The following is a 72,089-nucleotide window of genomic DNA, read 5'->3' as shown; positions in this document are numbered from 1 at the left end:
ATCGCTACTCTCTTATCTGATTTCTTCTATAAATCGCTACTCTCTTATCTGATTTCTATTGTAAATTGTCGCTCTCTAATTTGATTTCTACTTTAAATTGCTACTCTCTTATCTGATTTATATTATAAATTATTACTCTCTGATTTAATTTCTACTGTAAATCGTTACTCTCTTATCTGATTTCTATTATAAATCGCTACTCTACTCAATTTGACGTTGTCATCATTATCTCTGTTGTAAATCGTTATTCTCTGTCTACTCAGTTCGACGTTTGCACCCTCGTATCATGATAAACAATAGACAGAATGCTGATTTTTCTGGTAGTTCAACTATTTCTCACGAACAGACAACGACAAAGGGTGCTTCAGTGATAATAGACGATGACGACAACAAAGGGTGCTCTGGCGGCAGCAAACGGCAACAAAGGGTGCTCCGGCGGCAGCAGACGACGACAAAGGGTGCATTGTCAATCGGAGCTCCTGTTAGAGCAGATGGTGCATCGCTAAAGGGTGATCCAGAATGTTTAGGGCGACATATTGCGAGGAGCTCCTGTTAAAGCAGAGGAGTTTACTCCTTAGGGCGAAAATGATGATAATTTTAACCTTTTCTGGCAGAAGGACATTTTTGTCCTTTACTCAAAACATCATTTTATAGCGCTAATGGCAGGAAAGGGTACTTAAGTCTTTGTAAATGCACCAGACTCTGATGCTAAGTGATGCTGACACACATGGGGAAATGAACCCCACGTGCTTACATACGTGGCACTTATTCAGACCTGAGAACACGCACCTACGTGTTCCGAGGAGGAACATATAACCTGCTTCGATCATTTTGCCTACAACATGCCACACTCCTATACGAGTAATGACTTTGAAGTGCTTCTCCGTTCGAACTGATATAAAAAATAAACTATCATTTAACATGGCTATGGTTAGATCAGGCATGGGAGGCCACTGCGTTTTGAGGGCTTCGAATATGTACTTGTAGGTGATGCGTCAATATTCCATGTCACTCGAGAAGCCTGTAATCACCATCCAATGAAGCAGTTCAATAAGTTGGGCATATCGGCTACTAGGAATGGTGATTTTGGGCCAGCCATTTGAATTGCTCACTGGAGTAGCCTTAATCGGAGCTTGAGTCTCTACAGGCTTTCCTCCTACTATCGATGCCCAGGATTTATTTCTTGGTAGGTGAACATTCGATACAAGGTTATTGCATTCAATGTCATTTAGTGTTTCAACCCTACCTATTGAGACGCCCTCTGGTATCTCAACTTCCATCAGGGTTTTTGAGAATGAGAGTTGTGTTCTTTTATTTCTTGATAGTAAAGTAAAACCAAACTCATAAACCTCCTTCCACTAAAATATGAAACAATGAAACTTATCATTTCAACGAAACTGAGATTCACCTATACTATTTTAGCTAAACTGGCCATAAATTAATCTTTACCAGTGAAACTGAGATTCACGGATATGGTATTAGCAAAACTCAACATTTCAAACACATCGACAGCAAAACTGAATTTGGCCTGTAAGTTTTAGTGGCACTCTAAAGAAAACACACAATGCAAAGGAATATACGTGGTTCGGTTCGTTAGAACATCCACGGCAAAGACCTCACTCCACTCGTTACTTTTTATTCATCACCACAAAATAAATACATGAAGCGTGGCCATAATGAGATGTTATTCATTACAAAGAAGGGAAGGCTTTTTGTTTTGCCTTCTTAGGATTTGGATAAGGAAAGCTAATCCTACAAAACTGTTTTCCAAGATTTTGTTTAGCAGCTTCCTTTCTATACTTATCGTCCCTAATTTTATGCAATTTATTGCCAACTTTAATTACCTGGCTCTTATCTAGAGGATGCACTGCCATCATTGGATCTCCTTGGTTAATACACCCCGTCAAACGAAGCCGACTACATAAGCTGAGTTTGTTTCTCAAACTGAAAATTTGTGTTTCCCAAAGAATTGGTAAATATGTCAGCAAGTTGTATGTCCGATGTAACAAACTTGGTGATGAGATTTTCATAGGCCACCATTTTTTGAACATAATGAAAGTCAATTTGAATGTGCTTGGAGTGGCTAAAAAAACTAGGTTCACCATCATATGAAGAACACTCATATTGTCACAGTGTAAAATAGGAGCATGAGGAACTCTCATGTCGATATATCAAAGAATACTTAAAAGACACATAAGCTCAGTTATTGTAGAAGCCATAGATCGATATTCGGCTTCAGCTCTAGATCAGGCCACTGTACTTTGCTTCTTGTCACTCTAAGATATGCAATTGGCTCTAAGAAATGTGCAATATCTAGATGTAGATCTTCTAGAGAATTAACATCTGGCCCAATTGGCATCTGAAAAAGCATAAAGGTGTAAAGAACTTCGAGATTATATGTGAAGGCCAAAATCCATGGTCTCTTTGACATATTGAAGAATGCGCTTGACAACTTGAAATTTTTCTTCAATCAGTTCATGCATAAACTGACTCACAAAATGAAAACTCTGGCCTTGTGATAGTCAAGTACTGGAGTGCTCCTACTATGCTTCAATACAAAGTCGGGTTGTCAAATTTTTTTTGTTGTCCAGAGTCTTCTCCATTTTAGTTGTCATGGGGGTACTCATAGGCTTGCAATCAAACATTTGAGCCTTTTCAAGAATATCTTGAGCATATTTGGTTTGACATAAAAGAAGCCCTTCATGAGTATAAATAACTTCTATTCCAAGAAAAAATTGAAATCGTCCCATATCCTTGACTGGAAACTCAAGCTTGAATTGATTTATGAATTTGTTCATAAGCTCGAAACTACTCCCCGTGAGTACTATGTCATCCACATATACAAGTATGATGAGACACTTCATGCAAATGATATGTAAACATAGAGGGATCTGAAAAACTACCTTGAAATTCATACTGAAGTAAGAAGTCAATTAACCGTTCAAACCATGCTCGGGACGCTTGTTTGAGGTCGTATAGGGCCTTCATTAGTATGCAAACATGAGTGGGAAAACTATGGGTTTTCATAACCAAGTGGTTGTTGCATATAAACAATCTCATGAAGTGACCCATGAAGAAAAACATTTTTTATATCAAGTTGGTGAATTTCTCATTTTCGAACAGTGACCACAGTAATAATAAGTCGAATACTAGCAGGTCTAATAACAAGAGAAAATGTTTCTTTGAAATCAATACCTTCAACTTGGGCGAAACCACGAGCGACCAAACGAGCCTTAAGTCGATCAAGACTTCCATCGGATTTGAGTTTGGATTTGAAAACCCATTTGGATTCAACTACATTCATAGTAGGGTCCCAAGGAATAAGAACCCAAGTCTTATTGGAATTGAGGGCTGCAATTTATTCATCCATAGCCATTTTCCAACCGAAGTGAGACATGGCTGCCTTGTATTTTTATTGGATACATATCCTTTATATTGAGGACTGTATCCAATAAAAATAAGGCAGCAACTAAGGGTCGAACTTGTTATTAGCATACCCTTTCAAATAAGGAAAGTAACGACATCCTAAAACCCTTATACTGGAATAATCCGGATTTTTACCATAAAACTAAAAATATGGAGAATCCATATTAAGAGTAGTCGATGAAAGACGATTGATAAGGAATACTGTTGTAGAAAAAGCCTCAACCCAAAATCTTTTTTGGAATATTTGCATGAAACATCATTGTCAAACCCAACTCTGTGATGTTTATATGTTTTCTTTGCCTTGCCATTTTGCTCGGGGGTTTTCGAACAAGAGATTTGCCTTTTTATACCAAGACCTTCTAAATATGAAACGAGTTTGTTATTTACAAATTCTCCTCCACCATCACTTTGAAAAACATTTATTTTCCTCTCAAACTGCCTTTCAACAAAATTGTTAAAATGAACAAAAGTCTTAATCTCATTTTTGCCTCAAAGGATAGAGACAAGTGAATCTGGTTTTATCATCAATAAAATAGTATAATAGTGGTAGTGCTCAAGAGATTTAATTGGCGTTGGCCCCCAAATATCGGATGTGAAGTTTTTCAAAAGGTTCACTACTTATTTCATCAAAGTCAATAAAAGGTAATTTGCATGTCTTCCCCATTTGATAGCTTGAACATATAAAATCATGTCCTTTGCATGAAATAACATCAATGAAATAATTATTTGGGGATGACCCAAATGCTCATTTGGGGATGACCCAAATGCTCATGCCACTTATTTTTAGAAACACGCCTAAATTGAGAGGAAAAAAACAGCATATTGTCCATCACCTGCATCCATAGCATAGAGACCACCATGCTCACTACCCGTCACCATTATTTTGCTCGTCCTCCTATCCTTTCACATACAACTAGCCGCAGTGAATTAAAAAATATAAGGTAAATCATAAGTAAGTTGGCTCACGAAAATGAATTCTTTCTTAAGACTGGGCACATAGAGAACATTTTTCAAAGAGATTTTTGATGAAATATTGGCCTCTCCAACATGCGTAATAAGGATTTTTTCAACATTTCTGACAATAACAAAATCATTCCCATGATAAGAAGTCAAGTTCTTGATTTTACTTGTATTTCTAGTCATACGTGTGGTGGCTTCTGTGTCGGCAAATCATTCATCATCTTGACTTTCTATCATTGTTAAAAGCATCAAGAGCATGTGAAGCATCATCAGCTTGGAACAAGTGATTGAAGCGATTGTAACACTTCAAAGTTGTACGTGATTTCTTCTTTTACAAATCTGACAAACTATAACACCTGCTTTTTCTTTGTTTTGATTTTCACCATTTTGCTTTTCTCTATAATTGTTGGCACCAGTATTACTACCTCCTTGAGCAAAACCTCGGCCTCTAGAATTAAATCGGTATTGGTATCCACTCCTTTTCTTATTCTGGCCACGTTGAGCACAGTAGGCAGCATGAGATTGGTTGTTGGTTTCGTAGATCTTATTTCGAACTTCAAAACTTTAAAGAAGAGTGGCAATTTCTTTATAGGAAAGGACTGGAAGTTTTAGCATAGTAGTAACAAACGACTCGTACCCTTGTTCGAGTCCTTGTAAAAACCAAAACCCTTTTTTTTTATCTTCAACGGGTTTTCCTATGGCATCACAAATGGCTTTAAATTTGTGAACATATTCATCAATAGAATTTGTTTCTTTCTTATGCACAGTCATCATGTGAGTGAGGTGAAAATTTCTCTCTTGCGACTCTTTCGGCAAAAGCGTCAACCAAGGTCGTCCATGTTTCTTTTGAGGTCCTAAGCCCCACAACAAGACCTAGCACACTTTCTGAAAGTGTGTTGGTGATCCATCCTTTAAGCAGCAGATCAGATCGATGCCAAGCAATAAATTATGGATTGATAATCTGTTTGGTAGGATTAGAAATATCGACAATCATGGCCAGTGGCATAGGAGTTTCATCATCAAGCAACCCTTGCATATCATGACTTTCTATGAGATCCATCATTTGGGTCTTTCAAAGTAAAAAAATTGACTGGCCTAACTTGATTGTAACAAAATTTGAAACATTTAAGGACGAGGGATAAGGATAAGTTGAACTCACAGCAGAACTAGATGTAGAAGCCATGACGAAAAGAAGAAGGGAACTCACAGTCCTTCACTTTAAAACCCCAGCTTTGATACCATAAAAAAACACACAATGCAAAAGAATATACATGCTTCGGTTAAATACATGAAGAGAAGCCAGAAGGAGACGTCATTCATCACAAAGATTAGGGAAGGCCTTTTGTTTTGCCTTCTTTTTAGGATTTGGATGAGGAAAGCTAATCCTACCAAACTGTTCTAAGAGATTTTGTTTAGCAGCTTCCTTTAGATTCTTATCGTCCCATATTTTGTGCAATTTGTTGCCAACTTTATCAGCCTGGTTCTTATCTAGAGGATGCACTGCCATCGTTGGATCTCCTTGGTTAATACACTCAACCAGCCAAACTCGATTGAAATAGAATAGCAAATAAAATGCATCTAAATTCTAAGGCAAGGTACACGAAGATATCCATTGGCGAGATTACTATTCCACCGTCACTTAGGGGTACATCGGTCAGATCATGTCACTTAAGGGTACATGCCTTGTTAAGCTCACCAACCAAAACTGCGGTTGCAATAAAATGTACCCCTAAGATCCATGTACCCCTGAGTTGTCGAATCCCCACTGACATGGTCTGACCAAATCTGGTTATTAATTATTTTCAGTATAGTATAAATTTATGATTATATGAATCTTATACTAATATGAGGTTGATACATGTATGATTTCCGCAGAAATATGAAAAAGTCTGGGGATCACTTTAATGGTCATAAGTTAAAGCAGGACCTGCTAGTTTTAGAAAATGCCACTCTGATTCTATTACTATTTTTATTTGGTGGTTGCAATTTTTCCTGTGAATGTGGATGGTTATCCAAATTGAAGTGGTTTTCCTTAACAGAAAATTAAGTTCTTAGAGCAAGGTAAGGCTTTTTCAGACTTGACCACAAAGGTGGGGTCATAAAAAATTTATACAGAAGGAATTTTTTTTTAGAAGAAAGGCAAACATTCTCATTGTGTATATAAGGGGAATAAACACCATCCCAATGAAAAAAAATTGGTGCTTTTTTCAGCATAATTGATTTGCTATAAATCAACACTTGGATCGTGATTTTTGGATTAAAAAAATGGTATTTGGAGCCTCAAAATTTTATCAAAATTGTACACCATTGATTTTTGAAATATAAAAATATATTCATGCATCAGAATCAAATGCTCCAATATCTGGTTCCTATAAAAAATAAGCATATGGATCACATCTGTATGGTCAGAGTTTTGAAAGAAACACCAAAAATCTAATTTTATATATATATATATATATATATATATATATATATATATATATATATATATATATATATATTGTTTACAATACAGTATTTGAGACAACTGAATTTGAATGATGAGTTGTCGTGAGCATATTATACTAACACATCCGCTGTCCCCATTTTTCACTTTCTTCAGCATCTTTGTGATTCCGACTTTTAATAACTTTATGCTTGGAGTTGCACAGTAAGAAAACAATCTTTGTCTCCATGAGATCAAGGCCCAACTCCTTCACTCATAGTTCCTTTTACCTGACCCTCTTTGTTGTCGATGAGAGAAGAGCATGTCTCGCAAACTGCATAAGCTATTTGTTGAAACCTTGTTTCAAAAAAAAAAAAAATCTGCAGCTTCCTAAACCATATGCACCCAACAAAAAGGTGTTCATTGGATTTCCAAGCACACTCATAAAATCAGCATCTTAGCCAACTAAAACCCCATTCTTTGAAGGTTGTCATCTGTTTTTGCCCTGCCCTGGGGTAAGAGTCATCCAAATAACCTCACTCTTAGAGGTAGGTTAGCCTCCCAAAAGGTATTGATCAAGCAACCAATTAAGTTATAGAGAGGGTGCCTTACACACCCGGTAACATGAGACCACATTGTACTTTTCATTCCTCATGTTCTCACCTTGTTTTATATTTATTGTTCATAATGCTTACCCCTACCAAGTCCTATAGCTTTGTGTGGTAACTAAACTATGTTATCAAGTTACCTTGATCCACCATTGTCCCTCAACCAGTCAGTTGTCCTTGACCCTCCCTCTCATGCCTCTTTTGATACGAAAAAATTTTGAATATCTAAGTCGAAATGTCATCTCTCCCATAAGATATTTTTTTCCATCACCTATTATCACCTTTAACACATGATATAAAAATATCAAACACCTTCAAGATCTCCTTCCAAAAGTGGGATTCATTCATCCACTTTGTATTCTCAACCCAATTTCATGGACATCCCATACTTTGTCTTGAGTACCCACATATCCCTTCCTCTTTGTTCCTCTTTGTTGTTTAAAAACCACCACCACTTGACCAATAATGAGTTATTAAAACTCCTTATATCCTTAATCTTCAATCCCCTTTGAGTTGGGTTCTTTTCCATCACCACCACAAAGAAAGTTGATATTAATTAATTTTTTTAATATTTTTATTTCCTTATACTATAATGATATTTATATCTGCCTTTAAGCATACTTTTGGTGCTAAAGGTCAATGTTACGAGAATGTCAAGTAAACTTGATTTTCATTCTTGGAGAGTGTCCTGACTTGAGAAAAGGATTCTATCCTACGGCATATGATCCCTAGGGTCTTTTGTCCATCCAAGCCGTCCATCCATCCGATGCATGTAGATGACTAGGCTGAGTCCACGTTTTGCGTGAGAATGGGGACTAATCCTAACTGTTTGTTGAACGATTAAGATTTGACATAGGATGGAGATCGATGCCATCATGGTGCGTGTGATGGGATCCCTTGACTTGGACTTACTGCTCAAGGGATTTGCTATATTTAATAGACGCTACCAAAAATAGTATTCATTTTTCAATATTTATGTAAGGATTTTTTTTTTTTTTTTTTTTTTTTATTAACCCTACAATTTTCACTTTTGTTTTGCTGCTACAAAGAATTTTAACAATTCCTTTTTAATCAGGCAATCATTTCCTTGCATTATTGTCTTATACTTTATAAATTCAAAATAACATTTACAACTTAAGGTTTGTTTTCAACTTGTTAGTTGTTACTGTCTTAGTTACCGGACACGCCTCTCAAGGAGGGAAGCTTGCTTCCCAGAATCGCGCTTTGAAATTAGGGATGGCAGTGGACCGGGGGACAACGAGCTGCCCCGCCTCGCTCTGTTTGGACCGGGGATGAAATGCATGAAACGGGGATGGACTTAAGCTTTTCCCCACCCCGCCCCATCCGGTCCCCATCTCAATCCCCGCCTATCCCCACCCCGCCCCGCCCTATCCCCAATCCTTTAAGAGATGACTATAGACTAAGGAAAAATGGGGTCCCACCCCGCCTCGCCCCAGTTTGAATTGGGGATGGAGGTTGAAATCCATCTCGAGGCGGGGATGAAGGTTCGGATTTTGAAACAGGGTGAGGGTGGAGACCTTGTCTCCCGCCCCGGTCCACTACCATCCATATTTGAAATGGCAGAAACTCGCTTATTATTTGGAGGAAATTTGATTTCCTTTTGCATTATTTTTGCTTCACTCATTTCTCTTTTGCTCGGTATTCTCTTTTCCCTCTTTTTGATCATTATTTTTTATTTACTTCTGGCTCATTCCTTCATGCCTTTCTCGCTTCTAAAACTTCATACTACTTTTTAACACTAGCTTTCCTGGTTTCACTTCACCCATCACTTCACATATCTATTTTGCGTCTTAAGGTTACAGTAACCAAACACTAGGTTCACGTGGGTGTCACCTTCCCTACCACTAAGAATAATATGGTCATTATCGCATATTGATATCTGGATATCATGAAAGGCCTTTAGCCATTTTTTTTATTTTATATTTACATGGAGAAACCATCCTCAGGATCAGACACCTAGCTGCTTTGGCTTTGTATGCATGTCCTTGTCCTTGCAACATAAAACTTCTTGGGTTTATTCCTTGTCTCCGGGGAGTCATTATACTTGGCTTGCGCAAGAAGGTGACGCCCATAGAATTTGAACCTAGGCTACCTGTCTAGTGGCCAAGGTCTCATCCCACCGCCCCAAACCCCTTTGGAGCAGGCCTTTGGCCATTTGCTTCCTATTTTACAACTCCCAATGAAACAATTATTCATTACTGAACTGATAGTGGCATATCCATGTCTGGTCTTTGTGCACGCCACCTTGTGTTTTGTGTTGGGACGTTGCAGGTTCGAAACCCAATGGTATAGTTGTAATGTTGTATTGCCTAACCCCGTCTTGACTTTAAAAAAAAAAAATTCCACATCATGTCTAAAAGAGCAAAGCAGGTTATATGTCCCCCCCCCCCCGAACAGGACAGTTAGCTACATTTCATGTTGGGGGGTCCTAAAGAGCACCACGTATGTAAGCATCTGCGTCTCGTATCCCCATGTTTGTCAGCATTAATTAGTGTTGGAGTTTGATGTGATTGCAAAGACTTAAGTACCCTCTCCTTCATTGGTGCAAAAAAAAATGACGATTCTTGAAAAAAAGTGGTTATAAAGACTTAAGTGCCCCGAAGATGATTATTTAAGACACAGTCTCTGCACTGCAGGATTATCTGAGAAAGAAATTTTCCCTTGAGGAGGCCATGAACATCAACCCTCTCATTCTCTCTCTACCTTCTATTTCTGCTTCTATGCACATCCAACATAAGATCTTACATTGCTTCATCAAGCACCGACTGACCTGCACATTGACTGTTGTGGAGCCTGATTCAGAGTTTTTACCCTTACAGGACGAGGGTTTGAGGGCTCATCTCAGCGTGGGTAGCATCATTCAACTAAATGAGTTGTAGATCCCGATTCAGAGCTTTTACCCTTACAGGAGAGGGGTCTGGGGGCTCCTCCCAACATGGGTAACATCATTCAACTTGAAGAGTTATGGAGTCTGATTCAAAGTTTTTACCCTTACAGAAAAGGGGGGTCTGAGGGATCCTCCCAGCGTGGGTAGCATCATTCAACTTGAAGAGTTGTGGAGTCTGATTCAGAGTTTTTACCCTTACAGAACGGAGGTCTGAGGGCTCCTCTCAGCGTGGGTAGCATCATTCAACTTGATGAGTTGTGGAGTCTGATTCAGAGTTTTTACCCTTATAGGAGGAGGGTTTGGGGGTTCCTCCCAATGTGGATAACATCGTTCAACTTGATTCGTTGTGGAGCCTGATTTAGAGTTTTTGCCCTTACAGAAGAAGGGTTTGGGGGCTCCTCCCAGCGTGGGTAGCATCGTTCAACTTGATTCATTGTGGAGCCTGATTTAGAGTTTTTGCCCTTACAGGAGGGGGGTCCGGGGGTCCCCCCCCCGGGTACGGGTTCCGAGTGTCGTGGTCAAAAAATGCACAGGGTGTTGTGGTGAGAAAGACATATGTTTGTTCCAAGCAAGGTTGGAAGAAATCAATGGAAAATCCAACAGGGAACATGCTAGAATCAAGATGTGGATGTCAAGCGAGAATGGTGTTGTGCAACTCAAATAACACAAAATAATAAGGGTCTGGTTTTTAGTTAAAATGGGGAATGAAATGACAATAGAAATTGCTTAAAATTTACAAGAATAAACTAGACTCAATAACAAAGACACCATTTTTTACGGATTTGGAATATAACCTTCGGTTAAGGAGATATGACCCTGACAAGTTGGTCCTAATTCGGGTAGCGATTTACAGTGATTTGCTTACTGAATAACACTATAAATTGCTATAGCGATTTGTGGAATACACTACAAATCGCTATAGTGAGATTCAAAAACACTATAAATCGCTATAGCGATTTGCGGAAGACACTACAAATCGCTATAGTGAGATTCAAAAACACTATAAATCGCTATAGCGATTTGCGGAAGACACTACAAATCGCTATAGTGAGATCCAAAAACACTATAAATCGTTATAGCGATTTGCGGAAGACACTACAAATCGCTGTTAAAAAGTCGGATAACACTATAAATCATTGTGGGGTTCGTTGAAAACCCGAAAATACTACAAATTGTTGTAGGAAAGCCCGATAACACTACAAATCGTTGTTGGAAGGCCCCAAAAAAATTTGGTCCGGAGGGCGCTGCCCCCCGAGCCCCCCGCCTGGGATCCGCGCCGGGGGGGAGCCCCCGGACCCCCCTCCTGTAAGGGCAAAAACTCTAAATCAGGCTCCACAATGAATCAAGTTGAACGATGCTACCCACGCTTGGAGGAGCCCCCAAACCCTTCTCCTGTAAGGGCAAAAACTCTGAATCAAGCTCCACAACGAATCAAGTTGAACGATGCTATCCACATTGGGAGGAGCCCCCAAACTCTCCTTCTATAAGGGTAAAAACTCTGAATTAGACTCCACAACTCATCAAGTTGAACGATGCTACCCACGCTGGGAGGAGCCCCCAAACCCTTCTCCTGTAAGGGCAAAAACTCTGAATAAGACTCCATAACTCTTCAAGTTGAACGATGCTACAGTCAGTGTGCAGGTCAGTCGGTGTTTGATGGAGCAATGTAGGATCGTCTGTTGGATGTGCACAGAAGTAGAGAGAGAAGGGAGAGAGAGTGAGAGGGTTGATGTTCATGACCTTCTCCAGGGAAAACTCTTTGCCTCTCATTTTCTTTCCTCCCCCACCTAAACCATTGTTTATTAGGAACTTGAGGTTCACCATATATAAAAAAATGTAAAATTATAAAAGATCAAAACTGCTTTATCATGCTAACATTGCCATAAAAATGCAACATTCTCAAAATAGATTAAATTCTAAGAATATTTCTTTTTTTCAAGAATGTATCAACTTTTAAAATATTGCGCCATAAAATCATAATGATATTTTTGAAATATCGTCGACATTTGTTACATAAACTTTTCATGAATGCTTATCAAAAAAAGAAAAGAAAAAAAAAATTCATGAACTGTGATCATGTTTCACAGGATGCCAAGCAAGTTTCTGGTTTGGAATTCATGAACTTGGTTATATTTTGATATTTTGCAATAAGCAAGGCAGCCTTGGTTGATCACCAGGCAATCTTATCGAAATCAATCTAATCTGGCCTGAATCGATTGATTCATTTCAACCAGTAACAAGGGTGGATTTGGCCTTATGAAAAAATCAGGCGATCTTCAGCTGAATCAGTCCCATCTTGCTAGAATTGATTCTGCTCTAAATTGGTCTGTTTTATTTTAAGAAAAATATATCTAGAATAAACAAAAAATAGATTTTCAAATGATCTTATTTAGAAAAATGATTCAGATTCTATATAAACAATTTTATTTTTTTATTTAACTGATTCACTTTGCACGCCCATTTTAACAACATTGTCACGGGGGACTCCCCAGCCCTAGTTGGGACACGGTACCATCAGTCAGTGAGCCTTCTGATTAAGCCTGGTAAACGAGACCGACAAACCGAGCTTGCATCGTTCAAGCTTTGCTCATTTTTGTGGCGAGCCAAGTCGAGTTCAAGCTCATAATGAACCTAAGTTTGAGCGGGCTTGTTTATATATATATATATATATATATATATATATATATATATATATATATATATATATAGAGAGAGAGAGAGAGAGAGAGAGAAAATAGGTTCATGCTAAACCCATTTGGTGTTAAACATTGTGCTAAATAGGTTTTTCGAGCTTCTCCGGTGCTTTCTATGTGGTTTTAGCTCTATAAATGTGTTTGGCATGGTCAGATTTACTAAAAATCTACACCTGGATCATGTGTTTTCATAAAAAAAATGATGTTTGGAGCCTCAAAATTTTACAAAGATTTTGGACTGTTTATGTTTTGAACTTTGTAAAAACCCACCCTGTTGGAATTAAACGCTTAAAAAGCTGATCCCTGTAAAATCAAGTACATAGATCACATCTGGACAGTCAGAATTTAAAAATAAAAATGATAAAAGCCTAAAAAACCTATTTAGCACACGATTTAGCACTTTAGCATCAAATGAGTTTAGCATGGACCCACTTAGGGATGGCAGTGGGCCGGGGGACAAGGTCTCCACTCCTGCCCCGTTTCAAAATCCAAACCTTCATCCTTGCACGGGAATGAATTTCAACCTCCACCCCCGTTTCATGTCCTCCATCCCCGGTCCAAATGAGGGCGAGGCGGGGGGCCGTTTCCCCTTAGTCTATAGTCATCCCTTAAAGGATTGGGGACAAAGCGAAGATTGGGATGGAGATCGGGTGGGGCGGGCAAAAGCTTAAGTCCATCCCGCACGGGGATAGATTTTAACCTTAATCCCTGTTTCATGCCCTTCATCCCCCAATCCAAACAGGGCGAGGCCGGCCGAGCCCCTTGTCCCCCGGTCCACTGCCCTAGACCCACTACTATATATATATATATATCTCGCAACTGTTCTAGTGCACATCTCCTTTTATGTTGGGACGTTGAAGCTTTAAAATGTATAGTTGTATGACTGATAGGGGTATGCCTAACCTTTCAATAATATATATATATATATATATATATATATATATATATATATATATATATATATATATTTTAATGTTAAAAAACTATATATTAATAAAATATAATTTTTACTTTAACTAGTTTCTTCCAACCGAGCCGAGCACCTATTATTCATATTGAGCGTGTCAAGATTATTTTATTTTATGAGTTTGAAACTTTGAACGAGCGCTTTAGGAGCCGAACATGAGCCAAGCCACAAGAGGCTGAAGAGGCTGGGCTTGGTTCTTTGAGTGGCATGCTTGTAGTTGTAAGACAAGTATCGAGCAAATGACTAACTTAGCCAGCTCAGGTTCTGTGAGCATCTTCACAAGATATCCCACACCGACACCCACCTCTTTGTCCTCATATTCATAAAGTGCAATAATTGACTGCCACTCAACTAATTGTTATAAATACCCTTGAAAAAATCTTTCCTTACCAAACTATTTCTCAGTATACGTTTCGGGGTTTGTGTATCGACTGCATTCCATGTAGAGGCCAAAGTTACGAAGGTTGGTTTGGTAAATTTTCGACAAGCGACAGGCATTTTGGTAGGCACCGCCTTATAAAAAACCCTTATCTCCATCTTACCATTACCATCGGGAAGAAGAAAAGACCATGGCTCCCATTCGCCACCTCTTGCCTGCCCTCCTCCTCTTCCTGACCCTGCATGTCGCCACCGTTGCATCTGTAAGTACCATCATCATAATCTGTTCAGTCTATGCATCGTCATGAACATTATACTATCATCATCATACATAGATGTCCATATGTCATCTCCATAACAAGCATGATCATGATCGTTGCAATCAACCCATTATAATCATCATCATGATCTCGTCGTGAGCACAGGACGACAATTGCGTGTACTCGGTGTACATCAGAACGGGATCCATCGTCAAGGCGGGGACCGACTCCAAGATCTCGCTCACCCTCTCCGATTCGTCCTACGGTGAGCATGGAGTGTACGTGAAGGACCTGGAGACGTGGGGAGGGCTCATGCCCGCTGGCCACGATTACTACGAGCGGGGCAACCTCGACATCTTCAGCGGGCGTGGGAGGTGCCTGGACCGCCCGATCTGCTACCTCAACCTCACATCCGACGGCACGGGACCGCACCACGGCTGGTACGTGGAGTACGTGGAGGTGACGGCCACCGGACCGCACCTGGGCTGCAGCCAGACCGTCTTCTACGTCCGCCAGTGGCTCGCCTTGGACGCCCCTCCCTACCAGCTCTACTCCATCATCGATGGCTGCACCACCACCACCACCACCAAGCCGGGGAGGTCTGTCTTCTATGGTTCTCATGCTCATGAATCATCATCATCATGATCATGTGCGCTCCCATCATCATCATCATCATCATCATGTAGTTCCAGTCTTTTTTTTCTCTGCCATGTCACGTGTGTAGGACAGATTCCTTTGGATGAACAGCTTGACTTTTGATCTTTTCACGTTTGAGTTGATACCTGGCATCATTGTGCCCACGTGGTGTGTGCGTGTCACATGGACACGGTTGCGGATAGCGGAGTGCGATTATTTTTACAAAAGTTTTTAGTGGAACTAATATATAACGAGACACGATACGGGAAGCAAAACGGAGTATCCGTGTTACGGTCCGAGTGTTCCTCGTGTATTTGCACAAATTCAGCCCAATTACTTGAGAAACTTCATTCAAACTCATCTTTCATGTTTTAAAATATGGAGTTACATTTTCATTATGATGCTGCAAAGAATGAATTATTAGCATATTATAATGCTGATGATAAAATGACTAATTACTCCAAGAAATATAGTACATTTAAAAAAACGCGTTATTTAATGAAAAATATCAATGATATATGAGTTACAAGCTCTTGCCTAAACCAGCTTTATATATATATATATATATATATATATATATATATATTACACGGAGAAACCATCCCAAAGATCAGAGACCTAGGTTTTGCCTGGACGCTCATGGGATTTGAACCTAGACCACCTGCCTAGCAGCCTAGGTCCCATCCCACTACTACGCCTAACCCCTTTGGGCTGCCTGCCTAACCCAGCTTGATTATCACAAAAAAGAAAAAATAGTTGCTTGATAGCGGGATCTTATTGTTTTTAGCATGAATTTACAAATTATTTTGCTTAAATCCATTCAAGTTTGTTAATCTACAACTATTGTTGTTAAAAGCATGCCTGGCCTTGAGGTGAGGCCCTCTGCGCCTTAAGGCACCAGCATGAGGCATGAAGAAGTTGCGTAGAAAACAGATATATGTTAGGATATTATATTTTTCAGTTATAATCAGTTTTTTAATTATAAAAATTTAATATTTATTTAAGATTTTCTATTTTTTATTGGTTGTTGTTTCATCAGTAAAGCACTTTTATTTGTATTTTTAGATATATTTTTTATAATTTTTTAAGTTTTCAAAAAAAAATTGAGGCATAGCCTCAGTTTTTGGTGGAGCACCTCATTCGACGCTTTTCACAACTAGCTACAACTTTAACTTTAGTGTCAGTAAAATGAGGTAAAAAAAGGTCGTATATACCAGACCGATAAAATTGGATTCATATTGCATTTTTTTGGCAAAAGCATTTTTTAATATAAATTTTCCTATTCTAATTGCCTGCATCCTGAAAAGACTTTTATGTGTTTTTCTTTCAAAGCTTTAACTGAAAAACAGTTTCTCACTTTCCATATCACATCAAGTATATTACACCTTTTACAAGCATTTTCAACTAAAAGAATATAATACAGTTCCTTAAAACACAGCCAAACCAAGTCTAATGAATAACATGTACACGAAGAAACAGAAGGAACAGCGTCCTTATCTCCACAACGATGTCAGCTACCATTTGCAGCTGAAAAAGACTACCTCATGTTTTGCAGCAGGGAATCCTCTCAACCTGAAAAAAAAAATGCAGATGTCTAAGTTCTGTATAAATCTAACGATGATGCATGCCCTAGTTCTTTATAAATCTAACAAGTCACAAGCATACATCATCGTTCTGCAGCAAAGAACCAACAGATTAAAGTTCTACAAGAAAGAATGACAACCACCACCAACAGCTTCAAACCAGAGTCTGCAGTGCCGGACATAGCTTGTGTTTCAAAGTCCATATCTATACTCGGACTTAAAAACATAATTGATATGATGGTGAGGTGCATCACTCGGGTAACATACTCAAAGTCATAGAACAGAAATTTTTTCTAGGCTAATTCTATTTAAGAACTAACAATAAGCTTAAAGTGAGTCTGCATACAGCCCACATAAAGCATTATTGTAACAATGTAACTAATCAAGGTTAACATTGAATAATAATAACCTAACTTTGGCGTTTGATAACCTTATATAGCATTAGAGGTTTCCAGGAAACTGACCGGGAAAGTGAGAAACTCTAATGGCAGAAACTTTTATACATGCACAAAAGGATGAAAGCATGGAAACCCTGCTCATAACAGCCGAACCAGCAGGTGAGAAGCAAGGACCCATTCAAGGATGTCTAATAGCCAAACTAGACAAATTTTCTCAGCTGAAGACAACAACAAGTGACTGCCAAGGCTGCAAATAATTACGAGAGTAAGGAGTCGGAGCAAGAACCTATGCTTGAACCATGAAGAGAGAAGTGACTGCTTAAGAAATGCCATAACGCATGAAACGGGAAGCCAGCAAGAAGCAACCGAAAGAAAAAGTAAAAAAAATGTGTTTACTTGAATACATTTTTCAAGTTCTACCAAAATTATCAGTCATACATGTAGGTTGATCTGAAATTGAGCTAAGTCTAGTCAGTTGAGCTAGTGTTTGAGCTTCAGATTTAGTTCATCTCAGTATTACTGATTTTCATTCCAGCTCAAATCCAGTGCGGTCTCGTTACTCATTTCACTCAAGTGATCATTTCTCATCATTTATCTGAGAATTGGACCATTTCTCAGTCCATCAATCTAGAAGTTTGGTTGAGTCAATGTCATTTTAGTTCACCTGAGTTCAGAAACCCTAGCATTCAATGTAAACCAGTCGAGACCAGTTCAAACCTCGTTTCCAGTGTCACTCCATGCCCTGTAAGGGCAAAATCATTTCTCAAATCATTTTGTCCGAAATATCATTTTGTCATTTCTCCAGCTGATACAACCACCAATCGGAGCTCGGATCAGTTCCTATATCCGAGACTCAATTCACATTTGGATCAGATCCAACAGTGAGTCTGATATCCAATTATCAATTTTTGCCTTCGAACAAGAATGTTCAGTTCTTTGTCCTTACCAAGGGTCCGGAAAGTATGATTCCTCTAACAGAAAAAGTGTATTTCCAACATCAAGCAAGTTCAATTTCATACTGAGAAAAGTAAGCTTTCCATACTTTCAAAGCTAAGTTTTGAGAGCATGAGAAAAATGCATCGTTTCACTCTTCATGGTTCTGCTTTATTGACATTTCCTCTAATCAAATGAAGGAGCATACACACTTCATGGTTCTGCTTTAGTCAAGGCATCAACTGCAATTTTACTGTTACACCAGTCATAATTACATTAGGAACTCGTAAATGAGAAGAATACTCTTTTTTGTTAGCAAAGAATACCCTTTCTAGTGGTTGCCTCTACAAGGAATTTTTGGTAGACTCCATACATTTTTTGAAACAAATAAGGTAAGTTAAAAAAGAAAAAGGCAGAAGAAAACAACTGTTTGAATCTGATAAAGAAAAGTCACACAGATAAATTGTTCTAGTATGATTTGCAAGCAAAGATTTATAAATATTAGCATCATATTTCAAGAGAGAACATGTGCTCAATTATGATTGCAATTAGTTGCCACCACAAAAATTGAAAAGAAAATTGCCATCAACAAAGGCCACCTCTTAATCATCAGCTGGCTTTTCCCATATCAAAGTCAATTGTGTTGTCATACTCGATTGTTGGGATCACAGAAGCCACAAATTTAAGAAATAAGAAAAGGTACCTGTAGAACTGGATTTTGAGATTTGAGTCGAAACGGAACATAATGAAACTAACAGGATATGACAAACTCTTCAGGCAATGTGACAACATGGAAAGAAATAGCAAACATGTTAATCCATTTATGCACAAAATTGGACATTTGCATGCTTGCCCCATGGGTGCAGATGAGCGAAGTTGAAGATTAAAAATTAGCTTAGGCATAAGATTTGGAGAATATAAATTTGATTTCAAATCATGCTTTTTGCGAAGAACAGAAAGAAGGTGCATACTAACTTCACAGTTGAGCAAAAGCAAGAGTGGTTTATCCTAGAAAATGTTGTACAGAAAAGTTCACTTCCTTCTGGATAAAAATCAAGAAAGATTGATGAGAACATAGAAAAGGTGCCAATAATAAAAGAGGAGAGGCCCAAACAAAAGGATAAAAGAATGGCCAAGGGTCTCCAATTATCCACCAAAATTACATTACGAAGCAAAGAAACACAATAGAGAGATGGTACAGAAAATTTCACGAAACACGGACATGATCCACATGAACTAAATAAGAAGCAACAAAATCACATACATGTTTAGTGCACATTACACATCAAAAGCTAATTATAAAGGGCTGTCATCCTGGCAGGCAGAGATGAAAGGGCAGGACTTGGAGACTAATTTACTTTTGAAGGCACATTCAGCCACAAGCATTACATTGTCCTTTCACAGAGATCTCCAGAGACTTACACTTCGGTGCAATCCCCGTGGAGAGCAACTCAGTGATATAAAGAGACAAAACATAGAGGAACAGTCAGCATCACAATGAGACATTAAAAGAAAAAGAAAAAAAGGATATCATATTATACATTACAGTCAGCATCATAATGAGACACTAAAAGAAAAAGAAACCAAGGATATCATATTTATACATTTAATAGTCTAAAAAAAAATTATTGTAGGTTTTAAGTTATTTACTTCACTCAAGTGCAAAACAGCATAATGATGTAAAGAAGCAATGATAATAGTACTTGTCAACTTCTGGTTAAGCTATCATTGGCGCTGAGCAGCAGACCGCGCAAAGAGATGTGTCTGTGTACGCCTAGTCGTATACACTTGTGTGCATCCCTCTATATCTACTGCGCACAATATCTGCACTGTAACTATGAGCACCGAACCACACGACGCCTGCGAGCGTCTGATCATCAAACTCAGTTGTGTGACAAGTGTAACAAGCACCTGCGAGTGCTTAAGTTCTTTTGTGAACGTGAACATTACTCGGAGCTATGTAGGCGGTGAACGATCCTAGCAAGGGCGTATCACATGTGTCGTTTATCCTACAAACAAAATAAGGCTCCCATGCTCGCATGCATCAAATTTTTTACGTCAGTTTTGATCGAACAATTCCCAAGTATTAGAATGTTCTTTGAAACACCATTTCAACCTAGTTCGAACTTTAAATAACTTAAGACTGACACGACTCAGGTATTCGCAGTTGAGTTTTCTCTTTGAACCAATAAAATGAAATACTTTGACTACGTATACTACGGTCGTACTTACGTCAAGTCCTTCAATTCTGCATCCAAAAATAATTTAGATATGCCCCTGACCTAAAGTATGGAAAAACATGAATTTTTAGAGTTTCGATTGGTCTTCTTTTTTGGAGGAACCAGTTATATTCTTATCGTAGTAGTACTATCAGACATGCACGACATACTCGTACACTGATGAATGAATTTGAGGTTTATGACAAACCTCGTTGTACGATAATGCACCGTATTAAAAAAAAATCACGTAAACATACATGATCACCTTCACAGGAGAGATGCTCAATTCGGTTTAAAAGACTAGAGCATAATGAATGGGTTGCTTGATAAAAGAAGATTTAACACACTCATTCATCATTTAGTTCTATCAAAAGAGAGGATAGGAGGTATAAACTCCGATGGAAAATGTTGTTAACAACTACGCTCCCCGAGTGGCAATGACTCGGCATCCCCAGTCATCGAAGTTAGGAGACAGGGCTATCAATTATTATCTTAAGTGATAGATCTCACAAAGTTTTGTAGAAGTTCGGATGCATCCCCCGTTTATTCCTGCCTCTAGGGAATTCTCTCTCGGTCTCTGAAATCGTCCTCTTTGAAGTGGATTTAGCTAGTCGTTCGAGTTATAAATTTACATAAAATAATAAACCCCTGAACAGTCTCAGTTGTTTCTACGTTTTGTCCTGTGATTACCCACAGGTCGATAATTATCGAAACAAGATCATGATGATCACTCTGCTTCCTCGAACTATAAGTGATACACCGCTTATATCAATCTGTGATTTGTTCCAATCGGTTACGACTAAATGTTGTGAAATAGGATAAGGCATATGTTAGTCTTGTTCTGATGTCATTGCACCTACCGGGCTTTCATGAGTCTAACTCGTTTTATGGGATACATGTGACGATTAGACGGATGCTGCAGGCGATGGCGTGATGATGCGATATTAAGAATCCACTCTTTTTGTTGTTCGCTCATGAGTACGTTTTGTAATTTTATATAAAAACTTTTGTATAACACTATTTATATCTAAAACCTTATTTTGAATCTTCATGGTTTTGCATTGATGTATGGAAATGCGGACCCAAATCCAAGACATTTGGGGACCTAATTTATTGGTTGAAAATTTCGCCTTTAATCTGCCCAAGGTTCACCGACTTGTGCTTTTCAAATATTGTTTTCGTTGAACTATTGTTTTTAACTCTGAAAAAGGATTGATTATTAATTTTAATTTTTTCTTAAAATTTTCAAGTTCGGGATTTTGAGGCATTACAGGGAATATCCCCAAAAGAGTCGTTGGGACTCTACCCAACGGCTATATTTCTAGTCGTTGGGTAGGTTCCAACAGCTCCGTTGAGTCTCTCAATTGTGTATCAATATGGGGTAAACCCCAACCATTATAAGCACTCTTCAAGGGATTGTTTCCCACAATTATTGATTATTTTTATGTGTGCTCTAAGCCCTTAAGTGGCTCATTCTTGTGTTTTTGTTTTCATGTGTTGACCCATAAGTGGTCATATTCTCAAGTGTTCTCTTGCCCATAAGTGGTTCACCAAAGCATATTCTTCAACTAGTGACACTTCATACTCTTCCATGTCAGGAACATCTTGATCTTCAACCTCAAAATACGTGGAAATAGACTGAATAGTCCTTGGCTTGCCAGCTACAGATGTTTCCATGGAAGGCAAATTCTATTCGCTACTTTTATTTTCTAAAGTGAGAAGAAATGCAAAGCCATTTCAGTATTAAAACTTATATGCTGGCAAATTGCCATAAGCCATTTTATCTTCTAAAAATTCAACATTCCAAAATATTGTTTCACATAACAATCTAATCAAGATAGAGAGCTTGCAAGGTTGTTGTACGTTTGGGGTTTCCATATGTAAAAAGCCTCCCATCAAAATCTTCATTTTCTGGAAGAATATCTGCCCCTGCAGTTTTGTATTCTTCTTCAACAGAATGAACTCTAAGAAGACATGGCACTGAAAATAAAGTGCAAAAATAACCAATATCAATGTTAGTTTCTGCATTCACAACAAGATAACATAAAGAAAAGATATCACATAATGGACTAATAAATCCTACAGAATCATCACCTTTTCTTAGCAAAACTCTTTAAGTATGAAGCAGTGGCAAACAGGCATGTGCCACTTTTTGAAAGTTACAGAAACTTATAGTGAAATCACAGTTGTGGCACTGGAAACAAGAAGAAACCAACTCTCTCATGAAGTTGATACAAGAGAAGTTCCAACCGTCAGGCTGATTTCAACAAAAGGCTATCTGCAGTAGCAATCCTGACCAAATCATCAGGTTCCCAAAATCCATACAAGGAATGAAAATTTTATTCTCTGTGTATGGGTGGTCACTTGTTATTACAGAGAACCAAATGCTTCGAAAATTAGCGCAAAAGACATTCCTGAGTATAAACATAAACCACGCAACTAAAGGCAACAGTGCCTAGTCAACTAGAACACATTGGTCAACTAGTCAAAACCCCAGAACCTGTTGGATGGTTCTTCGACCTACAAAACAAATGCAGATACAAATGTCTAGCTATGTGCATGCCTAACCAGTCAACCAATCAGCTATCTTATAACATCCCCAACCCATAGGCAGTAAAACCAGCCCTATGAATACATTTACAGCAACAATCTTTGCCTTCATGGGTGATAAACACTTTTAGGGTCCTAACGACCATCCTTGTCTTGATTCAAACACAACTTTAAAAGTTTTGATTAAATTTACAACTCTTCAGAAAAACCTGTACATTGTGGCAAAGGCTTTTCAAGGTGTAACTATAACTTTATTATGTTATTACTTCTGCAAGTTTGCTTGCTAATCGTTGCATATTAGTTTGTGCTGTTATGTAATTCTTGAACTGTTCAAGATGAGTTATGACTAGCATATTTGTGGATACTAATTCACGTTGTCTTAAAATTATAATGTCCCGTTTTGCATTCATTTTGTTACCATTCATCTGCTCATGATCCCTAAACAATTGCATCAATTTCCTTTAAATTATAATGATAACAACAATCATTGCAACGCCACCAAAAGAGTAAAGGGACGAAAATGTAGACCAAAGTTGACAGATTGCCTTACCATTTCGAGTAATTAAGTACTGCTTATCAGCGGGTAGGTAAGGTTTTCTCTTGCTCGGCTCACCGGATTCCCTGTTAAATTACACAAGATGACATAATTAAAAAAAAAAACACGTAAATAAGAAATAAAGAGAGGGTCTTATACATGAATAGCACAATTTACTGGGAAATTCCACAAAGACGTTTATCTAACCTACCCACCAAATAAACCATGAAGAGCTACCACCAACATTTAACAAAACACGGACACCACTAAACAAAATAACTTCTACATGGTCCATAAACTTCGCTCATAATAATTCAACACATTGGCAAGACGATAATCGGATCACAAAACCTAACTTTTAAGCCAAAGTTTACAGGAATGTGATTCATATTTAAAAGAGCAAAAAAGGCTTTCAATGCTGCCGAAAGTCCAATTTGCAGAGCCTGCAATTTCACTTTTTTCAGTTCATAAACAGGAACAATTACCACCTCAATGAATCATCATACGCAATTTTTCTACGGAATCATCGAATACCGTCTATCGATCAGAAAAAATAGACAGTTTTTTATTCGGATTGCAATAATATCAACCGAATTAGCATCAGAATTCCTAAAAAATTCACAAAAACGATAGAAAAATGTGCAAAATGATCGTGTTAGGGTCCCGACACAATCCGAAAACCCTCCGATGATTCAAAGTTTCAAACCCAAAAAACTTGGCATCCGTAAACGAAACCGGAGAGAATGCGATTGAGAGAACGGCCAAAGAAAAGGGGGAGAAAGCGGGGAGTGAGTACCGTGACCAAGTGGGCATTTGCAGACGAGATTGTCGCCGGCGACAACGAATTCCTCGACGCTGAGAACGCCGTTCTCCCTGAAAGCCGAGACATTCCTCGGCCCCGTGATCCTCTCCACGGCTCCCTTGAACGCCTCGTGGATCTTCTGCGACAGAACCATTGCTCTTCTCTTCTTCTTCCCCCCACGATAACCAGAGAAAGAGCTTCGAGGAGAAGAGTTTCGAGGTCGAGCCCCAGCCCCAGCCCCCCGCTCAACGTTAACCAGAGAAAGTGCTTCGAGGAGAAGAGCGGAGAAGAGTTTCGAGATCGGCTTGATCGATTTGCGTGTGGTTGGATCGCTCTCGAGTCCGCCCCTTTCTTCGCGTTCGATTTATTCGTTGGCAGAATAGATTTGGCCATGATCGCAAATCTCGTTCCTGGAAATTCTCGCGATATTAAAAACAAAAATATTTTCTTAACAAATTCTCAAATATATATATATAAGAAAATAAAAACCTACAAAATCGGAAACAAGCTTGGATTTTTTTGGCCATACAGAAAGTGATACATGTTTGGTTTTATAAGAATCACTTAGAGCACTTTTTATTCGGATGCATGGATAGGTTTTTATAAGGTTTTAAAAATCAATAACTTATAAATTTCATAAACATTCTAGGCTCCAAATTTTATTTTTCATAAAAAATGCATGATCTAAGTATAGATTTTTAGTAAATCAATCATGATGAATACATCATGGGTTGCAATTTTAACAAAAAACTCTGAAAATCTAATAACATATTTCATTTAGCTACTTACCTTCATATATATACATATAGAGAGAGAGAGAGAGAGTAGCCTGTAACAGTGGACAGCAAATTGTCCATTGTTATCGGATGCATGTCCACCAGACGACTTCTTTTATAAAAAGCACAGTTGTGCATTTTCTGCCCAAAGCATTAGGCAGTCATGACTGTCACTAATGCTCTTTTTTGTGCAAAATCAATAAATCAACGCGTGTCCTTTGACATTTAACCTGTTCAATGTTATGGGTTATATATATATATACACGAAAATAGATTTGTGCTAAACGTTGTGCTAAATGGGTTTTTCAGCCGGTGCTTTTTAAACGATTTTGGCCCTATAAATGTGTTGGGCATGGTCGATTTACTAAAAATCCACACTTGGATCATGTGTTTTAGATGAAAAAAATTATGTTTAGAGCCTCAAAAATTTACAAAGATTTTGGACCATTGATTTTTTGAATTTTATAAAAACTCAGAATCAAACTCTTCAAGAGTTGATCCCTATAAAATCAAGTACATAGATCACATTCAGAATTTGAAAATAAAAATTAAAAAACCCATTTAGCATGCTATTTAGCACCACCCATTACTATACATATATATATATATATATGATCAGTGGCATGCTGCCTATCACTTTTTTAGCTTGCCATCAGCTTACCACGAGAGAACATGTGTTTTGGGTTTTTTTTCTAAAATTTTACTCTGCAAATGTGTTTGGCATGGACAATTTAATTAAAAATGGCTCTTGAATCATGTTTTTTAATAAAAAAAATATATGATTTTTTATGCTTTAAATATCTATGAAAACCTTAAATCATCATCTTTTTAAACCTTATAAAAACCTAACTAAGTGTCAGAGTTAGATGAATCAAAAGTTTATTCCTATAAAATCAAACTTGGAGGATACATCTGTACAATTGAATTTAAGACAAATATAATAAAAAAACTTTAAAAACCTAATAGGCTAAAGAAGTGATAGGCAGCTAGCACATAATATATGTATAAAGAGATTGAGAGAAATGGGAACATGCTAAATGGGCAGGGTGCTAAATGAAACATGCTATTGGATTTTTTGTGTTTATTTCGAAATTTGAACCCCATTGATGTGTTAAACATGCTTGATTTACTAAAATTCAACACTTTGATCATGCATTTTTTTATGAAAAATGGTATGTAAAACCTCAAAAAATTATGAAAATTGTAAGTTGTTGATTTTTAAAAACCTTATAAAAATGTATTCATGCATCGGACGTGAAAAAAAGCTCCAAGAAGTTATTCGTATAAAAACAAACATATAGATTGCATATGTACAACCATAATTTAAAAAAAAGAACACTGGAAGTCCAATAGCGTGCTTTATTTAGCACTGTGCTCGTTTAGTAGGGTTTCAATTTCTCTTTATATATATATAGATAGAGAGAGAGAGAGAAATGTGGATAAATATTAGCTCCTAATGAAGGTAAGGAACTAAGGAGTAGAAATTGCTTTTTTCTTCAAAAAAAATAACTTTTTATAGATTGTATTACATATGTGATCTACATGGTCTGTTTAGTAGAAAACTTGTTTTGAATCATGTGATTATGACTAGTAATTTGGTTTTTAAATGGTTCAAAAATCAATGTCCCATAATGTGCCAAAAATTCACAACTCAAAAGATCACATTTTTACATCAAAAAATTATGATCTAAAGCTTATATGTATATAATCCTTATCAAACAAACAATGTTGAACACATCTATGTGGTTAGATTGTGTCAATATTAACTTGAATCTATGATTTCTAGATCATTAGTTATTTGCCTTCATTGGTAGCAAATATTTTCTGATATATATATATATATATATATATATATATATATATATATATATATATATAATGAAATGAAAACTAACAAAATTGGCACAGTGATAAATGAAACATCCTATTGGATTTTCACTATTATTTTGAAATTATGATCATACAAATGTGATATATATACTTGTTTTTTATCAGAACCACTTCTTAGAGCATTTGGTTTTGATGCATGATGCACATATAAGTTTCTAGTAATTCTAAATCCCAATAGAACGCACTCTCAACATCAACACTCAAGCTACACCAATACACAATATTTTAGATTAGAAAAATTGCCATTATAAAGGTTGAAAGAGTTTGGATGACCTCTTATACGACCGTCCTTGTTTTTCTCTGTATAAACTATAAAAAGCTTCAATCATCACGCTAAGTTTCCTAATACTAAAATAAGAAACATTAGAGTATCACTATTTATCAATTGGATACCAAGAATAATGCAATTAGGTGGACTTGGAATGATAGATATTTTTATCAAGGATGAAGCAGTTGAATGAACTTTGAATAACATATAATTTCACAGTTTCATGCACTTTAATTGAAGTGTTCGATGCAAATAGGAAAAACTCGATTCATGAATAAACAATTAAGTTACACTACTTCTACAAAGATTATGCTACAGTTGTAAAAGCAATGAAAAATCAACAAAAGTAATGCATAAATTCAAGAAAAACAACAATAATTCAATTCATCAACTCTCCTTGAAAAACTCATACAACTAATACTTATTGGAAAACAAGATAAACCCTAGTTCTATTTTGGACCCAATATAGATCCATTATGTAAAACCCGCCCAAATTTCACTATTTTTTTCCTTTAATTTATTTTTTTCAAAAACACAACACACTTATGCAAACTATAAAAATCAATCGTTTCACCAAATATAGCTTGTACAAAATGTTTATCAATATTTACAAAAGTATACAAAGTTTTCAAAAATCACAGAAGTAGTCTTAGGTCCATATATATGTCCATGAATATCCAAGAGATGTTCACGCATTCTTCGCTGCCATATATGCCTATCGCAAAATACCTGAAAAATAGTAATAATATTAAAGTGAGACAACATGTCTCAAAGTGATCTAATTACTCAACACGAGCATTGCAAGACAGTAGCATGAGATCAAGTTAGTTTGAAAGGTTACTTTACCTAAAAAACTTTTTTTTCAAATAAGGAAAGTCAATTCATTACTCATCAAAAGTCGACCTTCAGAAGAACTCTCATTCAAAAGAAAAAACTCAAGGGAGTCGACTCGTCTCATATCGGGGTCAACTCGTGAACCAAAATAATACACACAAAGAAGAACTCAAAAGAAGTCGATTCTCCCTAACTTAAGGGTCGGCCGTCAAGTGCATCATTCACTAAGCTCACAAACTCATGCCATATCTACTTATATGCATAAATATTTTATTTAATATTTTATTTAATTATTGTTGCATTATATGTTATGCACCACATATTTATTATTTTAATCTTGCTTATCCAAAGGAGTCTATATGTTATACACCATATATTTATTAATTTAATCTTGCATATCCAAAGGGTCACTACTCATGTGGCCACTTATGCATCACTAGGTCATTTAATGGGTGTTCATTCCCATTTGGTTACCTTTATACTTGTATCAAAGTTAGGAACTCTACATCAAGGCACTCATTTCCCTAGGACTCAAAGTTTAGGACCCTATCTCTCTACTTGTAGTCAACGTAGTATACACTACTAGGCATACTACAGTAGCTTCACCTCCATCTTAAGTATTAGAGTCTAGTGTTCTCTAAGCCCCACGATGGAGAATGAATTCCTTAGACCCAATTGATACATTTTTTTTCACGATGTTGGTGCGTGCTTATTCACATTTGACAAACTAGCTCAAGCTAAAAGAAGACCACGCGAGCATAATAATCATCTAATGAAACCTATTATTAACAATTAATTCACTATGCATCATAAGTACCCTTTTGGTACCATGGGTTAATACCCAAACATATTCTTATAACATGATATCTCTAGGGTTATTACCTTAGGATTTTTAATTATACGTATATATTTCATTTTTGGTTTTCTTGATATTACTATTATGAAAATGTCTATAACTAGAATCTACAAGATTTCATATCCCAATGCATCTTATAGCATAAAATATACATCAATGCATAAAATGAGTTCCTATTCGATCATACTCACATCAATGCCTCACCGTACAAAAGTTGTTCTAAAAACACTAAATATTTGTACTGCAGTCCATACACAACTAATTTTAGACAGTTTCATTGAACCCCAAGCTTAACAACCTAAACCTGAAGTTGAAACTCCCCAAAAAATACATTCAAGTATCTCAAAAATCGATGCACCTAAGCTCAAGAGTCGACTCATAGCTTACAATGGAACTCATATGTTCAAGAGTCAACTCACCAATGCAGGGGGTCGACCCTCTACCCCCAGACACACCTAACATAATAAAAATTAAGAATAGTCGACCCTTGATATGCAGGGGTCTGACTCTTGAGGTTTAGAATAACATGTAAATTATGAAGGATCCTTAACAGGACAAATCAAAAATCCCCATTTCAAAACAAAACTTTTCAATATTTTTTCATAGATTCTCATTCTAAAATATGAGATGAACATTATTAACATGCATTCCAATAAGAAAAAATGATAAAAAATGCATTAAGCCCCATGCTCATTAAAACACACACATGTATACCTTTAGAAATACTATTTTTTAAATATACAATGTTCATGGATATGTGAAATTATGAAAACTAAAACTAAAACATGATTGAGCAACTTCATAACATGCAATGAATTTCTTAACATAAATCATGCATGATACACATATTAAACACTTCCTAATCATGCTAAGATTTCACTTAATCTCGCATATTTTTTAAACAAACATAATCTACATGCTTACATGCCCTTAGAGATTATAGGGTAAGAAGATCACACCTTAAAATCGTTGAAAAAACAAAAAATCCTCCAAAGACAGTTATTCACACGCGAGAAAACTAACACCACGAGATGAAAATCCCTGAACTAATAACCACAACTGATTCTACTAGTGCAGTCTCTCCTCCTTCACTACAACGTGATGGGTGTGAGGGAATGAGGCAACATTTGAGGGGAATGATGTGGGGTTTGATAAGGGAGATGGGTAAACGAGTGTGGAAATGAGAGAGTGAAAAAAAGAGAGAGAATGAAAGAGAGATATATGCATAAAAAAAAATAAAACAGATTAGGTTTAATAAAACCCTTTAATACACTAATCATACCTCTCTTAACACATGCCATTTACAATTAAGTAGGTGGGGTTGGGTGTCCATTATAATGACAGCTGCTCCTAACAAAATTTTTAAATTGCCCCTTCTTAACTTCCTAACACCAAAAGTATTTGTTTTGCTAAATTATTTACCGTACTGCCATTCTCAATAAAACCAAGATCTATTAAGAAACTTCCTTACATATCCCTTGATAATTTAATCCTCCACCTTTTTGAAAATTTTTAGGCACGTCCCTTGCCCAAAATTTTTGATTCTTTCCGTGGATCAAATTAGATATAATCCAAACCCTTTTATGATTTTAGGGTCCATCTCTCCTAAAATCTAATATTCTATAATATTAACTATAGATTTTGCATAGAAATTCATAACTTTATTTTTAAAATATAGAATTTATAGGTTTTAAAAAATTCAAGATTTTACATATTACCAAATCTAAATAAAAAAACTCAAATCAGTCTAAATTAAACTAGATCTAAATAGATCTCTTATGGACCCAAATTATAGTTGGTTTGCTCTTGCATCAAGTGTGCACTAATATATAATGATTTTTTTTGTCAGAAGAAAGTTGGGGTTAGGCAGACCCCTACCAGTTATACAACCATACCATCTGGGGCTTTGGTTAACATATAAGGATTCTTATAGCACTAGAGTGTGTATTATATAGCCATTCATGTATGTGTTTTTTACGCATAGCATAGGTATCGGGGCTCAGGGTCCTAACTTCAGAGTTTTACGCTATCGACAAGATAACCATAGGTATGGCAGGCTGAGCTAGCGTGACCAGGTCTTCGTGTCGATTGTGGTTTCTTCAGGTTATAAAAAAAAAAAAATGTATGTGTTTTTTAAAAAGTCAAAAATAACTATTATGCTTTTGGACCACAATACCACTATTTTGCTTCTAAACCACGATAACATACGATGGTACACTCATGTTTGTGTGGTTCTAGTCATACAGGTCATGATGGGGATGGAGGACATGAAACAAGGATGGAGGTTAAAATCAAAACCTGTGCAGGGATGGACTTAAGTTTTTTTACTGCCCCGCCCCACCCTGCTCCGTCCCCAATCTTCGTTAATAAAATAACTAAAATACCTTTAGGAATGACATTGGACTGGAGAGAAACACGCCCTGACCCGTTTGGACCGGGGATGGAGAACATGAAATAGGGGGATAGAGGCAGAGATAAAGGTTAAAATCAAAACCCATGCGGGGATGAAGGGCAGAATTTGGAGATGAGGCAGGGGTGGAGACCTTGTCGCCCGCCTCCTTCCCGATCCACTGTCATCCCTGGATTCCACTCATTCAGATGAGATTTTATTTTCAAGATAGTAAAAAATCACCAGTTTATTGAATGGTTTACAAGCTACCTAAAATATCATGTTTTTTCTTTTTTTGGGATTAGCAAGGTGACCTAAAATATCATGTTGAAGTTGATTTTTTAACACAAGGAAACATGATTCAAATTTCAGTTTAGCTTTTGAAGATTAAATGTGTGTAAATCAAGCATGTATCACTATCAAGTTATGGACATTCGTTACCACACATAAATAAAACAAATAAATTATAAAAATATATATATATATATATATATATATATATATATATATAGAGAGAGAGAGAGAGAGAGAGAGAGAGAGAGAGAGAGCAAAGCAACAAAAAACGCTTGACAATGTAACTCAACTCAAGGGTAGGAAGATCCCCACGATAACTGGTTTTGGTCCCAAGTTCACTTATATATGACAAACACAATACACTGGCAGTTCACTATGTTTAACAATCACATGAAAAAAGATCTAAGGGAGTGTTTGATTGCTCTGATAGATTTATGTAGAACATAATTGTCTGGACTCTGGACACTTCTGGCCAGGCACAGAGGTGTCTTGGACAAGCTGAATTTTTGTCTCAAGTGTTTTGCTCTTTTGTTTTTTGGTTTTTTCCCTTGGTGTTCAGAACACCTCGTGAAACAATGGTGCCCCACGGGATGCGTGGGTTGCTGTGTTCCAGGTGTCCCACGGATCCACAGTTAAATTGCATAGGGCACATGGGGTATTAAACAACAGTTACCGGTTGACGCTGCTTCTTGGATTTGGAGTCCTGTGTTATGTGGGTTGGGCAACAGCCGGCCGGACCTCTTAAACTACTAGTCTTGAATTCGGATCCTAACTTGAGAACAAGCTTTTACAAGTAAAGAGTAAACAAATATCCAAATCCAAACGTGATTCTATTTTATAATACAATACATGAATCCAAATCCAAACCAAGTACGAAAACTGATCCAATTAATCAAAATACACTTTCCGATGAATCCGATCTAACATGAATGGCCCATGTCCGGAAGTAAAGCATCTGATTTGAAAAGTCCGACCAAACCTGATCCGTTTTCATCCCTACACTCGGGGTCGGGAAAGTCTGGATCAGGTGCAGTCATATTTGACAAAGAGAATGTGCTACTACCTCGATCAGACAAAACAAGTCAGTTAACCTCACAAAAACAGGAGATGAACGGTAATAAAACACGGGCGTACTAGTTTTTGTGCAATGCAAGCGCACCTGATAGCGACCTTAGGAATACGTATCAGAGCGCTTACGTGGCGCGGTAATATTACGCCACGTGCATCGCTACTTTCTTGCGATTCCCCCCAGGCTCCATCACTCCATCCCCTCTGTTTTTGAATTCAAAACGCAGGCAGAGAGAGAGAGAGAGAGAGCTTGATTTTCGAAATCTAGATCTAGAATTTTCTAGAATCACTCTGCAAATCCTCATCGGAAAAACCCTAATTCTTCTTGCGAAGCCCCTCGCCATGGACTCTCTCCACAAGGCTCAGGATCTCGCGTCTCTGATCCTACGTTCCTCTTCCCCCGCCGACGTCTCCGCCTCCATCTCCTCCGTCCGATCCTTCCTCCTCAACAGCCCCGCCGACCAATCCCGCCCCTTCTTCTCCCTCGCCTTCCCGGTCCTGATCTGCAAGCTCTTCGGCTTCGGCGCCTCCCCCGCCCAAAAACAGCCCTTCCCCCTCGGATGGATAGACCGCTTCCGCGACGGCGAGCTCTCAGGTGGTCTATACGATCTTCTATCGCCTTCCGGCTTGCTCTTCTCGTCAATCTTCGCCGCGGACCGGAGGTCTCTCGTTAAGTTCGTGTTCCCGATCGAAAGGCTGCCGGAGTGGGTGAAGGTCGTGTTAGCGAACGATAGGTACCGGCCATTCTTGCCGGAATTGTTCCCATTGTTCGGTTCCAGGATTATGGAGGATTCCGCCCAGGTTCAGTTGAACGTCTTCGAGTACTTCATGTTCTGGTTTGCTTATTATCCGGTTTCTAGAGGGCGAGGTGAAAGCTCGGAAACTCCGGTTACTCGGAAGAACAGACGGTTTATGTTAGAGAAATGGACTTCGTCGTTGACGGCGATGCAAAGCGGTAGTAGACGGACGGGGTTGAAGACGGAGATTGGTCTCTATAGCCGGCTTCTTTACGCGTATCTTCAAGCTTTCCTGCCCAATCATAGGCTCAGTTCTTCGTATTACCCGTACAGGAGTTCTTTGCTTCATTATTCTACTACGGATGATAGCTATGTTAAATCGAGGTCGGAGTTCGTAGTGTATACATTTATTCATTTTTGGCTGGTTGACAATGATTTCTCGCCGGTTCCTGTGAACATTCAGCGGTCGCTTGGGGTCTCTTTTGCCTTCCATGCTGCTTTGGATGAATTGCCTCCGGTTGCAGGCGTGGGTGAGATCGTAACATTGTTGTTTGAGTATTTGAATTGTAATGTAATGCAGTATGGTGATGCACCTGATTCGAGATTGAAGATTTCAAGTTCGAGTGAAGTTTTAAGGCATGGTAATCCTTTATATCCATGGAACTTGTTGCTACGGCGACCTATGTATCGGTACATATTGAGAACTTTCGAGTATTGCCCGGTGGGGAGCTCTGTTAAGAACGTTGCCGAGGTTTTCCATCTGTGGATGCGATACTTGGAACCCTGGAAAATCAGTTTGAGGCGTTACGCTGAGTTGGATGAAAAGGAGAGGAAAGTAGAAGAGGTTGATTGCATGACGAATCAGGCGTGCATTGGGTTTTCTCCAAAGGGCAATCAGCCGAAAAATAGTGGAGATGATGACAAAGTGAATCAGTCAGATGATAAGTACACACCCTGCTGGCAAGGTTATGTTGTATCAAATTACCTCTTTTACACATCGCTTGCGGTTCATTTCCTTGGTTTTGCTCATAAGTTTCTTCATGTTGACGTGGAGGTAATAATCCAGATGACACTGAAGGTATTCATCTCTGCCTTGTGTTAATATTCTCCTATGTTATCCGCTATTAACCATAGAGGTTGCCTTTGGTTTGGAGTTTTTTGCTATATGTTTATTGATATATCGATACGATATCTGATAATTTAAACACTTACAGTGGATTGATATTTGATGCCGAAATTAGGTTGATATCATCTGTTCTACTCATGTTTGTGTCATCTTGACCATTCCTTACGCAGAAAATTTTGGCATTGTAGCATTGGCACTAGGTTTACCCTGTGATACTTGGTTGTTCTAAGGTGACTTTTATACTTCCCTGTGATAAGACCAACTTCATCTATTCTCCCTTTTGACCCACTTGCCTTTTTATCTTTCTCGTAGTTTACCAGTTTCCCTTTCAGTTCTTTTTGCGGACATATAACTTGGGGCCTGTATGTGTCACATGGATACAACTAACTTTATGAATTTTTCAATATGAATTGTATATAAAGGGATATGGAACGACAGTCAAAATGGAGTATCCATGTGACATAGATGCCTGTGCTTCAGTTAGCTTCAGGGAGGTTCATAGTTCCATGCATTGATTTCTAATTGCTTGTAGTTATGATAAAAAATTGTGATTCCTATAAGGTTAGTGTTCAGTTCTTTTTATTTTTTATTTTTCATTTTTTTTATCTGTTTGAGAACTTGGGAATCACAATGAGACTAGACATGCAAAACGACCTTTTTCATTGAAGTATTGATTTATTAAGAACCCATAAAACTATTGTGCCAAACCGCCAAGCCTCCATCAGTCAAGTCATGTCCTTCCAACTGACAAGATGAGACTAGGAATGCAAACGAACAACCCTTTTCATTGAAGTACTGCTTTATTAAGAACCTGTAAAACTATTATTCCAAACCCCCCAGTCTCCATCCGTTAATTCATGGCCTTCCAGTCAGAGGCTCAGTTTTTCATATGTTATTGTTTTTGTTATTTCTTAGAAGCATTGAATATTTTAAGGCATCACTGCTGTCAGATGTTTAACCAATGAAGTAGAGTTCATGACGATGCAGCTTTCAGCTTGTACTTGTTAGGAACATACTATTTTGTTGGTTCACTATTATGGCAGCTTTGAACTGAGGTCGTGCAAATATGCTTCCTTAGCTAGAGAATTATTATGGATTACTGGATTTCAGGTTTGTTCAGGCAAATTTGGCATGAGAACTGGGTAAGGGGTGATTATGTTGGTTGAATTGAACCAAGATTTGTACATGTTACAAAGCATTGAGTTGCGCAATTCTGTCTCAATACCAATGGTTTCTTAGACATAATAAGGTGACCTATGCATAAAAGAATGTTGGATGCAAATAGTTGTGCAATATTAGTCCAGGAGGTATGGCAATCTTATAGTTAAATGGTTAGATTTGAATAGAGGGATGTTGGATTCAGTGACCATGTTTGCTATTCTTTTCAAAACGGTGTCTATTGTTTTATGGCATTATTGGCAGGAAGAGGATCTTATGACTGTGCAAGACTCATATATGATAAAACTCTTTTCCTAATTACTACAGTTGCTATAAAGTGGGCTTTTATCTTATTTGCTTTTCCATAGGATCAGTTCTTAAGCTGATATAAATGTGTTTCCTTACATGGGTTAAGTATATGGATGGGTTAGCTAGTATGAAGAATGCCATCAATGCTTTGAGCTATGTCACATGGGTGCGGGTGTGGGGATGTGGCACTTCCAAAAACCCCGGGTGCTGCGGCAAAAATATAAAAAATTATATATATATATATATAAAGTTCAAAAGTTAGACATAAATGACCCTGGGTGCGTTGACTGCACCTAGGGTCAGGTTGACCGCATCGGGTGCGGGTGCGGTACCTAGTTGGAGAATCCCTGTGACATTTAAAAATTTCTTGGCAAATTTTTTTTAAGCCCGAAAAATTGGTCCAAAATGACCCTGGGTGCATTGGCCGCACCTGCATCGCGTCGCGTCGACGCGGGGGCAGCACCCTGCTAGCCGAATCCCTGTGACATAGGCTTTGAGCCAATAAAAGACATGGTACACATAACTAGGTGGTGACACAATGACACATAAGTGGAACAGGTGATGGAATGTCACGAAACCAGAAACAACCATTTCTTTCTTGGGATGCTTATGAAAAAGTTAAGTTTCATTGAAAGCATGTGGTTAGGTGCAAAATTTTTCCCTTTTTTGGGGGAATAAATTGCATCTTTTCATAACCTCGGTGCAATGCGTAAGTCACTGGTAGTAATTTCCATATTCTTCTAATGAATTATTGAAAAGTTTTGGTTAAAAATAATAATGAATTATTGAAGAGACATGAAATGCCTTGTGCATGATATGATGCATCATGTCATGCTAGTGAAAATTCTCAGTTTGAGTTGGTTTAACTAGCGACTTGCTAGATTGCTAAAAGACGCTTATGATACTAGATGCAATATTATTGTTGAACTTTGTTGAGAAATTTTAGTCAATGGAAAGTTTAGTAGTTAAAGAAAATGCCTTTTGTGAGCTTATAAAAGATTCTACTCTATGCAGGTATTGAGTATTTTACTTTTAAATGGGGAGCTGTTGGATCTTCTTAAGAAACTTGATGCTGCTTATCTTTCTAAACTAGCTGGACCTTCTCCCTCAGTTGGTAGTTTATGTAAATATGTGCCTTCTATCCGTGAGCAGTTGCAGGTATATGTAATTTTGTTGGTATCCTGTGTACACTCTTAAGGCTGGGTAATGCCGAGACATGGTTTCTTTTTCATTGTTGGGGGACTTACATTCTTCTGAAACTCCTTCCCCGCCCCCCTCCCCTTCTCCCCCCTCCACTCTCTTTGCTATTGTCAGGACTGGGAAGATGGTTTATCTTGTACAGGTGATGCTGAAAGGTCTTCCTTGCTTGAAAACTCGATTCCTGCTTTGAAACTCTTTAGTGATTCTGAAGATGGTGGGAAATGGTTACTACAGGTATGCCTTTATTCTTTTGTTACTTGTTTAATCAACATCATTTAGGACATGTTTATGAAGAAAAATACTTAAAAGGCTAAGAGACTTCATATTTTCACCCAGAATTTGTATCCATTTTATGATCTAATTTTGCAATCTATGGTGAAATTTTTTGTTTGCATCTCTCAGTCATAAAACTAAGGAAACAGCATGTTCATAGTCATTTACCTCCAGGAGACCATTTCTATTACACATACATACACACACACACACACACACACACACACACACACACACACACACACACACACACACACACACACACACTAGAGAAAGCATGCGTCATAGCATTTCTTCTTTCTTTTATTTTTAATAATTTTTTAGGTGTGGCAGGAAGAAATTCTTCACATTCTTGCAATTGCAAAGATGTCAATTAAAGTCTGTACAATATGCTTTTCATCGGTTGTTAGAAACATAAAGGATGTTGGAGATAACCTGTGATAGATTATTTAGATGTTGACAAGAGACTGAGAAGATTTTAGGCTCGTGTCTTATAAAGAATGTGTATGTAATGCAACAAAATCACATCACATATTATTTTGTGCCAAAACACAGATTAAATATGAGCACCATCATCTTAGTCCAAAGTCCCGAAGCTATGTCACAGGGACTCTCCAACTAGGTGCCGCACCCGCGTCGCACCCACACCCGATGCGGTCAACCTGACCCTGGGTGCAGTCAATGCACCCAGGGTCATTTATGTCCAACTTTTGTATATATATATATATATATATATATATATATATATATATATATATATATATATATATATATATATATATATATATATATACCCCGCACCCAAGTTTTTTGAAAGTGCCGCACCCCCGCACCCGCACCCATGTGACATAGTCCCGAAGGGTATGAGCATCTTCCATTGTTTATTTTGAAAGGATTCCTCAAACCGATGGAATTAAAAGCACACTTAGGCAACCTAGTCATTAGCTCGATGCCTGGCCAGAGCCTAGGGGCAATAAGATGAATTGCAATGTAAAAAAACTCATAAGCATAATTTAGTAAAATTTCAAAGTTTTAGAACTTTCATTAAATTTTATGATTTTTTATTTTAAAATGAATGTATTTATTTAGGTTTCTAAGCATCTTTTAGGCACCTTTGAGAATTGGTACCTAGGCACCACATAGCGCTCTTGACTGCATCATAGCGTCCAACTAGCACATGCTGGTTTAGGAGGTCTTATGCTGTTGCTACTTCATCTTAGTCCAAAGTCCTGAAGGGTATGAACATCTTCCATTGTTTATTCTGAAAGGATTCTTCCAACCTATGTAATTAAAAGCACACTTAGGCAACCTAGTCACTAGCTCGATGCCTGGCCAGAGCCTAGGGGCAATAAGATGAATTGCAATGTGAAAAAACTTATAAGCATAATTTAGTAAATTGTCAAAGTTTTAGAACTTTCATCAAATTTTACTATTTTTTATTTTTAAATGAATGTATTTATTTAGGTTTCTAAGCATCTTTTAGGCACCTACGAGAATTGGTGCCTAGGCACCACGTAGCGCTCTTGACTGCATCATAGCATCCAACTAGCACCTGCTGGTTTAGGGGGTTCTTATGCTGTTGTTACTTGTTTGAATCTTTGTAAACCATTGTAAATACCTGTTTGAATGCTTTCATGCACAAACGAGTTGCCGTCTGACACTCACCATGTTCTTTGTTTTTAGGTCAATGGACTTCAAAGTTCAAATGTGCAAACTTTTTTCTTTTTAACTTTTGGAGCCTACCCGTTGATCCCTACTTTTACTCTTGTGCCCCTTGATCATGTCCATTTGTGACTTTTGGTTTTGAATTTGAAACGATGAGTCTTTGTTGGAGAAGATTTATTTGGCTGGTTTTTGAAAGAATCATATTTGCTTCCCTTGCAAGGATCAGTAAAATGAAATTGATATAATGAATAGCCTAGTGTTGTATGTGTTACTCGTAAGCATGACTTCTGCTTCTTGCCTATTCATTCTACCATTTCTCCATGATCTTTGGTCTTTCATTTTTTTCTCGTTTACTTCTTATAGTGATTTTACACATTTTGTTCATCTAGAGAATATGGAAGGTAAAACCGAATAACATGATGCACTTCAGGAATAATAACTGAACTATTGGGTTTGCAATTATGCAGAGTAGCTGAATATTAATCGAGTATATCTTTGTTTAGTTTTAAGGTTTTCAAAGTCTGTTCAATAGTCTTTGATGCTAGTCAATTCCTTGAATAAATGATATGCCCTCATTTAAAAGTGTAGACTTGATGGAATTATCGATTACTTCTGGGTTGATTGTTAATTATAGGGATTGCTTGAATCTGTTATTGGCACACCAAAGCATTGGTTACTGACTTTAGTTTATGATTTGTACTATGCTTCACTTTTCATTGGCATAATTAATTTGTTAAGAATTTTTTAGTGTATGGCTAATCTGTGCACCTTGGGATGTATATATCGAAATTTTTTAAGCAAGAGTACAGGGAGCATAAAGCAACATAGAATAGATCGTTAAGAGTGTAGGCTGAAAAGTCCAGATAGAGTTATACATAATTGCTGCATGTAGTCGTTTCCAAAAGTTGCATGTTCATGCAGTAAAAATGGGAAGCCTCCTAGATAGGACATATGCACATATAACCAATAGCACGAGCATATAGCCTCAATTATGGGGTTCACTTCCATTGTTATTCTTTTGATAGCTAGATTGATCCCTTTGTTAAAATATGTAATCTCATATAATATCTCATATGTAATCTCATATGTAATCTCATAGACATGTAATGTTTTATCTCCTTTCTAGTTAGGATTTTTAGTTTAATTAGTTCTAGTTGAAATACAACTAGGATTAGCCAAACCAGTCCCTCATTGGACTGATTTGGACTTTACCTTTTTGACTAGTCAAAAAGGTACCTTTTTTATCAAGTCAAAAAGGTAAATCCAAAGGAGCCATTGGACCCCCCAACGACTTTAATAGCGCTGTTGGGGGAGTCCAACAGCTCCCTTAAGGCTCCTCTCTACCTCTCTATAAATATGAGGCTATTCCCCTTGTAAATAAATCTCTTGTGTGGGATTTTTATCCCAATTCAATAAAGTTATTTATTTTCATGTTGTATACCCTTTTCGGGTAGTGTGTATTCTTGAATTCTCTTTGTAAACCCTTGTGGTTCTTGTGGTGTATTTGTGAGAACTTGTTGAGAGACATTTGTTGTAGTGCATTTTCACTTTCTTACATGGTATCAGAGCCATTGGTGGATGTGCATTGGGAAGCGTGTCATTCAAGTATTTCTTCAAGAAAGTGAAGGCTCTTTGAAGAATTGATTGTGTGTAGCCGTGAAAAGCTTGGAAGGCTACCCACTCTTGTTTTCGTGGTAAAAGTACTCCATTTTTCTTATTTGTTTCTTTCTTCCCCTTTCTTTCTCAAGATTGTAAAATGGATGACAATGATAATGTCACCATTAAGCCCATAAAATTAAATGATTCAAATTATGTAACATGGGCTTCTATCATGAAGCACCTCATTTGGGGAAACGGTCTATGGGGCTTAGTTGATGGAACCGACGAGGAACCTCAACTAACTCTCACCAAAGGAGGTAAAAAAGTACCTCTTTTGGAAGTTGAAAAAATAAGGTTATCTCCACGTATGAGAAAAATTGGAAAGAATGGAGAATGGGTCACGCCAAGATCATGTTTTGGCTTATCTCTAGTGTGGATATAAAGAAGTGTTCAAGTCTCGCAAAATTTGAACACGCCAATGATGCATGGGAGTATCTTAAGAGAATACATTCTCTTAAAGATATTGCTCACATTTGTAATTTGCAAGAAAAAGTCTGGAATATGGTACACTGGGAGAAGAGTATTAGGGAGTACTATCCGAGCTATGGGAAGAGTTGACTCTTCTTGAACCACAGTGGCATTGCCCACAAGATATTGAGTTTCGCCAAAATCAAGTAAATGCGAAGCATTTCTTTCAATTTATCAATCGATTGAGACCCGAATTTGAAACAACCAAGTCCACTCTTTTACATCGGGGAAATGTTCCCTCTATTGAAGATACAATTGAAGAGCTAAGTATGAAAGAAAATAGACTCAAGAAACGAGCCGCCAAGAGTGATGATGATGATACAGTTCTAGCTGTATCAAGACCAGGCAATCATATTTGTATATACAAATCGCCACATGTTGGAAGGACAAATAATGAAAGACAAGGAGGCGATTTTGAAAGAAGAAAAGTTATTTGTTATTACTGTCATGAACCAGGACACGTTAAAACTTACTGTCCAAAGTTGAAAAAACCTTATGAGAAGAAAGTAGCTATTGTGGAATCAACGAAAGAATCAAATGAGACATCCATTGGAAACATGTCTCTAACTCAGCTGGTGGAGGCTCTATAACCTCTTCTTAAAGGAACTTCTTCCTCTGCTGGAATTGCTGTTTCTTCTATTGGCATCTCCGATCCAGGTAAACCCCTATGGCTTCTTGACTCTGGTGTTTCCTTTCACATGACACCAAATTTAAAATTACTGTTACACTGTTATAACTCAAGTGGATCGAGTGTTTTTACTGCGGATGGAACATCCCTTGAGATAAAAAGAATAGAAAATTTTGAAAATAACTCTCAAAACTCAAAAGGATTTTGTGTTCCAAAAATTAGATATATCCCTAAACTTAATCTAAACCTCTTATCTGTTTCTCAATTAACTGATCATGGGTGTAATGTTTCCTTCTCTTCTCATGATTCTTGAGTACGGGATCACCAGTCAGGGAAGCTGATTGAGAAATGCCATAGAGAATGAGGCTTGTATTACATGGACTTTTTGGAATTACTCAAGAAAACATTATGCTGCAATGTTCAGAAAGTAGGCTTGGATCTTTTACACCAAAGATTTGGTCACCCTTGTATATCCAAGCTTCAGTATTTTCCAAACATGGAAAAATTTTGTAATTTTGAAACTTTCACTTGTGAAAAATGTATTCTTGGAAAAATGAAACAACTACCATTTCAAGAAAGAACTTTTGTCTCCACTCGATCACTTGAATTAATTCATTCTGATGTTTGGGGTCCTGCACTGGTTATGTCAAAATGTGGTTTTCTATATTATGTAATTTTTGTAGATGACTTTATACGATATACCTGGATTTACTTTCTCAAACACAAATCTGAAGTGTTTTCTTTTTTTCAAATATTTCATAATTTGGTCAAAAATCAATTTAAGAATGATATTTCAATATTTCGCACTGATTCAGGGGAAGAATTTTTATCAACTGAATTTAAAGAATATTTGAACTCTCATGAAATTTCACATCAAAAATCTTGTCCCTATACGGAATGTGTTAGCTGAGAGAAAACACAAACACATTATTGAAACAACTAGAACACTACTTATCACACATCAAGTTCCTAAAGTTTTTTGGGTCGAAGCTATTTTGACTGTTGTTTATCTTATTAATAGGATGCCCTCATCCTCGATAAACAATATCTCTCCCACTGAAAAGCTTTAAAAACAAAGTTCTAATTATTCTAGACTGAGGGTGTTTGGGTGCAAGTGCTTTGTTTTTACGGATAAGAATGATAAATTCTCTCCCCGTGCTGTCCCCTGTGTCTTTTTAGGATATGCCAGTCATCAAAAAAGATACAGGTGTTTTGACCCTAAAAACAACAAGTTATATGTTTCAAGGAATGTATCCTTTCTAGAAAATGAAAGTTTTTTTAAAAACAAAACCTCTACTGAAATAGATGAGTATTCCTTGTTGGATCTAGTTCCAAGGGATAGTGAAAGAGAAATTGATCTAGATGATCAGATGGATGTGACTGATTCTTATCCTGTTAGCAATAGTCAAGATTGTATTTAATACTCTAGACAAAGAAACTTAGAAAGACAATGTGCCATGGATAAATACACAAGGGAACAAGAATCTGCGTCTTCATCTAGAAAATCCATTAGGATCTCGAGGGTTCCTGAAAAGTTTGTGTCATACGAGTCTTTTTCACAAAAACATCGAGCCTTCATTGCCCTAATTCATTCTTATGAAGAACCTCCCAGTTATGATATAGCCAAGGATCAACCAGAATGGGTCAAGGCTATGAAAGTTGAATTAGAAGCCTTAGAAAAGGCAAATACCTGGACCATTCAAGATCATCCTCCAAACAAAAAAAACTATTGGTTGTCACTGGGTGTACAAGGTGAAAACCAAGAGTGATGGCACTCTTGAAAGATTCAAGGCCTGGTTGGTGGAAAAGGCTATTCCCAAGAGTATGAAATAGACTATGAAAAGATCTTTGCCCCAGTAGCTAAAATGACCACTGTTAGAATCTTAATAGCTCTTGCATCAATAAAGGAATGACATATTTTTCAAATGGATGTTAAAAATACTTTTCTAAATAGAACTTTAGCTGAAGAAGTATACATGAACCTACCACCAGGAATGAATGTGCCTAAAGGGAAAACACTTCGCCTAAACAAGGCTTTGTATGGTCTCAAGCAAGCTCCAAAAGCTTGGTATGACATGTTTAGTAAGGTTATGCTTGATTTTGGTTTTCGTTTTTGTCTTACTGACACAACTTTGTTTGTTAAGAATTCTGATGCAGGTATTATCATCATTCTACTTTATGTTGACGACATGATCATCATTGAAAGTGATAAACAAGGAGTTTATAATATTAAGAAATTTCTCAAAACACATTTTGAAATGAGTGATTTGGGTTTTTTGAAATATTTTTTTGGTATAAAAGTTGCCTACTCACCTAGAGGTTACTTGCTAAACTCAATCTAAGTTTGCATTGGATATTGTTGTCAGGTCAGGTATTTCAGATGAAAGATATGTTGATACTCCTGAGATTGTGAATGTCAAAATGAAGATTGATGATGGAGAGCCACTCGAAAATCCAACTCTGTATAGGCAACTTGTTGGGATTCTATTGTATCTATTTATCACAAGACCTGACATTTCGCATGTTGTTCATACAACCGGTCAATTTTAGCATGCCTCAACTTTTGTTCATATGGGCACAGTTTTGCGTATTATTAGATATATTAAAAATTCTATTTCTCGAGGCTTATTTTTATATGCTTCTTGTAACTTAGAATTGCTTGCTTATACTGATGCAGATTGGGGCGGCGATCCAAATGACCGCCACTCAACTACAGGTTTTTGTGTCTTCTTGGGAGAATCCTTGGTGTCTTGGCGATGTAAGAAGCAACAAAAGGTCTCTCTCTTATCAACTAAAACTGAATATAGGGCAATGGCAAGAACTACTATGAAATTAGTCTGGCTTCGACGTCTACTTTTCGATATGGGAGTTGAAAGTCCAAAAGCATCAAATCGGTGTTGTGACAACAAAAGCTTTATCTATATTGCAAGCAATCAGGCATTTCATGAACACACCTAGCATATAGAAATGGATTGCGATTATGTTCGAGAGAAATTTTTGTGTGGCACCGTCAATCTTCCCTATGTTGCTTCAAAATATCAGCTGATCGATTTCTTCACCAAGCCTCTCGCTGCTCCTAGGTTTCACTTTCTCTTAGGCAAACTTTCGGCTATCCAACCGTAAGTTTGAGGGGAGTGTTAAAATATGTAATTTCATATAATATCTCATATGTAATCTCATAGACATGTAATGGTTTATCTCCTTTCTAGTTAGGGTTTTTAGTTTAATTAGTTCTAGTTGAAATACAACTAGGATTAGCCAAACCAGTCCCTCATTGGACTGATTTGGCCTTTACCTTTTTGACTAGTCAAAAAGGTAAATCCAAAGGAGCCGTTGGACCCCCCAACGAATAGAGCTGTTGTGGAGTCCAACAGCTCCCTTAAGGCTCCTCTCTACCTCTCTATAAATATGGGGCTATTCCCCTTGTAAATCAATCTCTTGTGTGGGATTTTTATCCCAACTCAATAAAGTTATTTATTTTTCATGTTGTATACCCTTTTCGGGTAGTGTGTATTCTTGAATTCTCTTTGTAAACCCATGTGGTTCTTGTGGTGTATTTGTGAGAACTTGTTGAGAGACATTTGTTGTAGTGCATTTTTCACTTTCTTACACCCTCTTGGTGATGACTTTAAACAGAAATTATTGATAGAACTAATTCTCTCTAAGAGCATGCTTTGAACTTGAGGGCAGCTTGCTTAAAGTTTCATAATCAACGACTAACACCTTTTAAATCAGCATCTGCCCATAGATTAAATGATAATGAACCTTGTTTACAATGTAACAGTTGTGTGCAAGTAGCAGTAACCAATAAGTTTCCATAATAACTAATAAGTTGCATTTCCTCCGAAAGGAAAAACTAACAAGTAGCAAACTCAAGGAAGTTGTTAGAATTATATTTCCCAATGAAGTCGATTTTTATATTAGGAAAAAAAAGTTTTCGTTCTTCGGAAGCTAGTTCCTTTTGAAGTTTTAGAAGTGTGAAAGAAGCATGTGGTTTCACACTTTCAGAGCTAGTTTTTTGGGATGTGAGCTTTGGATTTCTTAGAAGCTTCCAATAACTATGGTTACTAGGGGTTGTCTAACAATGAGCATACATGCACAATTGCATGCAATCGTGTGTGCAAAAGTGGACCTTGTGCCTTGAAGACGTTGCAAGCTTTGAGCAGACTGGGCATTCTCTTTTGATGGATATCTGCACTCTTGGGACTCTATTCATGGACTGATTTGATGGCCTTCATAAGTGGTAACTCATAAATGATGGTTATAAACGAGTTGCCATGCATGAGTTTTTTTCATAAATGATATTTAATGAGTAAGTTCCTATTTATGATCATCTAACTTTGGAAAATTAAATCTGAGCCATTGGATTAAATTGGTCCAATGGTTTATGTCCTGCCATAGGTGTATCACATAAAGTTGGTTGCATCTTGCCCCTTTGGTATATATTATGTTAGCTATGTTGTTTGAATTATCTGATTGGTTTGTGTTTTAGTAAGTCTTCAGTCTTCTTAAGGGAGCCCTAATTTGTACTTCTTTCATGCTTCATTTGTTATTGATATTAGCAAGTGGCTAGGGATGCTCACAAGCTGGGTTTGAGCCAAGCTTCAGTTCAAAAAGCTTGGCTCATTCGAGCTGAGCTTGAATGAGCCCGAGCCTAGTTCAGCTTGGCTGGAGTCGAATTGATTTATTTTGAAGAAAAAAAATGGAATGCCTGCATAGAGGGCAGGATTTGAACCCCAAACCTCATACATAAATGACCAACACCCTATCCACTTGAGTGAAACCTCATTTTGTACTTATTATTCAACAAAAAATTTACATATCCTAAAACTAGCCACCATATGGCTTTATTACTCAAGCTTAATTGGGCTAATCGAGCTTAATCGAACTCAAATGCTTGATCAAGTTCGGCTCATTTTCTTACTTGGACAAGTTTGAGCCGAGTTTAAACGAGTCGAGCCTGAGCCAAGCTCGAGCTAGCTCGGCTCATAATGCCGCCCTACACGTGGCCTAAGTTTTGGGGGAATTTCCAATGCCTAATACACCTTTAAGGACAATGTGTCTCATGAACAACTAAACCTAGATACCATTTGCCGCTTTAATCATCAAGTCATGTCAAACCAAGGTTGCCAGACTAGGAAATGGAAACAAGAAACGATACGGGAAGTGAAAGCGCTGCATTTTAAAATGTATAGGAAGTGGGAAGCGAGAAATAAAAAAAAGCAATATAAGAATTGAATGGGAATCGAAATGGAATGCAAATAAAAACTAAAATAAAAGTGACTATTCTTAAATTTCATGATTTTTTAGTGTAAGAATTAAATTTTTAACAAAATCTAAAAATGATGATTGCCAATTTAGAGAAAGCACATGGAAGTGAGTGAGAAGGCAGAGAGGACACACATTAAAAACATATAATAGGAATAGATGAAGCGTGTGAAAATCATAGGAGAAGCGTAGGAGAATCGAGATTCTCATCAAGTTTCAGAAGCGAGGAGTATCGCGCTTCCGAAGCGAGTTTCCGGGGAGCAAGCATCTCACCTGTCTAAGATGCTTCCGGTAACTCTCTGTCAAACCTCAGCTGCAGTCTGTTTGGTATTTCTGTAAAAAGATTTCAGCCTTAGTGGTTCCTATTCATAATTAATCTAGATAAACATTAGAAATGTTCACCTTGAGGGATTGTTGTGGGTTGCCCATATATTCACAAGTGTTGGTATGCACAACAAACATGTGGAGTGAGAAGCCTTTTTTGAAAGAGCTTGTTGGCTCATAGGGCCCTGCATGTTGGCAGATTTAGCAGTTTGGTTAAGTGTGCTAGAGACAATTATTGCTTTGTGGAAGATTATTAGTTCTATTGCAAGTTAGTGGTGGATAGATCCTGCCAGTCTGGTGGTTCTGTTGTCTTTGTGATGCATCATGTTATAAAGTGACATTCGTGGTTCTTCCTTTGTCAAGCCTTGTTGCTTATCTTTTCTGGAGCAGACATTGTGGGGCCACCAGTTGGTTTCTGAAGAAAACAAATTAGGCTTTGGACCGTCCCTTAGAGTGAAAACCTTTGCATAGTTGGCTTCCCCATAAATCACATACCATTGAGAACATTGAAGTTGGTGATCCTTGGTTGGCATGTTTGTCTGTCTCTCGCAGAATTGGTCTTCATGCATTTGTGTTCCCTCTTTTCTGATAGCCTCTTTTAGCTAGCGTGATTGAAGGGTTCGTGTGAATTCTTTTGCAAATTTCAGCTAGATTTATGAGATGCCAAAATGAAAATTGGTAGGAAGGTGATGGTGGAGTGTTTTGGTTGGATTGTCATTTTGGTGTGGAATGAATAATAATGGATGGACGGCTTGGCTTGATACAATATTTGAAGCTTTAGGTGTAAAACTGCATTATGCGTGTAACTTGGTCACTTCAAATAGTTTTTCATCTGTCACATAGGTGCGGGTGCGGCGATGCTGGGTGCGGGAGGCTATATATATATATATATATATATATATATATATATATATATATATATTAACAGTTAACAATAGCACTAATGAAATAAAAAGCAATTATCATTATCATCAATTCATCATGCATGCAATAAATCAAATTAACAATCTACAATTACTATTTTGTCTCAATTAATCAAATTAACAATCTAGAACCAAACCCATAAGGGCTGGGTTTGAGTCGTTTGACAGAGCCGAACCCAATCCTTGGGTTTAACAGAGTTGAACCCAGCCCAGAAGGGCTGTGTTTGACAGAGCCGAACCCAGCCCAGTAGGGCTGGGTTCGACACTTGTGGCAATGAGGGAGGAGGAGGAAGGAGAAGGAAGAAAAAGAAGAGAGAGAGACCTTTTAGGGTTGCAGATTCAGTCTCCGGAGGAGGAGAGGAGGGTTGGAGAGGGCTGCCACCATCCGTCAGAGGAGAGGAGTGGTCAGGGACTGCCGCCGTGTAAGAGCAGGAGAGAAGGGGGAGGCGTCGGGGTCGGGGGAGGAGGGTGATGTGCCCTAATCCCCCGCCCCCCTTTCTTAGGTTGACTGCACCCAGGGTCATTTTGACCGCACCTGGTGCTGCACCCGCACCTGCGTCGACGCTGGTGCGGCACCCTATTGGGCGAATCCCTGTCACATAGTTTTCCATTTAGTTGGATATGTATCCAGTTGGCTAGGGTGGGAATGGAATGGTAGACTCTAGATAGCTAGGGATTTTTCTCATTTGCTTGCTTGTTGCTTTGTGGTTTCTTGGGTGACTTGTCATTTTTCCATCTGGTAGAAACTCTTTTCCAACACACCTATGCTCTGATCCCTGCTGCTCGAGTTTCCAGTCCCTGTCCTGGGCTGTTGTGCTCAAACTTCATTGGTAGGCTGTTTTCATTAATGCTTGCAACAGCATATATGTTGATTGAAGCAATTTGATTATTTTTGCATTTCTAGTATATTATTCTGTCATTGCCATCTAATTTTTTACATTTAGTAAAATATTTGGAGTTTGAACTTCAAAATTTGAGTTTTTCTTTTACCCTTCAATTTCATTATGTGGATGGGATCAGTGGATTGTTGCATTTTCTTGGCTAGCATGCTGTCATCGAGTTTGCACATCCTGATTGTCTGCTACCTTGATGAAACGTGTAAAATGTTAGGCAGCTTTTAGGTCTTGATAAGCCATTGCATCAACTTGTAGGCCCATATTCGTTAGTAGTATGCTTTGCATGGGGCACTTGCTGCACTGCAAGTCATGTGTTCACATGCAAGTGCCGATGTGTGTCTTAGAGCAAATATACTCATGTTGAGTGTTTTGGCTGTCATATTGGTTAGTCATCGTGGGTTGCCAGGGTTCAGCAACCAATAGGTTACCTATAGAGTTGGTGCTTGTGGTTGAGGATGTTGGACAAAATATAATAGCTATTGGTTCCAGCATTTCTTTGGTTAGTATCATGACTCAGGCTGCTCCCCATTTTCCTATTTGTGGTGCAGAAGATTTCTCAAGTATTTGTAATCGTTTTACCTTGTTGCTTCTGGCTCTAAGCGTCATAGTCAACTTGACATCCAGCACCTTGTCGTGGAAATTACAGTTTGGTGTAATCTTTTTTATCCTAGTTGATTTTGATTCATAAGCAAGGTTAAACTAGTCTTGCTAGCTTTGTATGGGGAGGTGATTGGATGAGAGAGAGAGAGAGAGAGAGAGAGAGAGAGAGAGAGAGAGAGAGAGGTTGTATTACCTAGACATGGCTTCACTGGATTTACATTCTGCACTAGTGTCTACAGTTTCAAAGAAAAAGAATGAAACAGTATAGAAGGGTTAGAATCTAGCCTTGAATGTGTTTTAGGTGAAAAATGTGGTTCATATCAAACGCATGATTCGTGGATCCCATTAGATAAGTTTTTTCGAACTGTGCCCCTTGATCGATGTGATTGATAGCATAGGTTAATTTATAAAACATGTTTGTGGAATCTTTCTGAGTGGAACTGACTGAAGCCTATCTTGCATGGTTTTATTGATATTCAACTCAGTGCGAAGGATGACTGTCATTTTTTTTTTCTTCTGATGCCTGTTGCAGCTGCTTATCTCGAGGGCTGAAACTGAGGTCCAATCCATCGGTGGGAAGAAACGGTTGCCGTGCCTCCAAGATCTAGACTCCCTGAAGTCTCTAGTCACCAGTCTGTTTGGCCCTGCTGAAAAACTCGGGTCAGCAACACCCGAACTGATCAACATTGCGCAAGCCCGAGATGAGGTATTCATGCCAAAGTACCCGGGTGTAGGAAAATGCACATGGGAGGATGTAAAATACAAGGGTGACTGGATGAAGCGGCCGATAACTGATGGTGAGGTGGCGTGGTTGGCGAGGATTCTCATTCTCTTGTCCGATTGGGCGAACGAGGTTCTTGGGCTTGATCAGCAAGGCACCAGGTATGCAACATGTGGATGGCAGCATGGCATAAGTGCAGGGAGGGGATGGAGGTATTTGGACGTGAGCACCAATGACCTTCAAGTTGGTGGTGTCATGGATGCTGTGAGGATGGTGCTGTGTGGTGGGGGGTCATGGTTGGTGATGGTGGGCCATGCGGTTCAGAGGTTTATGAGGGAACATGATCTGAGGATCAATCTGAGGGTTTTGGCTGCGAAGAAGGTAGTAATTTTCTTTCTTGTTTGTAGCATTGTGAGCATATGCAGGGTAGCTCTTCGGTTATATTCCTCTTCTGCGGCTGTGTTGGATACCTTGAAATGGTAAAAAATTGGAAAAAGTGTCAATTGTCCAGGGAGGGGGTGGAGGCATCTGCACTCTTTGAGGTGAATGCTGGCTGGATATTTTGTACTCAAACCGGTGGTTCTGCTAACCAGTTGCCTGGTGTGTACATATGTGCATATGCATATATACAAAGCCATCTGTTGTCATTGCTTCCTTTAATTTGTTGTTGAATTTTTTGTTATAAATGATTGGTCCCACCCAATGTCGCAAATCTCTGTTGTTCGCATCTTCTCGGCAAATGGAAGTTTTGTGATGAGTTGAAAAAGTTTTTTTTTTCCTGAGAATCTTGGGAGAACGTGGCATATATAATATTCAGAAAGTTTAAGAATATGTAAACCTATTAAAAAAGAAAACAAGGAGTATGCTGGGTGTGTGTGTGTGGGGGGGAGGCCCCCTTGCATTAATTAGAAGATATGGACATCCAAAAATCACATGAAAGACTTGCTGAGTCAGCCACCTCTCCTTGGAAGTTTTTTAGACAACCACCAGCAAAGCTCCTCTTTTGGCTTGGCTAGAGTCAGCCGTTTGGTGAAGTTGAGCTTCGCTCCTTGGTCCGACCCTCTCCAGAGAAATCTGCAAAAAATGGATTCGAGGCACCGAAGGACTGATTAAGGCACCTGGAAGGTGAGAATCCAGTGGAATACAATACTTGCAAAAACATGTTTGTGAAAGTTTTTACAAAGGCACGTAAATGAAAAGATTTTCTCACAATATATTTTTACCAATATTACACTGTTTATATAGATTACAGAAGCTATAGAAAGGAATGATAACAATAAACCGTTACAAGATGATTACAACAAATCTCAATTTTTTTAATCAAAGGAGATAACGATGATCACAAGATCTAGATCTTATCCTAATTTCAAGACACTCCCTCAAACTAGAGAGTGCAGATCCAAGAGACACAAGAATTGTTCTTTTCTCCGAGCTTTGGTAAAAAGATTTGCAATCTGATCTTTTGACTGCACATATCTTGTTTGGATGACACCTTTGATGAGTTTTTCTCGAATAAGATGGCAATCAATATCTATGTGCTTAGTTTTCTCATAAAAAATAGGATCGACAGTAATGTGGATAGTTGCCTGATTATCGCACATAAGAACAACAAGCCGCATCAGCTTCACTTGAAGGTCTTTAAAGAGAAACATCATTCATGTTATTTCACAAGTTGCCATGGCCCTATACTCAACTTCTACAGATGATCGGGAAACCGTGCTTTGCTTCTTGGTTTTTCATGAAATTGGGCTTTTTCTAAAAAAATACAATACCCAGTTACTGATTTTTTGGACTCTTTTGGTCGTGGAGCTCTATGTTCTTTGTGGCTTTGACTTGTGGAGCATGACCGGCTTCCATCTGTTTGCAATGGAATTGATGCAAACTCGCTTTTTCTGGTTGTTGTAAACCAATTGACTTTTCTATTGGCAATGTCCATACTTGATCGACCCAAGCCCTCTCTCTGATTCTATTTTTTCTTTCTTATCGTGTTGCTGTAAGATCCTTAGCAGTAGGCCGTCCTTCGCGAAAAGCTAAGTATCTTGCAATAGTTTTATTATTTTCTTGGGTTACATGGCTGAAACTAGTTCTGCAACCTCTAACCCATCCGATGAGTTTGCAAGTTCATTTTACCTACATTATTCTGATAGTCCATAAATTGTCCTTGTGTTTCAATCTCTTGATGGAGACAATTATGCCACTTGAAGTAGAGTCATGATAATAGCCCTAAATGCCAAAAATAAAATAGGATTCATAGATGGTTCAGTTTCAAAGCCTGAAACTGATTCTTCGGATTATCCAAAATAGGTCTGATGTAACAACGTGATTCTATCATGGCTGTTAAACTTGATTTCTCAAGATTTGGCCAATAGTATCATTTATGCCACCACAACTCAAAAAGTTTGGGTAGACTTACATGAGTGCTTCTCACAAAGTATTGCACCCAGGATTTATCAAATCCAATGCATAATAGTTCATCTTCGGCAAGATTTTATGTCGATAGCCACATACTTCTCTAAACTCAAAAGATTTTGGAACGAATTGTCTTCGTATAATCCTTTATCCTTGTGTACATATGGTGCTGTCAAATAATTGAAAGAACAACAAGAATGTGAAAGAGTTTTTCAGTTCCTTATGGGTCTTAATGACTCTTATGATACAATAAAGGGACATTCTCCTTAAAAACTCATTGCCGTCAATTGCCATATATGACTTGGTTATTCAAGATGAACGAAGTAGAGAATCTCGAGTAAATCCTATAACTACAACAAATAAATTAGCCATGTATTCGAGTTCTCCTCATAATGAGCATCATGAACCATCAGTTAATGTCATCCAATTTAGCTCAAATGAGTGAACCAAAGATATAAGATGTGGTAGATCTACCTGTTCACATTGCGGTATCGTTGTACATGTTAAAGAAAAATGCTTCAAGATGAATGGATATCTTTCTGAACATAGATTTCATAAACCAAGCCTAATTAGTTCCTACATCGCCGATTAATGCATCGGTATCACACGGAGGTGAGGTGAAAGGAGGTACAAATGAGACTATTGCGCTCACCTGTTGTGAGTACAACCAACTCATGGGTTTCATCAAAATCAAGTCGTCTACAACCAATTTTGTAGGTTTGTCCTTTCATTTTTCTACAAATACATCTTGGATGTTTGACTCAGGAGCCAATAATCATATTGTCTCTTCTCTTAAATTTTTTGACAAATATGAAAAATACAATATTCATGTCAAATTCCCAAATGGGTCATCTATGGGTTCATCACATCAAGGTTTGGAGAAAATTCCAAATGCAATCTCCTTGCAAAATACTCTGATACCATGTGAAAGTTTTTATAAATGTACGTAAATAAAAAGATTTTCTCACAATATATTTTTACCAACATCATATTGTTTATATAGATTACAAAAGCAATAGAAAGGAACGATAACAATAAACGGTTACAAGATGGTTACAACAAATTTTGATTCTCCTTAATCAAAGAAGATAACGATGCTGACAATTTCTTTAAGTTAAAGAAATTTGATCGGATAGGGTAAGATCTAGATCTAGATCTTATCCTAATCTCAACAATGTTTGATGAGGCATCCACTCTTCATTTGGCAAAACCTTAAACCTCCAGTTAACGTTTTGGATGAGCTCCTGTCAGAGATCAACGGTGAGCCTCTCGAAGAGAAGGGGAAGGCCAAGGTAAATGACGGGGAGCTTGTCTAACGACCACCCAAGGATCTTGCTGAAAGTTCTTGCTAGGCCTTCATCTACATTTATGGGGATAACTTTGGATATGAGAGGGCCTCTGACCACTGCTTAAAGTCATCAAGGATCTTTTTCAGCTTGACCATGTGGGGGCAAGATGCATGGCACACCAAAAGAGTATCATCAGCATATAGGAGGAAAGACACCACGCCACACTCAAGGATGTTGGGAACCGGGATTCCACCCTCATTGATCACAGCAAAAAGATAAACACTCCTTAACAATGAAAAATAGATAAGGGGAGAGGGGATCACCTTGGCATAATCCGTAAGTGCTATGCCACTTTAGCCTTGGGCTTCCATTAACCAACATCAAAAACAAAGCTGTGAAGATATAGAGCATTATGAGATCCACCCATTTCGATGCACAATTCAGGTGAAAAAGTGCACTTCTAAGGAAATTCCAGTTGATGCGATGATATGCCTTTGCCACATCTAGCTTGAGTAGAATGGAGGGAGAGAACGATGAGCGAAGGGAGTCTGCTACATCATGAGCCACAATGATGCTCTCTTGGATCGATCCGCCTCTGAGGAAATCTCCTTGGTTCTCGGATATGATCAGTAATGCCAAGAGAGTACTACGTTCGTCAGAGGGAGAGGTTCATCGGAGGAAGAGTATTGTATTCGACGGGGTGAGAGTTGAGACTTTGCCGAAGAGAGATCTTTCCTCCAAATTGACACAACATAGAGAGGAGCTTTGGGTTGGGGGTGAGAGAGATACTGGGAAGCCGTCAGGTGTGAGAGAGCAAGAGATGTCCGAGTGTAATCTGATGATTTTTTTTTCATTTTTCCCTATTCCTGTTCTTTTCGTAATGGGAGAGTGAAACAATGATTAAACAAAATTATGGATGCATTAGACGGCATTCCACACATCCAATGTTTGTTAGAAATAGTGATTTTTTTTTTGCTTTTTCATCCAACGCGATGCACATAATGCGCCATCAAACAAGCCCGCTCCTCCCTCTTGGTCATGATGACCCGATTGGTGTGTCGAGAGGTTCCCTCCATTTTCTCTCCCTCTCCTGCCCCAATCAGACCCCTCTAATCTCCCATTTCCTTCCCTCCCATCGATCCCTCACCGTCGATCTTCTCCCGCTTCTTTTTCCTACCCTCTGATCTTGAACTAGACAGGTGTTTGACGATGACTTGAACTATCGATTCCCGTAAGAATGAGGGATCTTGGGAATTCGATGGCTGAATGGACGCGATCCGATTGAAGGAGGCGAAGGGAGAGGGAGCATGGGCTTTTGATGGTGGAGTATTGCGACCTTGACCACTTACAATGGCATTTTTGTCTGGGCTGATTGTGCAACCTCTAAAGAAGCGCATCCTGTTCACGTCATCAAAGTCGTTGTTTGCCTCGGTAGACTAGGAGTCGTGGTCAAGAAGGAGGTGGATGCGATCTCACACTCACCATGCCTCACGATCCCTCCTGGCTTGAGCCCGATGACATTGTTCGAATTGCCCGTCGTCCTCCTCTCCAACATTTTGATAGGGTTTGTGCCTCTGCTTTGTTCATCTCTCTCTATCTCTCTCTTGAAGGTTTGATGATGGTGGTGTGTGGTGTTGGTGGTGATGATGAATGGTGGTGGTAGTGGTGAGATGGATGATGAAGAATGGACCTCACCATTTTTTCTTGGTACTCTAGAGAAATGTTTTTTTATCAAAGTGTACTTTTTAGAAAAAAAAATGCTCTTAGAGAAAAAGTCTCTTTTGGAAGGGTCAAAATTTTTTTTACTATATTTTCATCTCGTATCACCTTTCCTACATCTTTGTCACTTCCAAACATGCCCTGCGACCAGTCTCAAACTCCTCCTTCAACTCCTTTGCATAAGAACCAAAAACAGTTGAAAGCATCTTACTATTGCAAATAATATCACAAGAAAATAGTGATGTGTGAAGGGAAACAATTTGATAACTGATCATTACATTGGTGGGTCTCTAGTTGGTAAAACAATTGTGATCTCGTTTGTTCATGGAGGACTACACGCGGCTTCAACCTTGTGGCAAGGGACATCTCTTGTGGGTTTCAAATCATGTTCTTTATATTTTTTATTTGGATAATCCAACTGGTCAAAAAAACCACGGTCATTGATTTTTTTCTGAACTTTTTGGGATATGATTGTATTATTTCAAGAACCGCCATATCTATGACTATTATAAAAACTTTTTACTGCTTTTATTTTTTCAAAAAACTGACTGTACCCTTAAGAATGATGCTATTTCGTGTAATAGTTGCAAGATATCGCAATATTCTTTGAAAACTGACCCCCTCAATTTCCGCTGAATATGAGAGCACTTGATGATTTTGACCCTTCTACTAAAACATAAAACAACAAAACTCACCATTTCAGCGAAACTGAGATTGGCCTGTACAATTTTATTGAAATTCACTATTTCAACAAGACTTGTCATCAATGAAACTGTGATTCGCCTATACAGTGTTAGTAAAACTAACTATTTCTAGCGAAACTGACTTTACCTATACAGTTTCAGTGAAACTAGATTTGAGATTCACCTATACATAGAAATAGCCAAACTCCATGCAACTTTAACAAGAGGGCCAGCATGACCTGCTCTTTGCCAACATTGAGTCTTCGTTGCATGAGATATTAATTCAGAGTTAAACAATCAAGGTTGAGCTTCAGGCTTTGGGTTTGAGAGTTTTAGCATTCCATTGTAGCTCTCTCTCTGGAGTCAGAACTCTAGCTACCTAATATGATGATCTCTTTTATTTTTCTTATATTCTCTTCATTTATTGGATATTTTAGAATCTAGATGCATCTTATTTGTTATTCTATTGCAATCAAGTTTCGTTATTCTATTGCAATTGAGTTTCGTGGGTGAGTCGAGTTTTGTTAAAAATTATAGACAAAGATTTGTTGGCGATCAAGTTTTGCTGAAATGAGTTTTGCTAAAACTGTATAGGCAAATCTTAGTGTTGCTGGCGACAAATTTCATTGAAATGGCGAATTTCGCTAAAATAGTATAGGTGAATCTCAGTTTCGTGATGAGTTTTGCTAAAATAGTATAGGCGAATCCTTGGAAGGGTACAATTGTTAGAAATGCCCCCATATTCAGCAAAAATAAAGCTGATGGATATTCGGGGAATATTTTAATATTTTAAGATTATTTTGTGAAATAACATTATTCTTAGAGGTAATACGGCCATTTTCTGTTTATTTTTACACTATTAGATCTCTCTCAATATATGGATATATTTATGTCCGAGAACCACGAGCCAAAGAGGTGCGGAGCAGAACTAAACCGATTTAAATGGATAATTTTGTCTCTATATCACCCAGTTTTTAGTTGGGAACAAGCTTGGTTTGTGTTACTTTTTATTCAGAGCATGATCTCACCCAAGACCCTGTACACGTCCTACTCTTCTATGTAATCAAGTGACGATGAAAGGGGACATGCTCCACTGGTTCTGTCCTTGGTGGCCATGGACACAAGGTGCAGTCCAACTCAAGGTTGTCCTGTACTCACTACTCAGCACCTCCCAAAAGAGAGTGGGACGGAAATTCTCTGGCACCTCTCATATTCTTGCCGTCCGTGCAACCCCATGGCCCTACAACTTCCTCAGTAGAGTCCAAGCCTCAGGGAATAAAAGGACCATTGTTCACGAGCAAAAAAAGAAACAAGTTAAAACCAGTCAAATTCCCTTGTTCTTCTTCCCCAAGTGGTACAGAATCCTATGACACCTTGATTTTCTCATGTTGGATGACTCCATAGTCGATGGCCCTACTCACAACTATTTCATTCATGATCATAGGTGTAAGGATACCACCCGGCGGGTCACCCACGTGGCCAGAAGGCCCCCGCCGCCCACGTGGCCAACGGGGTGGTTGTGAAGGTGTTGAGTTAAAGACTCCGGATCAGGGTTTGGTATCATGCCCTCCTTACAGGATGTGTGGTGGATATTGAAAATTATTGGTGATTTTCTGTATCACCTGATGATGATCAGCATGTCCAGTATCACATTCTCCTACTAACACATTTACTTGAAATGTTAATTAACACTTTTAAACTCTCTCTCTCTCTCTCTCTCTCCACACATCTTTGTTTAAACAAGGTTGGAAAGATTCTGGATCTGAACTTCACCTTTCCTGATAAAACTAGTGATTATTCTCATAATGTTGATATAAACATCTTGTAAATGGGAAAAGAAATTTTGAGAAAAAGAAAATGGGGATTCAATTGGAGGTTGGTATTTGTCAGATACTCAAAAGTTCACACATAGGCTAGAATGGATAGTATATATTTCTAGAATTCAATGATGGATTTGTTCATACTTAGCAGACTAAGATATCTCCTCTTCATAAAAAAAAGTTTGGTTCCTGTAAACAAAAAAATCTTCCTTTTTTTTTTAGTAATTTAATCTGCTCAAGATGGGCAGTGTGGAGGCAAACTTTCCAAAATAGTATGTTAGCTGTTGGGAAATTCATGTGTGTCCAGTGATGTAGATGAAAAGACATGAAAATGATTGTACAAAACTCTTGAATGTTTTGAGATTCTGATATTCCCATCTTTTTTTCAACGTCTTTTTCTGAATGTTAAAAAATAAAATAAAATAAAATAAAAATTTCTTTCCATTTCACACATAATAATGGTGAAGTAGGTGAATTCCTTTTCAAGCAATGTATATTTCTACACCGACTCTTGGAACAAATTTTTGTCTCTCCTATCTATCTTGCAATTGCATTTTCATGGGGGTAGGGGTCCTGTGCCAAGCTGAAGGCCCCCCGGTTCGAATCCCTCTGCAACATGCGGCTTAAGAGTTATCGGGTAGGGGTCCGCCTAACCCCAGCTAGACTTAAGAAAAAAAAATACATTTTCATGCTTACTAAATGATCTTGTGCAAATTAATGTTTTACATCTGTCAGTGCTAAAACATGGGTTCGAATCCTGAGGGTGACTGGCCAGCCAGTCACTTTTCAGAAATGACCAGCCCAATGTGACTGGACACTTCAAGAGTGTCAAATGTGGGGCCCAACAAGGATGGCAAGCGCAGCAGCACACTAAAAGAAAAAAAGTATGCAATCACTTTGCACCAAACAAATCTATTCTGCTGAAAATCTATTCTACTGAAATTTGGCCAAGTCAATACAAAAATGTGTTTGTATGCACGCACGCTCAAGCACATGCAAATAAAGAATTCTGACGATACACATTTAGAGACTATCCAACCAAAAAAAGACTAAAAATCTATAATCAATGATGATTGGGCGGCTCTCCTCCAATGATAGACTGTTTTCATTGATGGGACTCTAGATATTGGATGTTTATCATTTATTTAGTGCAGAATATATTTTAGATTATGATTTTTTGATATTTAAACGTGTTTCTTATAACACCATAAAAAACAACTGTCTTCAATACTTTGTATTATAAAATTTAATTTAGACGCGTTGCAATTCGCAAGCCATTGATTTTTTATATTATAAAAACATGTTTAGGTGTTAAAAGATCATTATCTAAAATATATTTCTTATTAAATAACTAAAAAGAACTAACATGCTGGTAACGTCTCATGAGATTCAAATTCTCATATAAATGGGAGAGTGAATCTCATTTGCACAAGCAACCAAAGGTCAGAAAGCGAGTGATGAGAAACATACTCTCATTTGCTTTATCATTTAGGTGAGATTCAAAATCACATAAAGCCTCGTGTGATTCTGAATCATATGGATCCAAATCAAATTTGATTTGAAGTTACATGGAGCCCAGCAAACCAATTAAACGTACCCCTAGATTCTTGATAGATGGAACTCAATCATTGGAATAATGTCATCTAATCATTGGTTGTAAAATTTTAACCTTCTTTTTTATTGGATGGTCATCTCTTTTTATATATATATATATATATATATATATATATATATATATATATATATATATATATATATATATATATATATATATATATAATTTTCATTTTTTTACAGTTTTTTTGCGCATTTGACCCTCTATATGCTATATTCAGATCAAGTTTAATAGAAACCGACTGTTGGATCATGTTTTTCTGACATATATATCAGATTTTACAAGTGTAAAAAAATTAATGACCTACAATGTACCAAAATTTTAAACTAATCATTGATTGTAAATTTTTAACCTTCCTTTTTGGTTGGATGGTCATCTCTCTCTCTCTCTCTCTCTCTCTCTCTCTCTCTCTCTATCTCTATATATATATATATATATATATATATATAATATTTTCATTGTTTACAGTTTTTTTACACATTTGACCCTTCAGAAACGAACTGTTGAATCATGTTTTTCTGACATATATATCAGCAAGGGTTGAAAAATTAATGACCTACAATGTACCAAATTTTCAAACCTCAAAAAGATGGTTTTATGTTAACAAACTGTGATCCAAAAAGTTGTTTTTTACTTTTTGACAATGTTGAACTCATTCATTAGGTCAGATTTTGTCAAAACAACTTCCCCAGTTTTAACTACGGGTTCTACGGTAAAATTTTAACCTTCTTTTTTATTGGATGGTCATCTCTTTATATATATATATATATATATATATATATAATTTTCATTTTTTTACAGTTTTTTGCGCATTTGACCCTCTAGATGCTATCTTCAGATCAAGTTTAATAGAAACCGACTGTTGGATCATGTTTTTCTGACATATATATCAGATTTTACAAGTGTAAAAAAATTAATGACCTACAATGTACCAAAATTTTAAACTAATCATTGGTTGTAAATTTTTAACCTTCCTTTTTGGTTGGATGGTCATCTCTCTCTTTATATATATATATATATATATATATATATATATATATATATATATATATATATATATATATATATATATATATATATATATATATATATATATATATATATATATATATATATATATATATATATATAATATTTTCATTGTTTACAGTTTTTTTACACATTTGACCCTTCAGAAAAGAACTGTTGAATCATGTTTTTCTGACATATATATCAGCAAGGGTTGAAAAATTAATGACCTACAATGTACCAAATTTTCAAACATCAAAAAGATGGTTTTATGTTAACAAACTGTGATCCAAAAATTTGATTTTTACTTTTTGACAATGTTGAACTCATTCATTAGGTCAGATTTTGTCAAAACAACTTCCCCAGTTTTAACTACGGGTTCTAGGGTAGCAAATGATATCCCCCCCCCCCCCCCCCCACCACCACCACACACACACACACTGTGATCCAAAAAGTTGATTCTTACTTTTTGACAATGTTGAACTCATAACTTCCCGAGTTTTAACTACGGGTTCTAGGGTAGCAAATGATATCCCCCCCCCCCCCCAACACACACACACACACACTATATATATATATATATATATATATATATATATATATATATATATATATATATATATATATAGAGAGAGAGAGAGAGAGAGAGAGAGAGAGAGAGAGAGAGAGAGAGAGAGAGCACTTAGCAGTGGAAGTTGGCTGTAGACTATCACAAGTTGCAGATTGGTTCATTAGGTGGAAATGATTGATAAGCCACATAATGATCATAAACACTATTATATGTGGAATATAGCTAAGGGAACATTACAAAACGCTATTTGAACTTGCGCTGTCAACAGGTTGGGTATGGCTGGATTCTGAATAGGGAGGAGAAAACGAGATGATCCACTTGTGGCTTAGTTCGTTTGGCTTGTAAAGAGTTAGTTCAAACTCGTGAAAGAAGCTCGACAAGCCAGAGCACGAACAACTAATGTTCGTCTCTGCTCAGTTTGTTTAGGCTCGTTTATTAATAATAAATATACTTTACATATATTTTATATTATAGAATGAAGATGGCTGCAGTTTTTAGCCTGCAAGCAATTTACAGTTCAAATCCTATTGCTTACAAGTTTGAACCAATTATTTATTTTGTTAATCAGCTAGTTTGAGCTTGGCTTACTAGGTTGAGGATCCAAATTCCATTGTTTTCAATTCTTAAAATATATATATTTTTTTTGTATATGAGCTTGCTCATGCTCGGCTTGTTTAGCTCGTGCTTTTCATGAGTTCAAGCTCGGCTTGGCTTTATACGAAACGAGCTGAGCCTAAACACCCTCTATTCTGCTCATTCGGCTCGTTTACCAGCCCTAATTCTGACACAGATTGGATCAGATAAAATGGTGTTTGTGCTTAATGAAACAGGTTTGATTAGCTAATCGGGTTGAGCAGCATATGGACTCGGGTTTGATTTATAAAATTTTCAAACTGCCCATATGTCAGAAATCATGAGTTCTGATTAAGATCTGTAAATTTTTAATCTGAAATGGTAATTTTGCAGGGTCTGGCTCCGGTTATGTATAGGGATGGCAGTGGGGCGGGGGACAAGGTCTCCACCCCCGCCCCGCCTCAAGATTTTATCCTCCACCCCCGCCCCGCCTCCCTGGCGGGGATGGATTTTATCCTCCACCCACGCCTTCATCCCCGTTTCATGTCCTCCATCCCCGGTTCAAACGGGATGAGGCGGGGCGGGGATATTCCGGGGAAAAGTGGTCGGAGCGGGGATGAGGCAGGGATCCTGGCGGGGACGGGGCGGGGTGGGGAAAAGTGCACGTCCATCCCCGCCTCCACCCCCGGACGGGGATGGATTTTAACCTTCGTCCCCGCCTCCATCCCCGTTTCATACCCTTCACCCCCGGTCCAAACGGGGCGGGGCGGGCCCGCTTTCCCCTGGTCCACTGCCATCCCTAGTTATGTAAATTGACCTGGATCTGGTTCTGTCTAAGCCAGGTTGTTCGGACCAGATATGAGCCCAGTATCAGCACCTCAAAGTCGAAACTGGTCTGGACCATGAAATGGATCCAAGGCAAGTATGACCCGTTCCTACTTTGAACTCAATGTCACCATTGACATTAGGATTTGAGGGAAAGTCTGGCGGTGATTTTGGATTTGCAGAATGTAAAATGCTAAAATATTTGAAACTGTAAAAACATAAAACAGTTAAAAAAAAAGTGTTAGTATCACGTTAGTATCATGATAAAATCACCATATTTTTTAAAGAGGTGCGATTTTGAAAAACATGAAGATAAAAACACGAATTTTTAAAATTTAGCCATATTGGCTTTCCCTCCATCCAGACTATACATTCCCCTGGAACACATTCTTCGTCTTTTTGTTTTACCAATTCTGTTTCTGTGATGCACATATTTTTCTGCCCGTCATTATTTGATAAATAAAACTAGTTTTTTAGTTTTCTTTTTTGTTAAACCTCAACTCATTGATCTTACGTTGCAGTTAGGCTGCTAGTGTCATTGTTTGTAACTTTAAGCAACTGTAGCAATAAATAAATTACAGAAGGGACGTTTAGAACATTATCTGCAAATTTACTGATAAGCTGTCCCCTTCACAAAAATGACCCAAATGCACTTAATCCTCCACCTAGCAGATCCCTTATCGCTTTAGATATATACATATATTTGAACATTAGGTGGCAATACGTGCTTGATGGGTTTTTCAAAAAAAAATTGTTTTTTAAAATCTGACCGTACAGATGTGATCCATGTTCTTTATTTTATAGGGATCAAGAAGTATTAAGTTTTTATAAGGTTTTAAAAATCAACCGTCCAAAATCTTTGTAAATTTTCAAGGCTCCAAATGTCATTTTTTTCATCTTAAATACATGATCTTGGATAAAATTAAATTTTTGCTATATGTGAATAATTTTGTCCTATTTGCACTTGAAATGAATATTTCTACGTGCTTGGATTCATATATATATATATATATATATATATATATATATATATATATATATATATATATATATATATATATATATATAATGATAACTAAAAACAATTAGCTTGAAAAAAAATTAGGTATGCTTCGAATAATCTACTTAGATACAAATAAGTAAATCTAGAGATTGAGCATGCATTCAACACTTAAGGCTTTTGAAAAAAAAAACAGAAAGAAAAAAAGAAAGAGAGGAAGGATAGAAAACTGAAAACTATATTTTTAGTTACTCTAAAGCTTTGAACAATGAATTAAACATATATATAAGAAAGAATATTTAACCTAAAATTGGGCCTTGGTCATGTATGAGGTTTGAGATTCATAAATTTTGGATTTACGAATATCTCCAAAAAATTTTATTTTTCTAGGTGTGGACCTTGAGAAATGATTTTTCCTAGTGAGAGCTTACTAGTTAGACTCAATAACAACTCATTTAGAGTGCAATGAGATGTTTGCACTATTTCGAGAAAATGAATTCACATCTTGAAAATCAATTTTAGTGTGTCTTGTTTGGCAAGACCATGAGTACCTAAAGGGTACTTTGAGAAATTTGAAATTTGATAATGAATCAAAAATTAAAATAAACAAGATACACATATTTTTTATTACACTCTGGAAAATGGGGTAACTTGTCACCTTAAGTAACTCTTTAGTCGCCTTGAGAGCGAGCTTGCACCAATCCTGTGGGATTGTGCTGAGTCGCTGATAGACTCCTTCTCAGCTGGAGGTGGCGTGTCGCTTTCGTGAGTCCTGCTTTGATCATTAGGGTAAACCAATCCCCGACCATGGTGGCTTAGGGGACGATGACTTCTTTTTGTTGCACAGGTCTAGCTATGTACGCTAGCGGTAGTGCACTACGACTCTTTTTCAAGGCAAAGAACTCCTTGACGAAGGATTTTTGTACCTTGATACTGGTGAACCATGTTTCTATGAGGTTTAAAATAAAATATTAAATTACTCATGAATGCACACTCCCACATAAACCGGCAAGCCTAGAGCAACCCGAGGCAGTGCTGCACTCGTAGAGATAATAATGAAAGTGAGAAGTATGGAAAATTGTAATGTGCATTGGTAAAGAGCAACATATGAACATAAATAAATGATTTTTTTTACATGAATTCATTTATGTTATATTCAGTTGTTTATTGAAACTCTCGAGTTAGAGGTCTTGTCGAGTCAAATCCTGTCGAGACAGGATTTGAGACTCATTGTTAGTCATGTACTTAACTTGAGTCCAGTTTGGCTTGGTGACCTACTCATGTTTGCTATTGCGTAGTGGGAGATCGTGTTACCTACCGAGCATGTGGTTTATCTCACCTTTGGTTATTTTTTCTTTTATGTACCCATGAATAGACAGGCTTGGCGGCGACATGTGTGTGTAACTGAAGTATCATTGTACCTGGATCATGGACCCTTCTCTTCCTCGGAGTGTTGTTTACTTTGAGATTTTATCAGAAATATAATTGAATGTAATTTTGTGAAACTCAGTGTTAGTTCACCCCTTAAATTTTGTAATCCGTGATGAATACATGAATAAAATAAATTTTTTTGTAAAAATGTTTGTTCTTAGTGCTAGAAAACATTTGCAAAAAGAGTTGAGAAAATATTTAAAAGAAATAAATATTTGATTTTTTGTTGTATGCTCTATTTAAAAGAAAAAAAATGGCTCGATTTTTTGTGCAATTATAAGGAGGGTCTCACAAATGGTGCGAACCGAGAATTTCATGGTTTTTTTTCTTAAATCTGGTTGTACGGATGTGATCTACCTGGCTTGATTCAAAATGAATCAGCTCTTAAATCCTCATTGTGCATATTTTTTAAGGCTTAAAAATTGATGGCACAAAATGTTTGTAAATATTCAAGCATTCAAAATTCATGTTTTTTTGTTGAAAAAACATGATCCAACCAATGTTAAAAATTGATACGCTTCACCCTTGAATCTGCTATTTTTTAATAAATGCAAAAATACTAAAAAATAGTTTTTTATATTATTTTAACAATTTAAACATGTGTCACATTATGATTGACACATAATATTTTTTTCTTACCGGTACAAAATAAATCGCTTGACCCAACGATTCAGGGCAGAGACTGATACTGACAACATTGGATCAAACAATCAATTACTAGCAAATAGAGCATGCTGAACGTATCTGCAGGGTCGGATTTGCTAAAAAAGCATCAAAAATACCTAGTTCCTCATATTCTTGTGGCTCTATATATAATCTGAAACATGAAAATGTTAAAGATGTAAAAAGGTACTTTATTAGCAACCAACATAGTAAAATCATGATATTTTAGTGTATTACTTTTCTTGTTTATCATATTCTGAAAATTTCATCATCTCGTCATAAAATGATGATATTTTCAAAATATCGCCGATTTGTGGTATAAGAGTAAGTGTCAGCAGGTCAAAGTACAAACTTTTCTTTTTTATTTTCAAATTTGCATCAGTTCACAAATACTTGTTTTAGTGATCTAGTTAGACTTGCTTGAGTTGGAGAGTCCAAGAAAACTTGATTGATTCACAACAGAGAGCGAGTCGAGCCTAAGAACCGAGTTGCATATGACTCGTTGCCAAGTTGCGTGACACGTTTGGAGAGCTAAAGAAAGATCTTCTTCAGCATCATGCTTCTTTTAGAAAATGATAATCATTCATGAATGGGCCACACAGGTTGAATGCAATCTCTCAAATGCAGACACCATGATAAATGTGTGCTGTGTTGGTTGACATGATCACATTATTAAATTATACAAATCTTGTATTAGCATTCTCTTCTTTTTTCTCTCCTTCACACCAAGTAGTGATGGCAATGGACTTGGGGGAAAATGGGCCCCGCCCCACCTCGCCCCTTTTGGACGGGGTATGGAAGACCTGAAACGGGGATGGAGGCGAGGATGAAGGTTAAAATTAAAACTCTTGGGGGATGGAGGCAAGGATGGACTTACACTTTTTTCCACGCTGCCCACCCTAACCCCGATCCCCGATCCCCGTTAGTAAAATAACTAAAATACCATTAAAAATGATAGTACGTAGATAGGGGACAAACGGGTCCCACCCAGACTCGCCCCATTTAAACCGGGAATGAAAGTTAAAATCAAAACCCATGTAGGGATAAGGCAGGAATAGAATGAAGAATTTTGAGACGGGGTGGGGGTGAAGACCTTGCCCCCCCCCCCCCCCCCCACCCTGGTCCACTGTCATCCCTACCCTTAATAAACACAAATTGTGTCTTAGGGTGGAGAGTTATGAAAATGGTCCCTTCCCATTATTGATGAGCTTGAATTTTATAAAAAAAAAACAATGGTGAATTTGTATCCATTGACCCTTCATGACTTCATACAGTGCTTCCCTACAAAATATTGGATACTTCCAAATGAGGCAATGTTGCCAAGATCTAAGAAACAGATAATTTGTTAGACTAAAATTTTTCCAGGGAACTCCAAAGAGGTACTTACTTTATATGACTTGAAGTTGCAGAGAAGATTTTGTTGGCACTTATGATATTCAACGTAGTGGATGAGCATATTCATTGTCCTTGGTTAGATTTTAATAATAGATACAATATACTATTATATTAGTAATAGAATACCAGAAATCTTGCCTGTTTTTGAATCGCAGATGGAAGACATGAAAAAGGGAATGGACTGGGGATATAGGTTAAAATCAAAACTCAGTGCTGGGATAGAGGCGGGGATAGACCCTGGCACTGTCTTCAATCCTCGTTAAAAAAAAATATTATTATACTTTTACACATATTATAAAAGCTTTTATATATGTATATATATATATATATATTCTAACCTTAAGTTAAAACCTTTTCTTGAATCTCTCATCTCTCCTTCCACTAACAAGTTGTGTGAGCTCCCATTTCTCTCATCTTTCCTTTAACGGTGGGCCCATGCCGCAGTCCAATGCCATCCTTAGATGAGGGGTTACAATCCTAATTGTTCAACTTTTTATTCTGATTAATATAAATTATGATAATTTTGCAAAATTATGATAAACATGCATCCTAATTAAATATATATCTTATATAGATTCAATCCAAGGTTTGATTCAAATTTAAAAAAAACTACAAAATTAGAAGTTGGACCCTTTTTTTATTACAAGAAACTCTTGCTGGAGTGAGGAAAACCTGGGGTGCGGGCGCGGCCTCACGACCACCCTGCCTTGTGTGGCCCACCCGTGAGAGCCAGTGGAGTTTGATTTGGTACCTTCATCTCAGTACCCTCACAACTAGGGGTGCCAACAGGTCAGGTTTACCCGAACGAAACCCTATAGGGTCTGGTTATGGTGATAAATAAGAAGACCTAATTAAAACCTGGGTCTGGACCCAAAGGTCCAATTAATACATGGATCCAAGAATAGTTTGTGAAATTTTATACCAGACCCGGGCCCAACCCGAGTTTGATTAAGACCTGCAATTTTTCAAAATAAAAATGGTAAAAATTATTGTTTTATATGACCTGGGTCTGGTTCATGTAGTGTTTATCAGGTCTGGGTATGGTTTCTCTTATAGTGGGTCCGATTAGACTTGAGATTGAACCCAATACTATACCCGAAAATTGAGGCTAGGTCTGGTTCCATCAGCAGGGTCCCAACCAAACACTACCCGTTGACACCCCTACTCACAACCATCCGACCCTGAGAGTGTCTTGCTACTGCTCTGCATCAAACTTGCTTAAAGGAATGAGCCAGTAATCTCAAATTCAATATGCAATATGAATGAGTTTAGTGCAAATTGACACTTTTGCAAAGCATATGTATAAATTACATATCTTGATAATAAGATTTCTCTTTAAATGGAAAGGAGTTTAATAATCTCTACGATTCGGACCTTTTCCTCCTTTCTAGTCATGGGGAAAAGTTTCTTTTTAGGAATTTAAAAGTTTAAAATAGTCCCCTTTAGGAGAGATGAAGACAAGATAATCTCATTGCAGAATCTACAAGAGTTGATGCACATCAAATCAAGGGGACCATGAAATAAGTGTGCCTATATATATATATATATATATATATATATATATATATATAAAATAAAATTCTAGTGTAACTTCAGTTTATAAATGCCTGTGGCCCATAGCCATTATGAACGTGTCAAAAATTGGAATTGGCAATTTGCTAGAAAGGAGAAAGGGAGGAAGCCTCAACGTGAAAGGTTAGGTTGGAGGCTGATGTAGAACGAAACGGAGTGATTGTCTATACGGTTGTCAGGTTGCTAGGGGTAGTTGGCTTTAGTAAATGCGATGGAACTAAGAATATCGTGGACAATGGAGAGCCAGTTGATATTAGACTAGTTGTCATTTGTCATATTATAACATATGCTTTTTACGTGGTCACGAAAAGGATTTTCCTTGTAAGGAAAACGTGTGTATATATATATATATATATATATATATATACTAATCGTTTGTGCATTCAACATAATTACTTTGTTAAGAATTGACCTTTGGATCGTGAATTTTCAATGATAAAGCACATTTTTATGAGTTGAGAAATTGTGAAATGTCTATTGCCGTTAAGTTTTGGATCACAAAAAAAAAAAAAACCATTTGCACGTTCAAATATAGTGATACAAAATGTCAATTCTCAGAAAACATACCCTGTAGATCATATCTACAAGGTCAGATTTACCAAAAAAACAGAAAAGGAGATTTGTTATGTTGTTTGTATATACAAACAATTGCAGCAAACTTTTTTCCTACACACCATATTTAGGAAAATCAAAATATTTTAGTCATTTTTCCTGCTGACGGTAACATGGCAACATTGGCAAGGATGGTATCATTGTTATTTCATTTTTTAGCAATAAACTTGGTTTCTCGCACATCTCCCTATTATCGGAAAACCTACATAAGTGAGAATGGGAAGAGGAAAAGGAAATTCTACGGGTTGGATTAATTGCTTGTGTCCACTAGACGAATCCCATTTGAAATGGATGGTGTGAGTTTGTCAAATGTTTGACAAGCCGCTACATTAGTTGCGCATAGGAAGCATCTTGATGCAAGAAGTGTTACACCAACCTTGTGAAAACTGGATTTCAAAAAAGAGATCTCAAGCCTAGAGGCACGTTCTTAAGATCGCTATCTTTAGAACTTCAATCGCCCCACTCTGGGAAGACCGAAGATGTGAAAAGGGGTTTGATGCGACTGAGTTCCCAGGATACAACTAGGCTTGAACCTCCAGAGAGTCACTGCTTCGCAAGGACAGATGATCTCTACCACACTTGTACTCTGCAAGCCAAATCGAGAAGAAGGAAGAAGAATATTTTGGAGAGTCGAAAAATTCTTGTGTCTTCAAAAGACGAAAATAGAAGATATTTATAGACTTTTAGAGAGGCCAAAACGTTTTGCGATAAATGAGATTAATGGCCATAAAACTGACGGTTTGAAAATAGGACGAAAAAGTACCTGAACGGTCACCCACCTTTGACTGTCAATCAAAGGCCTCCAAAACCGCCCAACAGTCACAATGCAACATTAACTCGATATGCATGCAACTTAAAGCTTTTCAAACGGCCAGATAACTCAAACCGAAAAATAAAACGGATATTCAAAGTGCGCCATCAAAACGCCACATTGCGCCTCTTGCGTGCGCGCATATGCGCAAACGGCACGTCCGATGCGCAGCAACATCCGCAATCCACCTAAAGAATCAAGGCTTACCAAAGTAAAGAATAGATAACAAACTCTTTATTTAAACCTCTTGAAAAACTTTTCTCTCTTAGATATGGGACTAAACTTTTTCAAAACTCTTTTGGTAGTAATCATTAATATTTTAAAACTTTTCTAACAAGAAGGCCATTGGCTGGCCTGCAAAGGAAGCGCCATGATGCCGAGAGAAGGGTGACTACCCTTAAGAAGGAGATGACTATTGTAGTGCATTGCTTGAGAACATGGAGGCACCCAACCTTGGCTTGCGGTTCGTGGTAAAGACGAACAATATACCTACGAGTGACTTTTTGACCATTCATATTAGATATAATAGGAGTCTCGTCTTTCACTCACTCTGTGAATATGATGGAGTCTCATGGTTTTTTTTTTCACTCATCGGATGATGATATGGACAAAGTCTCATTCCGCACTTCCAAGTCTGAATTGCTATCGCGCTTTTCTCTCTATTGTTAGAAAGGTCAAATCTCTCGCAGTCAGCTGAAAAAAATAAAAGGGTGTGAGGGTGGGGAGCAATGAAAGTATCTCCTAATTCATGTTTTCTCACAAAAAATAAAGCAGCTACTAGGCAAAAATCAAGTTTGGGTCTTGGAGAATTGATGGGATGAACTATTATTTTTGGCCAACGAGACATCCATTACAGCCACTATAGATGTACTTGTCCAATTGATATGTCCAAAGGAATCAATTGGATCTATTTGATCCTTACAGTTCATGCAAAAATTGGTAAATTGGACCAACGGGGCCTCCGCTTGTGTGGCAGAAGCAGTTGGGAGGTTGCATGCAAGTACGAATCCCAATGGTATAGTTGTATAACTGGTGGGGGTCTGCCTAACTCTAGTTGAAAAAAAAAAGAATTGGTAAATGGGAGACTACAGAAAGCCCATATTTGAAGTATCTAAGATAAAAAAAAAACAAATGATTTATTTATCACCAAGTAAATATGGGTACTATTAAGTATTAAGGGAGGTTGTTAATTTTTTTTTTAGTTATGATAACAAAGTGAATTGCAAGTTATCCATGTGCTCTCAAGTAATCACAAAATTTGAAAAAAAAAACTTAGGGCAAAATATCATGCATATATTACAGGTAGTAAAGATGAAGTATTAACTTACACCAATAAAGCTATAGGAGATATTTTTCCTTTATTGGGACCCAAAGGCTAAAAAATAAAGCAGAAAGTCCAATATCAAAAGAACACAAGTATCTCATAATGATGTTTTTCCACCCAAAAAATAGAGCATTGCTCACCTTGTCTTGCCACTATGC

General features: G+C 37.6%; 3 protein-coding genes across 5 annotated transcripts; 2 read left to right on the top strand and 1 right to left on the bottom strand.

The window, feature by feature from the left end:
• The first annotated feature begins 14,539 nt into the window (after window positions 1-14,539).
• On the top strand, window positions 14,540-15,413 carry LOC149821654 (PLAT domain-containing protein 3-like). Its single transcript, XM_089980650.1, has 2 exons — window positions 14,540-14,628; window positions 14,791-15,413. Exons 1-2 carry the CDS (start codon window positions 14,557-14,559, stop codon window positions 15,268-15,270), a joined length of 552 nt encoding a protein of 183 aa, XP_089836776.1. The 5' UTR covers window positions 14,540-14,556; the 3' UTR covers window positions 15,271-15,413.
• Window positions 15,414-16,607: 1,194 nt separating this feature from the next.
• On the bottom strand, window positions 16,608-24,501 carry LOC149821653 (autophagy-related protein 3-like). Of its 3 annotated transcripts, none has more exons than XR_016426078.1 (4): window positions 24,276-24,501; window positions 22,258-22,374; window positions 18,775-18,886; window positions 16,608-16,833 (listed from the first exon to the last, which is right to left on the bottom strand). XR_016426078.1 is itself a non-coding variant. In XM_089981177.1 (3 exons), exons 1-3 carry the CDS (start codon window positions 24,433-24,435, stop codon window positions 16,829-16,831), a joined length of 282 nt encoding a protein of 93 aa, XP_089837303.1. In that variant the 5' UTR covers window positions 24,436-24,501; the 3' UTR covers window positions 16,608-16,828. The 3 variants fall into 3 exon arrangements, 1 of the variants encoding a protein (XP_089837303.1); XR_016426077.1 differs by having other exon boundaries at window positions 18,775-18,878; XM_089981177.1 differs by lacking the exon at window positions 18,775-18,886.
• Window positions 24,502-32,998: 8,497 nt separating this feature from the next.
• On the top strand, window positions 32,999-51,261 carry LOC149821652 (uncharacterized). Its single transcript, XM_089981383.1, has 5 exons — window positions 32,999-34,237; window positions 34,328-34,471; window positions 37,001-37,144; window positions 37,301-37,420; window positions 50,423-51,261. The coding sequence occupies exons 1-5, from the start codon at window positions 32,999-33,001 to the stop codon at window positions 51,092-51,094; spliced, it is 2,319 nt and encodes a 772-aa protein (XP_089837509.1). The 3' UTR covers window positions 51,095-51,261.
• Window positions 51,262-72,089: the final 20,828 nt, after the last annotated feature.

This window comes from Nuphar pumila, chromosome 11, assembly GCF_984573655.1.
Source record: "Nuphar pumila chromosome 11, dmNupPumi1.hap1.1, whole genome shotgun sequence".
NCBI lineage: Eukaryota > Viridiplantae > Streptophyta > Magnoliopsida > Nymphaeales > Nymphaeaceae > Nuphar > Nuphar pumila.
This window is presented reverse-complemented; position numbering and strand designations above follow the sequence as displayed.

Bases quoted from the DNA above. Each gene is read 5' to 3' on its own strand.
- LOC149821654 (XM_089980650.1), top strand. From the start codon at position 14,557: ATGGCTCCCATTCGCCACCTCTTGCCTGCCCTCCTCCTCTTCCTGACC. The intron at 14,629-14,790 runs GTAAGTACCATC...TCGTGAGCACAG, and splicing joins ATGTCGCCACCGTTGCATCT to GACGACAATTGCGTGTACTC.
- LOC149821653 (XM_089981177.1), bottom strand. From the start codon at position 24,435: ATGGTTCTGTCGCAGAAGATCCACGAGGCGTTCAAGGGAGCCGTGGAG. The intron at 22,375-24,275 runs GTACTCACTCCC...CTTTATTTTCAG, and splicing joins CAAATGCCCACTTGGTCACG to TGCCATGTCTTCTTAGAGTT.
- LOC149821652 (XM_089981383.1), top strand. From the start codon at position 32,999: ATGGACTCTCTCCACAAGGCTCAGGATCTCGCGTCTCTGATCCTACGT. The intron at 34,238-34,327 runs GTTGATTGCATG...AAAGTGAATCAG, and splicing joins AGGAGAGGAAAGTAGAAGAG to TCAGATGATAAGTACACACC. The intron at 37,145-37,300 runs GTATATGTAATT...TGCTATTGTCAG, and splicing joins CTATCCGTGAGCAGTTGCAG to GACTGGGAAGATGGTTTATC.